Source organism: Puma concolor, chromosome A2 (assembly GCF_028749965.1).
Source record: "Puma concolor isolate L17-30 chromosome A2, mPumCon1.1.hap2, whole genome shotgun sequence".
Lineage (NCBI taxonomy): Eukaryota > Metazoa > Chordata > Mammalia > Carnivora > Felidae > Puma > Puma concolor.
In genome coordinates, this window is record NC_141668.1 from 7,170,901 (window position 1) to 7,231,848 (window position 60,948).

Genomic DNA, 60,948 nt, shown 5'->3' on the forward strand with positions numbered 1-60,948 from the left:
ATGTGCACGGGGAAGAAAGCTGCAATTAGACCTCGTTAACCCCTAGCAACACAGCTGTTTGATTGACTTGGCCATCAAACACAGGCCTTTGTGGACAACGGCCCGTTCTATTGTACAGAAACTCCCATCTGACTGAGGCCTTCACCGTCTGCCTGCACTGCCCCTCAGGCACCTGATTTGACAGGGCTCCAGGGTCTCACAGGCTGCTGTCCTTCCTGACAGCAGCCTTCTAATGCAGGAACGGTACTCCGGGACGCCTTCCTGGAGGAGGTGGGCTTTGCTGGAGTTGGCCTCAGGATTTTCTGAGTGGCAAAGTGGAAGAAGCAGATGACTCCCGAACTTTCCCCGTGTTTCAAGTAGGTGTTGCTGAGATCCCGGGCCCTTGGCCTCCCTGAGCAGGGCAGCCTGGGACAGGAATTGCAGGAGGGGGCAGGCATTACAAGGGAGGTAGGGCAGCGCCTAGCGCCTAGAAGAACCCTGCTGGGCTGAGAGCCCAACTCTCACATCCGTGCCAACAACCGGGCCCAGCTCGCCCAGGGGGAGATTCCACACAGCAGCGTTCACAATGGAAGACCTGGACCAGTTGGGCAGCCCGGCTGAGCGCTGACCGTTACTGGTGCCCCCGTTAACCCAAGTAAACCCCGTCGCCTCCACAGGTCTTCCCATGATGCTACAATAATCAGAGCTCCTGCCGGGTGAGGGGATATTCAACAGGACCTGACAACGTGGTGGCCGGAAGCCGGGCTAAATCCGGCAGCCCCTGGAAAGCGGGTAGCAGTTCCTCGAGTTCAGAGAAACCGGCGGGCCCCTGGGACACAGGCAGGCACGGTCCGTCCTCCTAAAGAATGCTAGGGTCCCCTCTTTTTCCTCCCACCTCCCAGCTCTCCAGCCCTAGCGCCCCAACACCCACCCTCCCCTCCAGAGGCCCAGCCTGCAGCCCCGCATCCTTGTTTTGGAAGGGACCCCTGGGGACCAGAAGTAGAGGAGGGCGTGTGGGAAGATACCAAATGGCTTGGAGAGGGCAGGAGAGTACTGCCCCCCCACCCCCAGCCAGAACCAGGCATGGGGAGCTGCTACGCTCAAGGCCGAGCTCCCTGTCCCGGTCCTGGGGGCAAATGGATGCCTCAGAGCACACACAGACCTAGAGTTCCGAAAGGGCAGCTTACAAAGGACAGTGAGACCACGTGAGACAGTCCATCCTTCATGTTTTTCTCTTCTGCAACACTGACATTGAGAAAGATCCAAGTCAGTGACGGCCACTGGGAGCGCCACACGAGGGCTTCTTTTCCTGCTGTGGGCCCCTCCCCAAGCTACTGAACCTCAGCTGCCACCCACCCCTGTCGTGCCAGTCCGGCCACCACACCCACACCAGTCCCAACGTCCAGCCCGCTGTGGCAGCACCCTGGGCTTTGGGGCACTCAGAGTTGAGAAGGACCGCAGAGCCGTTCAGTCCTTCCAAACATATGCACTGAATGGCCATTAAGTGCCAGGCACTGCCCTTGACATTGGGGCTGTGCTTGACCCTCCTCAGCCGCGACTGCTTGGCTTCTGTCCTTGCTATACCAGCGCGTCTGTTAAAACTGCCCGCACTAGACTGGCCTCTGGCCGTCCGGCAGCCTGCATGGGACAATCAGTCCAGCCCCGGGCCATTCCCCACCTCCCCTCCCACCTCCGAGGGACAGACGGACACATCCGGCCTCCTGAGTGAGGAATGCTTCGTCTCACGTCCTCCCTGAGCCCACACTGGGACCTCTACCTGCCCCCTTTGGGATGCTACTGGAATTCTGTTCTCTAGCCTTCGGAGCCTGGAGGAAATCGCCTTTTGACGGGGTTTACCCCCTGGGGTCGTAGGAGCCACCATTCCTGGCCACGCGCACCCCCACAGACCTCCCCTCCCGCCCCCACGAGTCCGCTTGGGTCCGAGGCGCACTAAAGCGCCTGGTCCTTGGCGCTGGGGGCGGGCGCCATGGCCCCCCGGTGCACGCGCTGGTGCTTGAGCAGGTGCTGCTTCTGGCTGAAGCCGCGGCCGCACGCGGCGCACAGGTAGGGCCGCTCGCCCGTGTGGTTGCGCCGGTGCCGCGTCAGGTTGGGCTTCTGGCTGAAGCGGCGGCCGCACTCCGGGCACGGGTAGGGCCGCTCGCCCGTGTGGATGCGCTGGTGGATGGTGAGCGCCGACCACCACGAGAAGCTCTTGCCGCACTCGTTGCAGATGAACTGGCGGGGCTCGCCCGGCCCGGCCAGGCCCGCCCGCGCCCGGCCCCACAGCGCGCCGCCCGGGCCCCGGGCCGCCTGGGGGCCGCGCGGCGGCGCCGTCAGCCCCGGGGGCGCCTCGGCCTGCGGCTCGCTGCGCACGGCGGGCCCGGGGCGCGGCGGCGCGGCGGCGGGGACGGCGTGCGCGCGCCGGTGGGCGCGCAGGGCCGCGCGGCTGGGGCAGCTCTGGCCGCAGCTGGGGCAGCGCGCCGCCTGGGCGCCGGGCAGGTGCGTGCGCTGGTGCTTGAGCAGGTGCTGCTTCTGGCGGAAGCTGCGGCCGCAGTGCAGGCAGGGGTGCGGCCGCTCGCCGGTGTGGTTGCGCAGGTGCCGCGTCAGGTTGGGCTTCTGGCTGAAGCGGCGGCCGCACTCGGGGCACGGGTAGGGCCGCTCGCCCGTGTGGATGCGCTGGTGGATGTTCAGGGACGACCACCACGTGAAGCTCTTGCCGCACTCGTTGCAGATGAACTGGCGCTGCTCGCCCGGCCCCGCGGCGGCGACTGCGGCCCGGGCCCCCGCCTGGCGCCACCAGCCCTGGCAGAGCCCCAGCCAGGCCCACTCGGGGCGGCCCCGCGGCGGCCCGGGCCGCAGGCGACAGCCCCTGCGGGCGGCGGCGGCGGCGTCCCGCAGCAACTCCTGCAGCCCCGCGCGGGCGCCCAGGCGGTCCCGGGCGTGCGCGCGCTGGTGGATGCGGAGGCCCACCTGGTGGCGGAAGCAGCGCGCGCACTCGGGGCACGAGTGGGTGGCGGGCCGCGCGTGGGTCTTCTGGTGCTTGAGCAGGTGCTGCTTCTGGCTAAAGCGCCTCGCGCACTCGGGGCAGCAGAAGGGCCGCTCGCCCGTGTGGTGGCGCTGGTGGCGCGCCAGGTTGGGCTTCTGGCTGAAGCTCTTGCCGCACTTGCCGCACAGGTACGGCTTCTCCCCGGTGTGGGTGCGCTGGTGGATCTTCAGGGACGACCACCAGCTGAACCTCTTCCCGCAGTCCAGGCACACGAAGTGACCCTCGCCGGCAGAGAGAGCCCGGCCCGCCAGCCCCCCGGCCTGCTCAGGGGGAGGGGCCCATCTTGGACCCCCAGGCTCCTCCTGTCCCCCCAGGGCCCGAGGCTTCCCCACGGTCTGGAAAGGCGGGAGGCCCCGATGCTGCTGGAAAATGTTTTCCTTATCCTTCTCAGAGAGCACGGCCTGCGGCATCAGCGTCTGCAGCAGCCACTCGGGCTTCTCTTGCTTGATCTTCATCACCGGCCCATCTCCTGCCGGGGACAGAGAGAGAGTGGACGCGGAGGGTCACTCACTGCTCGGGGGGTGGAGGCAAAGAAGTGCCAGGAAGGCAGAGCAAAGGCAACGGGGCAGGAAGGAGTGGAGAAGGCAGCTTTTAGGAAGAAGTAAGGGGGTATAAAGAAGAGAGCAGGGACGGTAGAAAGGCAGTAAGATGAAGGCAGGTCGGGGTGTGGGGAAGGGCAAGGAAGAAAAGGACAAGAAAGGAAGAGAGGCCGATGCCCTGCCTTCTCTGCCCTGAGGCCCTGAGATGCAGGGAAGGTTAAAGAAACCAAGCCAGTGACCCCTCCCACCAAGCAGAAAACGGCCAAGCTTCCAAAGCATCTCATTCTTTTTTTTTTTTTTTTTTAATGTTTATTTTTATTTTGAGAAAGACAGAGACAGAGAGTGCAAACAGGGGAGGGGCAGTGAGAGGGGGAGAGAGAGAATCCCAGGCAGGCTCCGCACTGTCGCCGTCAGCCCAGAGCCCAGTGTGGGCTCAGTCTCACGAACCATGAGATCATGACCCGAGCTGAAATCAAGAGTCGGACCCTCAACCGACCCGGCCACCGGCATCTCATTCTTTTTCTAATAAGATCCGTGTGCCGGGAGCTTGCAAAGTGAGCGCACGCCCGGCCCCTCAGTGTTTGGGGGGCCTAAGCTCCACTCCACTGCCAGGCTCTCCAAGGCAGCCGCCCTGGTGCCTGAGCACCTCACCTTCTTGGACCTTGGCTGTTCGGGAACTTCACCCTGTCTCCAACAAAACAAGAACAAGAAAGTAGGCCAGAAAGGTCTAAGCACCCAGAATAGGTGCTGCGCCGTCCTGACTAAACCCGGGCTGCTTTACTCCCCACGCAGCGCTGTGCGCTCAGGTCTACAGGGTGTGTGTCCCCTGCTTGTGGACATAAGCCGTGATGGAAAAGGTCTGCTACAGACACTAAATACAGACTGTGTGATTCCACTTAGATGAAATTCAAGAGCTGGCAAAACTAATCAGTGAGTTAGAAGTCAGGATAACGGCCCGCCTATGGACAGTGTTGTGACTGGAAGGGGGCCTGAGGGGCCTTCCGGTGGCCTGGCAGCGTTCTCTTTGTCAATCTGGGTGCTGGCTTCATGAACATGTTCACTTTATAAGAATTTATAGAACTTGTGATCTGTGCCTTTTGCTGTGTTATACCTCAACAAAAAGTTTACATTCAATAAAAAGCAGGTGAAATTGGGGCGCCTGGGTGGCTCAGTTGGTGAAGCGTCCAACTTTCGCTCAGGTCATGATCTCTCAGTTCGTGAGTTCGAGCCCCACATCGGGCTCTCTGCTGTCAGCACAGAGCCGGCTTCAGATCCGCTGTCCCCCTCTCTCTCTGCCCCTGCCTCTCTCTTTCTCTCTCTGTAAAATAAACTGAAAAAAAAAAGTAGATGAAATAAAACAGTTGTGAACAAAAAAAGAGAAACTCTAAATAAGTTCCAATATAAAAAAAAAAAAAAACCAATAAAGTAAACCCAAGGAAGTAGGAAGTAGGGATTAATAAAGATAAAAGCAGAGATTATAGGATAAAGGGAACATAGAGATATAAAAAGGAGTCTGAAAATCCTAATGTATAAATGTTGTATCAATTTGAAAAATCTATATAAAAAGGATGATTCTGTGAGACGATATAAATTAACAAAACTAACTCAAGAGGAACTAAAAAAAAAAAGAAAATGCTAAAAGATACAAAAAAGACAGCTAACATTCTACCTCGAAAATGGGTAACAGTCCTCTTAATGATAAAAACAGGTTCTACTAAAACTTCCAGGGAAGGTTTATCCGCAGCATGCATAAACTGTGACAGTGACTAGGAAGGGGAGGGAGCCCCCAGGCTAGCATGGTCCAGTGTCTATAAGACGAGGGCAGAGCAGGCAGGAAACTATAGGTTTAGCATTTGAAAGTAGACACCAAAAACGAACAAAGCAAAAATACTAGCGGAGCAAGTTGACCTGGGATCTTCCCCAGGAAAGCAAAGATGGTTCAACATAGTTCATGACATTGACATTTTAAACGTGAAGAACTTTCTACAATCTCAATACGTAAAAAATGTCCTATGATAAAATTCAACATCATTTCTGGAGGGAGAGAAGGAAGAAGGGCTGGAGGGAGGAGGCTCTTAGCAAACTAGGAATATGAGGAAACTTCCTTAGGTTGACAAAGAAGCTGCACTGGAGGCTGCAGCAAATGTTATAACCAAAGGCAAGAGATCAGAAACCCATTCGAGTGACGAACAAGGTGATGCTCACCGTCACTGCCACTCTTCAACATTGTCCTTGCGGAACTAGCCAAAGCATAAGGGGAAAAAGAAAAACATATATAAATATTGGAAAGGAAAAGTGTCATTGGCTGATAATTATTCACCTAGGATGTGCAAAAGAATCTGACAAAATATTAGAAATAACAGGGTCGGCATGATTGCCCGATACAAAAACATACAAAAATTCCTTTTTAAAAATGGCAATAAAAGCTATGAAATAACTGGGAATATACCTGATACACATGCAAAGCTTATATAAAGCAGGGGCGCCTGGGCGGCTCAGTCGGTTAAGCGTCCAACTCATGATTTCGGCTCAGGTCATGATCTCATGGTTCATGAGTTCGAGCCCCACGTTGGGTTCTGTACTGACGACTCTCTTGGGAAGCCGCCTGCTTGGGGTTCTCTCTCTCCCATCTCTCTCTGCCCCTACCCCACTTGCGCACGCACACACATTCTCTCAAAAAAATAAACTTAAAACAACCCTTATATAAAGCAAACTATTAAACGTTATTGGAGGGATAAAGAAAAGGTAACGAAAAGGACAGAAACATCATATTCCTAGACGAGGAGGAAGGAAGCTCTTCACTCCAAAACATGTTTAAATTCGGTGTCATCCTGGTGAAGCAAATTACAAAATTTCTGATGTGCATAAATCATCCAGGAGATGCTAAAAATGAGCCAGGAAGAATCTGGCTTCTGCACCACTGAAAGCTAAAATACTACCCCTGCATACCTATTCGAACGGCCCAAATCCAGAACACCGCCAACACCGAATGCCGGCCAGGATGTGGAGCCCCGGGAACTGTCACCCGCTGCTGGAGGCAATGCAGAATGGTGCAGCCACTTTGGAAGACAGTTTGGCGGAAGGAGACCTACGCTCACCATACGGTACAGCAACCGCTCCCCCAGGTCTACACCCAAAGTAGGTGAAAACCTCTGTCCACACAGAAACTTGCACCCAGATGTGGATCGCACACGCAAACCGCACAGGACAAGTGCACGCGTGGCTGTGCCGGGGGCATGAACTGATTCAGACCTTTTGGAGAACAATTGGGCAACGCTTATTACAATTATAAATGTATCTGACCTTCCACTTCCTCCACCCAGCAGTTTCTACTCTGGGTGTTCAGCCTAATGAATGCTTCCGTGTGAGTGGACAGAGGAATGTCTGAAAATATTCACTGCAGCGCTATTCTTAACCAGTACTGATTCCCCATCAATAATACTGAAACAAAATTATCACTCCCTTCACAGTATGGAATAGTATGCAGCAATTTAAAAGAATACAAAGGCAGGGGCGCCCGGGGGGGCTCAGTCAGTTAAAGGTCAGGGTCTTGACTTCACCTTAGGTCATGATCTCAGGGTTCTTGAGTTCAAGTCCCCCGTTGGGCTCTGCGCTGCCAGCCCGGAGCCTGCGTGGGATTCTCTCTCCCTGTCTCTCTGCCCCTCCCCTGCTGGTGCGTGCTCTCTCTCTCTCTCTCTCTTAAAATAAATAAATAAACTTTGAAAGAATAAAAAAAAAATAAATGAATACAAAAGAGCAGTATAGGGTGGCATAAAGACTTCTGAAACACTTTAAGGAAAAAACAAAAAACACAGATCGCAAAATGGTATCGTCTGACCCAATTTATGAAAAATAAAACTATGGACGTACATATGCACAGTCCAGGATGATTCACGACAGTGGTCACCCTGTAGACAACGTGGACAATATAAAGGCTAGACAGAAGAGGTCAAAGGGGACCCTTGCTTTTCCTGCATTGTTCGATTTCTTTTTATGTTTATTCATTTGAGAGAGAGAGACAGAGAGAGAGCACATGTGCACCAGCAGGCGAGGGTCGGAGACAGACAGAGACAGAGAGACAATTCCAAGCAGGCTCTGCAAGGTCAGCACAGAGCCGGACACAGGGCTCCATGCCACCAACGGTGAGATCATGACCTGAGCTGAAACCAAGAGTCAGATGCTCAACCGACTGGGCCACCCAGGCAGTCCTCTGCACTGTTTGAATTTTTATGAGGATACTCAGTTTAATTTTCAAACCTTTCAAACATTTTAAGAAATAAAAAGAAAACCTCCCCTAGAATCTGGCAGCGTTTGGTTCTCGGGCCAGAGAGTTCCGCCCTGCTCCACAGCCTTGCTGCCCGTCACAAGGACTCGAAAGAGGATACGGTGACCGCGGGGATGAACGTGGGAGTCACAGAAAGTACCTGTGAGGGGCCAGTTTTCCTCCTGGCAAAATGACCTTGTGAGGCCTCCGCAGGTGCTCAGTTGTGAGAAATCATAATTTGAAAATGAAAGTGGTGACTTCAATCGCACATTGGCAGGAAGTGAATACCCAATTGTAAGGAGTTTACTTGATTATAAGAGGGTTTCCTTAGATGCACTGAAGTGTTGGGCGGCTGAAGTATTTTACGGGGCGGCTAGGGGTCCAAATTGGGTGGGTAGTGAATCCAAAATATACTCACGTGGCAGGATCCCAATTAATGCCCCAGAGCCCCACAAAAGCCACTGCCTTACTCTCATTAAACCTGACCTTGACGTTCATCATGCTGCCTGATGGCTGGGAAGGTTCACCCTCTCCAGCCAAAAAGAAGACCCCGGACTGAGAGCCCAGAGAACGTTCCTGCCCACGGCTGCGGGGCCCAGAGAAGACACAAGTGCCCGGGTTGTGCATGTGCAGACCCCGTGAAGTGCACGCACTGGGACTTCTCCCTCAGGGCTCAGGTATTAATGTAAGGAAGACAGGCCTTGGCCTCTACCTGTGGAAGGATCCCTAAAACAAAGGTTCTGCTCCTCAGTGATCATAAAAAGGTTAATTTTTTTTTTTAATTCTAAGCAGTTCAGATAAAATAAAAAGGTGCTCTATGGGGAGCTCTTACTCCCCAGAGTTTCTGGGGTGATGAAAATGTTCTGGAGACGGACGGTGGGAGATGCTCGCACAACAATGTGAATGGACTTAATACCACTGCACCCACTGTATGCTTAAAAATAGTGAAAATGGTGACTTTCACGTTACGTATGTTTCACCACGATAAAATAAATAGAACTTAAAAGGTGCTTAAAAGAGGTAAGCTCTTGGGGCACAGGGGTGGCCCAGTCGGTTGAGCATCCAACTCTCGATTTGGGCTCAGGTCACAATCTCACTGTCGTGAGGTCGAGACCTGCATCGGGCTCCATGGTTAGTGGAGATTCTCTCTCCCTTTCTCTCTCTCTCTCTCTCTCTCTCTCTCTCTCTCCCCTCCTCCTCCTCCTCTGCCTGCTCTCTCTAGTTCAAAACAAAAACAAAAAAAAGTAAGCTCTTAATTATCTGGAAACTTTGGCCAGCCAGGAAGAGTCCTCCCTAAGCCTGGCCAGCAGGCGGCGGAAGCCTGTGGAAGGCCCAGAGCTGCAAGGATGTGACTGCAGCCCAAGACGCCCCCCAGTCCCCTGGTGCCTCTGTCCTCAGGGGTCAAAGCCAGTGTTCTTCCGCCTCTTTCCTAAGACCCCAGGGTACCCCAGAAGCTGCCACAGGTCGGGGAGAGGGCCCTGGCAGACCCTACCTCTCATGCCTGAATTAGGATTCTCCTTACGAGTTTACCCGGGAAAAGGTTCCTTCTGCTAAAATGTTTGGAACCATGTCCTTGGTTTTCCTATAATTATGGTAATGTCAGCATCACTCACACACACACACACACACACACACACACACACACACACACACACACACCCTGAGGACTCAACCTTCAAAGTGACAGGGCAGCGGTGGGTGGCAATGCTCACCGAAGTCTGTGTCAGGACGACCCAGCCCCAGAATGTGTGGTGTCCATGCATCATACCAGCCCCTTGGAACTGGAGGCTTCCTTCCTGTAGTACCCTACCGGCTGATTTCTGTCCCCATCTTAGGTTCATCGCGACGTTTATCCTGGGAGGGTTGGGGCTCTGGAGGGGAGGGGAGGGGAGGTAAAGGAAACTGAGTCACTGAGCCTAGGGGCAGCATTCCTAGGAATGGGCCCTACCCTCCTCCCAGGACCAGAGCCATTCTGCAAAAGGGTGGCTATACTCTCCCCAGGGCCTGCGAGGAGGCTGGGGATGCTGGGGGGTCGGGGGGTGGGGGGGTCTTCCGCTGAAAGCACAGGACTTCCCACTCACAGGAGCACCTGCTTGAGAGACACCAAAACTGATGGCCTATTTCCTCCCATCGGACCGTGAACTCTGAGTGACCCCAGGAAGCCTCAATGGACCAAACTGCACTTGGTGATGGAAAACCAACAGGGACCGTCCCACCCGGAGTGCTGGTTTTCAGAGTTAGATCCGCACGCCTGCCGCGCACTCCCTGTGCCACATTCAGCAAGCACCTCGCTCGCCCTCGGGCATGGCTTCCTACGCGGGTGTGCACACGTCCCCTTGCCTGGTGAGTCACAGCGGACTTTGTCATTGTATGAGCTCCATAGTCTGTCTTCTTTCCATTTTTTTTTTAATGTTTATTTATTTTTCAGAGAGAGAGGCAGAGAGGGGAGGAACAGAGGATCTGAAGCAGGCTACAAGCAGACAGCTGGATGCGGGGCTTGAACTCACAAACCAGGAGATGGTGACCCGAGCTGAAGTCGGACACTTAACCGACCGAGCCACCCAGGCGCCCCTTCTTTCCATTCTTTGACATGACCTTCCACATCCTGGTCCCGCCATGCAGTTCTACAGGGAGGGCAGCAGCACGCGCTCAGCGGCAGGGCAGGGGGGCGACCTGGAAGAGGAGGCCGCTGTTGGCTCCCACCCCTCCCTGTGCTCCCTTACCTGTGCTCGCACCAGCCAGGCCACCCTCCATCCACGGAGGCCTCCGGGGCACCCGCTCTGCCGTCTGTGGGGGAGAAGGGGGCAAAGGAAGGACAGCTGGCCATCAGGACAAGGACCGAATGGGGCCCCCCGTCCTCCTGCCACCTCACAGAACATGTTCCCTCTTTATTAAGAGCTCCTCTGTCCATGACCTCAGTTGAAAGCGCAGGGCTTTTATAAGCTGCACACTTACCTGCTAGGCAGGAATTATTCTCATTTTATGAGGAGGAAACTGAGGCCAGGGAGGGCCACTGACATGCCCCGAGTCACAGGGAACAGTGGCGCCGGTGAGGCCCCATGTCTTCTGACTCCCAGACCAGAGCCTCACGCCCACGGGCTCAATACCGGCAGGGGAGGGTGTGAGAGACACCACCCCAGGAAACTCAGCCGAGTCCAGAGACCTTCCTGAGTGGTTGTGAAGACACCCTGGAAGGCAGAATTGACCCTCCCAAATCACCGGCCCCTCTGCTGTCCCCTTCCACCCCTATTCCACGTGAAATCACACACAGGCCATATGGGGTGCTGGTTAGAGTTCACCAATCTGGGGCTCGTCTCTTTTCCTTTATTTATTTTGAGAGAGAGAGAGAGAAAGAGTGCACGTGCGTCAGTAGGGGAGAATCAGAGAGAGAGAGAGAGGGCAAGGGAGAATCCCAAGCAGGCTCCACGCTGTCAGCACGGAGCCTGACTTGGGGCTCAAACTCACAAACCGTGAGATCGTGACCTGAGCCTAAATCAAGAGTCAGAGGCTCAACAGGCTGAGCCAACCAGGCGCCCCTCCCCCGCCTTTTCTTTCTTTAATGCTCAAAGCTGTGGACACACCCTGACCGGCTCACTGTCAGGGACACGTCGCGCTGCTGGGGGGCCCCAGGCTTTACACCTCACATGCTGCCCGTCTGCCCGGGAGGCTCTACCCCAGAGCCCCGCGCCGCCTTTCAGGTCTCTGCCTAAACGTCTTCAGAGTGGTCTCCCCAGGCTACCGTGTACAAAGTCACAGCCCTAACTCCACTCCACGTTCCTCCGTGACTTTCCACCACCTGACGTGGTATGTATGTGCCTGCCATCCCCCGCCACGGAGAGCTCAGGACCGTTTTGTGCTCACTGCTGAATCTGGGTCCGGGAGGGAGCCCCCGTCCAGTGGGCACTTCGGGTGCAGAGGCTGCCCTGTACTCGGTACTCGGTGCCGCAGCCTGGGAGCTTCTGCACGGTTCCCTGGCCTGCCCCTCCTAGGGACGGGGATCTTGTTTCACACACCCGTACCCGCTCAGAGCCCAGGCTCGCAAAGGCCCGAGTGAGGACCTGGGGCGTCTGCCCCCCGCAGCCCAGATGTTCGGCTCCCCCCCCCACCCCCCGCCACCTGCCGCTACAGAGGGGCTTCTCCAGGTCACAGTCAGAGCTTCCTTCCCGCGGCTCGGCCACCTCACGAAAAGCCGTGTCCTGCTCTTCACCTCAGCCCTCGAGAAGCCCCATCCCAAGGGCGTCCCCCTCCCCTCTCCCAGGTCCCCTTCCAACAGCCACTCCCAGACAGGGATCCAGGCTGGGAACCTGGGCCCTGCCCAGAGAGGTGGGGGCAGGGGCAAAGGGCAAAAATGAATTTAAAAAATAGGTAAATCGGGGCACCTGGGTGGCTCAGTCGGTTAAGCGTCTGACCCTCTCAGATCACGATCTCACGGTTCGTGGGTTCGAGCCCCAAGTCGGGCTCTGTGCTGACAGCTTGGAGCCTGGAGCCTGTTTCGGATTCTGTGTGTGTGTCTCTCTCTCTGCCCCTCCCCCACTCACGCTCTGTCTCTGTCTCTCAAAAATGAATACATGTTAAAAAAAAAAAAACTTTTTTAAATAGGTAAATAATTTTCCCTGGGGCAAAAAGGGAAAGAGGCCCCTCCCTTTTCTTTTACAGCATTTACTTGAGAACAGTTGTCATTCTGAGTTTTTCTCTGCCCCTTAGAGATGCACGCAAATCTTTTTAAAAGCTACCACAAGCCTCTTGCCAGCTTTGCAGCCCAGGCCTCTTTCCCAAAGCCCTGGGAGCCACCTCTCCGATATGTAAACATCAAGGAAGATGGTGACCCTGGGTCCCGCTGCCTCCCCGCCACCCCCACACACACACACACACCCAGGGAGGAAGGGTGGGAGCCTGACTTCTGCGGGCCCCTGGCTCCAAGCTGCAAACCCACCTCCTGCCATAAAGATAGGAGCCGTGCATTTTTCCTTTGCATGAAGGCAATTAGCAAACACAGGTGGCTACCCCAATCACCGGGTGAATTCAGGATGAACTACGGGTGACAAATGGTACCATCGAGGAAGTGCTCTTGCCCGAAGACTAGTTACACTTTATCTTGAGCGTGTGTGTGCACGCACACACACACACACACGTGCGCGCACGCATCTGCTGGGCTGTGTAACAGGGTGAGATCTCTTTCTGTTTTCCTGATCTCTTAGCAGATTGCCTGTGATGTGCAGCTCTTTCTGGTTTAATGCTTATTCAGTCGGAAAAAAAAAAAAAAACTGTTCTCTTTCTCTCCTCCTTTTGTGGGAGCTTTTCTGACTTGGCAGGAGATTTTGTTTTTAATTCTATTTCCCCAACAGGGGTCTGCCGTGCACTCCTATCGTGGTTTCCTACAGACACTAAAACATGCTGGTGGTGCAGAGAAAAAGCGGGCGTCAAAGACGGGAGGAGAAGGCCCACCGGGAGGACCCTGATGGATGCTGAGGCACCTGCCCTCACGCCCCCTCTTCCCTCCGGGGTTCCTGTGTGTCCCAGCCTTGGGAAGCCTCTCACCCGCTGGAGATACAATGGCCCCCTAAAGAGGTTCAGAGGGCTGACAAAGGAGGAGGCTACCTCAGTTCGGGGAAAACTCAGAGGGGCCAGAGCCCCCGGGGCCACAATTCAAGGTGAGGACAGAGCTTAGGACCCGGCCTCATTCACAAAAGCCATACACAACACCCTTGAGCCCGATTAGATCAGTGCTCCTTGATCCATTCTGTCTTCCAAGGAATATTAGGACCTAAAAATCACCTCAGGTGGCAGAAAGGCTTCAATTCTTGGTAGATAATTCACAGCGAGCCATAGAGCAGCCCCTCACGTGTCCCAGGGTACTTCTTTCTGCCCCGGCCACACTAGGGCTCAGGGTGTGGTCCGAGTCAGCAGAGTGGGATCAGAGGGAAGGGGACCCGAGGAGACAGGGGACAGGGGAGGCACAGAGGACAGCAATGGGGGGCAGGCCCCCAGGTATTGAGGGCCCATCTCCAACTGGGTGTTCAGGTGGGATGTGTCTGGAAAACAGACCAGCAGGTGTCCTGCAGGTAAAACCCTGAGGAGGCCAAACGGTGGAAAGTCTCCACATGTGGCCACGTCTCTGCAGGTCTGTCTGCCAGGCCACCCTGAGCTGTGCCCTTTCTAAGCTTTTCTCTTCTGCCTCCGCCCTGCTATACTGCTCTGCCTGCCCCTTCCTACCCACCACTCCCCCACCCTCCCTGACACACGGCTCACCTGACCTGGCCTGGAGTGCAGCCTGCCCAGAAAACAGAAGGAAACGAGGCTGACCCGCCACCCCCACCAGTGCCCACACTGAGTCCCTGAAGGCTGCTCGCCTGGCCTGTCGTGCAGGGCCCTCACCCCAGTCTCCAAGGACCTCCCCCCTCCCTGCTCAGCAAGTTCTGTGGATCTGGGGACAAACCCCTGGTCACCTCCCCCTTCCCAGCACCTGGCTCTGGGCCCAGCCCTCCCCACACTGGGTCAGGCTGCAGTTGGGATGACAGCCCCCCAAAGAGAGGCCTCCAGGGTTGGAGGGGGGGCAGCTGCATGACAAGGCCAGACCACACAAAGCGGGGATTGTGCCCTGCAGCAGGTGGTGAGGTTTGGGGGCAGGGGAAGGTAACAAAGGGGCTTTGCTCTCAGCAGAAACGTGGGGGCAGGGAGGGGAGAGGACAGCAGCTGGGGTGAAGAGAAAGGCCACAGATGTGAGGGGCAGCACAGGGACATGGCCACGTCTCCCCGCATGCTCCCAACCTCAGCCCCTGGAGCTTTTTCCAGCAGCCAAGCACAGCCTTCTTCACAGATCAGGCCTCAGGCAGGAAGAACCGAATGGCACCTCCCGTGTCCTTTGTCACTGGTGGCGTGGGGATTGGCCACGTGCCAGGAGCGGAGGCTTGGAGGGGGTGGCATCTCCCCAAATCCTGGCCGAAGGCCCAGCTCCCAGGCCCTTCTCAGCCGTGAGCTCCCCCCAGGGCCACGCCCAGCTCCTCACCACCCACCACTGCTCCCCCAATAATCCCCGCCCCCCCAGAAACCGCTCTTCCCAAAGTGCCCCCTTCTCATCAAGCTGACCCCCTCTGCCACACCAGCAAGACTGCCACGCTTCCCAAATCCTCCGCTTCCATTAACCCCATCTTTCCCACCCCTCAGCTGGCCTGATCCCACCCGCTCCGCAGTGGATGGCCCACCCGCCCAGCCTCCCACCCTGGCCGCCACATGCTCTCATCCGCCTGGCCCGCTCCCAGCTTTATCTCCTCGGGTCCTGTTTCCCCGGTGGGCAGGCACCACTTCTCATCTCCTTGCCCCGACCCACCGTGCTGGCTCACACAGGTCACATGCCCAGGGAACGGGACTCCAGACTGTGGCTCAGGACAGCATTTGCAAGGGGGTGGCCCGGCGGGCACAGGCTCCAGCCAGCCCCCGCTTTGGGCAGATGCTCTCAGAATGTCCCCTGGGAACGGAGGTTCTGCCTCTCCTAACCTCGTCTATTGAGGGGAGTGCGGGACTTCCCTGAGATCTTGACATTGATCTGGCTGTGGAAAGAACGGGTGGTCAGCCAAGACTCCACTACGGCCAGGGAGACAGCCAGTACCTACTGAGCACTTAGCCGGCGTCGCCCATTTCAGCCCTCACAACCAATTTCGGCTCAGGAGCCACGGCTCCAAGAAGTTAAGTCATTTGCTCAAGGCCACCCAGTTAGTAGGTACCAGAGCCAGAGGGGTCAGCCTGCCCCAGCCAGAGTTCTTTCTCCTGGACCACGCTGCCTCCTGGGAGAAAGTGCAGGACTTAACCAAACCTTAAACTTCCAATCCCTCATTTTCAGGAGTCTGGCTTCTGTACCCACGTGTGGTTATTCAGATTTACATAAATTCAAGTTTAAATTCAGTTTTTCAATCACACTGGCCACATTTCAAGTGCTCCAAGGCCTCACGGCGCTCGAGCTACCGTATGGGCAGCAGAGGACATCCCCGTGTTCACAAAGCTCTGCTGGGTGGCACTGCGCTGGACTGTAAGCTCTGGGCTTGCCCTGCCCAGTCCCTGATATGCTCGATTTATAGGCACACCTCATTTCATTGCGCTGTTTTCTTACACTTCACGGATACTGCATTTTTTTTGTTTTTTTTTTTACAAACCGAAGGTTTGCGGCAAATCTGCACTGAGCAAGTCTATTGGCACAACGTTTTGCAACAGTATTTGCTCACTTTGTGTCTCTGCGTCACATTTCGGTAATTCTTACAATATCTCAAGCGTTTCCATTATTGTTGTATTTTTTTATGGCAATCTGTGATCAGTGATACAACCTGCTGAAAGCTGAGGTGATGGTTAGCATTTTTTAGCAATGAAGTTATTTTTTAATTAAGGCGTGTACATTGTTGTTTTAGACATAACATATATATAATGCTACTGCACAGGTAACAGACTACTATTTAGTGTGAACATAACTTTGGTATGCACTGAGAAACCAAAAAATTCACTTGATTCGCTTTATCCCAGTATTTGCATTACTGCAGTGGTCTGGGAATGAACTTGTAATGTCTCTGAGGTATGCCTGTATACTGAATGAATGAATGAATGAATGAATGAAGAAAACAAATGAAGGAGTGAAGAGAGGGCTCCTCTGGCCCCAGTCCTTGGTCACTAATGACCACAATCTCAGGACAAGTTGATGATGTTTTTTGCCTGGGAATCCAATTTCAGTCAATATCAGTGGATGTTTTCATCTACCATACAGCAATCACAGGCATCCGAGAAGAAGCTGATATAAACACTAAATGTACACACAAACACATCCAGAAACCACCGTATCTAACATCTAACACAGCTGTGTAAACAAAAGTCCAAAGGTGCACAAATACAATACAGAGACTCTCATCCCTGAGACCACAGTTGCAAAACTACATGCAAAGTACGATGAAACTGAGGTGTTTAGAAACCCAGAGATACACCTGCAGACCCACAGAGACCAGCGTGCGCCAGGGCGAACCACATAAGCAGGGCACGGCGTGCTCGTGAAAGTGGAAATGTGGATCTTTGCAGGACACGAGTATCCTCGCACGTTCACGATCCTCCCAACTGCCCACTGCTTGAGAGTCTCAGGGAGACGGTAGCATGATGGAGGACCGCCACCTGTTAGGTCACCTGCACTGGAGGAAGGGACAGGATGAGGTCAGCCAGGCTGTCGCTGGCTGGGGAGAAGTCGGATCCACCCAGGAAGCCACAGATGGGAGCACTGGGGTCTGCTCAGCAAGCCCAGAGCAGCAAAAGCCCCCTCCCAGGGCCAGTCCTGCAGGAGGTCTAGCCCAAGAGGAAGCAGCAAACCCTTCCCCTGCGACCCTGAGCCCCACAGGGCTGGCCCCTCGGCCGGGTCTGCTCCCAAAGCCTGCCCCTCTTCTCAGGACCCGGTCTCTCACATCGGGCCCATGTCACGCCCAGACTGGGGATCAGGGCCCTGAGTCCTAAGCCACCTGTCCTTGGTAAGCCACTTTGCCTCTCGGCCTCGGGTTCCTAAGGTGAAGGTGACTGAAAGGCCTACTCCCCAGGTTTGTCTCGAGCACCGAATGAGACAAAGCTGCAGGAACACTACATAAGCTTCCCGAAGCCTACACGCCAGCGGTCTCTCTCTCTCTCTCTCTTCCATTCCCAGGGACTGAGAACAACCCACTGCCCACTCCCTCAGCCCTCTCCAAAGGGCCACTGCCGCTCACTCTTCCTAAACCTTTACTCCTCCAGCTACTTCAGAATCTTCAGAGGCCTCCGATGCCCACTCAGTCACCCCCAACCCTGCTCACCAGCGTGAGCGGGCCTGGCGGGAGGAAGAGGGTGTGCCCGGATTTTACTGTCGGGACTACCTCAAGGCCGCACACAGCTCCATGTATGGCAGCTCACTGGACCCTCAGCGGCCCTGGGGGAGGAGAGGCTCCTGTGGGCCGGGTGCGGGTGCCTAACAGGGTAGGGGCGGAGGTGGCCCTGTGGGCAGTGGTAAGGAAGGCAGGGCTGGGAGCTGGGGTTGCTAAGTGCCAAGTAGGAGGACTGGACTAGAAGCCTTGGATGCTTCTGCTGGTCTGAGGCTCAAAGCTTCAGCTCTGTTGTGGGCAGGGTGTCGGTGGAGCCTGTCTCCCGGGACCTGTTCCAAAGCCACTGGGCCCTCCCCCAAGGCCAGTCGTACAAATGCCACTCCTGTACAAGGCCTGCACCCTGGGGTTGTGTCCCGGCTGGCCTCTGGATAGTCAGCTCTCTCCAGGTTTCAGGCCCCTGAATACCAGACCTCCCACCTTCCTCTCATCCAGAGTTTATGACCAAGGAGGACACACAAAACAGTGGATTTAAAATCTTATCAGAAACACAGCCCAACTGCTCTCAGGGCCCCAGGACACCTGCTTCCTACCTTACATGGCCCCAGGGCCCATAGACAGACAAGCAGGCCCAGAGGTCCCAGCTCAGACCTGGGAGGTGTCTCCTCCACCACCTAGAGGCCCACCTCCATCCCACACCCCGACGTGAGCATGCTCAACATCCTTCTGTGACTCCCACAGGACTCCCCAGCCCCTCCTGGGCCTCCACTCCGTCTTCCTCAGATCTCACTCAGCCCCGGGTCTGGTGCGGGTGCCCCACGCACCTTCTTCCAACCCCCGCCCCTTCTCCTACTTCTACTCCAGCATCTTCAGACCTAGTCTCCCAAACACAGGGTCCTCAGTCCTAGAAGAGGGGTCAGAGGTGGGGAGCAAGGGGAAAGGGCGGGCCACGATGCCACAGAAATTATTAAATGGTTATCTGGAAAACAAGAACACCTGTTCCTGTGTATAGAACTGTTGAATCAAGCAAGGAGGAAAAACAGTGTGAAAGACTCTGAAGAACGTTCACAAAGTGCAAGACAAATTATTTTTAGGTCACTGCATTGCCTTCACCCCCTCCCTGCCTTCCACATTGTAAGAACTGCACCTGAGGGTTGCCCTGGTAAGAACAGCCCCGTTCAGTGACTTCAGGTTCCTTCTGGCAGCATTCCCAGGGAACCAGGTCCATAGACAGCCCAGGCAGCTGCCTTATCCTCTCATGCCTGCCCACCTCCCCAAGGTCCAGGATTTCACCCCAGGCCAGTCTGAGGGCCCTCCTTCCAGGACCTCTGCCCCCACCTGCCCAACATTGGCACCTTTGCAGGGACTGCCCCACCCCCGCCTCCCTGCCCCCGTGCCTGTCCCTCACCTGTGGCATTCACAGCCCCAGTCTCTGTCCACCCATCTCCCTTTAGAGGAGATCCCTCAGCCCCAAGTCCAAGACTCAGGAGGCTGCCAGGGCCTGGGGACCCCCGTCACCCGATCTGAAGGCAAGGGATGAAACTGACTGCTAACAACACTTTGAACAGACGTCACGATTCCATTTATAAACACCTTTCCGCACCCCCTGCTTCCTTCAAAAGAGCTTGGAAAGGGCAAAGAGTGCCACCCCACTTGTCAGATGAAGAAAGCAAAGCCCTGAGGTGACATCCCTTGCCTCAAAGAGTTAGACCTAAGGTCTCCTTCTGCACACCCCAACCACACTCTCCCCTCCCAGCCACCCCTGGGCTAGGAAATCTTGGATTCCTCGGCTTAACCCTCACTAGGGGGCAGGTGCATGGGTCAGACCACCTCCATGAAGTTCTGCACTTTGTCCCGGGTAGCCCTTGTCTCTCCAGCGGGGACAAAGGGTCTTCATCAGGCCTCCCAATACCACGGCCACTTGTCACTACCACAAAGTGCAACGGTCCCAATGCATCAGTCACTAAGTTGTGTTAATGCTATTTTTAGTGCCTGCAAGATCCTACTGCCCCAACTCAGTCAGGTCTCCCTTTTCTTGCCCAAAGACTGTAGCTTTATAGTTTTATAGCTTCTCTTGCCCCTCCAATCCATTCAGCACCCAGAACTCAAAAACTTTACCTAAAATTACAGTGAGGACAGGTTACTACTTTGCTTAAAATATTCCAGTGGGTCCCCACCACTTGCAGGTTCAGCTAAAAATGTCTTGGCAACACCATTTAGAGCCTGGCCTCTGCTCACCTCTCCTCACTGCCTCCCAGCTCCCTATTGTCCCAACATGTGACTCCCTGACCTTGTAGCATCTTGGCTCGCCCATGACCAGTCTTGGAACACTCTTGCCCAGCACTTCTCTGCCCAGCCTAGATCAGGGATCACTTGGACTTAGAAGCCTTTCAGGGTATGCCACCCTCAGTTAGGGGCCCTTCTGTTTGACCTGTGCACCTGCCCAACCCAATATCATGTACATGGAATAATAATTCGTCTGGGGGCACCTGGGTGGCTCAGTCAGTTAAGCAACCGACTCTTGGTTTCAGCTGAGGTCATGATCTCACACTTCATGGGTTCTAGCCTTGAGTCGGGCTCCCGCTTGGGATTCATTCTCCCTCTCTCTCTCCCCCTCCTCTGCTCTCACTCTCTGTCAAAATAAATAAACATTAAAAAGCATAATAATAATTCGTCTGTCTCCACAACAAGACTATAAAGATCTCATCATGGAGTATTTCTCTCTCCCCAACATCCAGCCCAAGGCCCCACGTGTTGTAAACCATGAATGAAAATTCTAATAAAGAAACATTTACAATACAGAAATTTAAGTCCAAAACAGATTAGAAGCACTGAATCATGGAACTTTAGAGTTGAAAGGAGACTCTACCCTCTAATCTGTTCATTTTACAGATGAACAAGGACCCAAAAAGAACAGCTAATTAGGGGAGGCTGGACATCAGGCAGCCTCAAGCTCTTGGGCTCTGACCACACCCAACCCCAGGTCTGGCTGACGAGGACACACTCCAGGCTCCCTCCCACCCAGAGGACTGGAGGAGGCAGCATCTCTGTATCCATCCTCCACCTTTACAGGGGAAGAAGCCCCCAGCTCCTACCTCCACCCCCACTGAGGTCTTGGCTCCGGTGCCCATTTTCCTGGAATGGAGCCTCCCCAACACACACACACACACACACACACACACACACACACACGCGCGCGCGCGCGCGCGCGCGCGCGCACACACACACACGCACGCACTCTGTGGTGCTTCCCTCTTATTGTTCGCACTCCCAGTGTTTATGCCCACTCATTTACTCATTTATTAAGCACCTACTCTGTGTCACTCTGCGGCGAGCACTGGGGTTCCTGCCCTCCAGAAGCTCGGTCTTTCGCACAGCTGACACAGCTCCCAAGCATCCGGGCAGCGCCTGGGCAGAACGTCCCCGGAGGGACTAGGGATCAGTCCCCCGCTCACCACCCTGTCCCTCCCGCTCTCACGCCCCCCCCCCCCCCCCCCGCTCTCTGCCCCAGCCTGCAGCCCCTTCCACGCACGACCCGGGCCCCTTTCCCCAGGGGCTGTGTGGGGGTGGGGAAAGTTCGGGGCCGCGGCGTCAGGGGCTCAGGGGACCCCGAGACCCCCGAGGCCGCCTCCAGCCCGAGGCTGGGTGGTGGCAGCGCGGGAGGAGCGGGCCGGGCGCTGGCCCCACAGCACGGTCCGTCCCTCCGCACGCCCCTCCCGCCCGGATTCGGAGGGACTCGGAGGGAGGAGACGGGAATAAATACCTTGACTTTGTGGTTAAGGTTAACGGGAACTGCCACCCCGGGGCGACTTGGGCACTGGGCTCCCCGGCCCCGCCAGTCCCGGGACAGGCGGGGCGGGCACCTGCTCTTGATTGGTTAATGGGCCTGGCCATCCCCAGGGCCGTCCCCCCATCTGATTGGCTGAGCGGCTCAGATGACCAGCTCCGCCCTATCGGAGAAGCCCGCGGGGCGGCCCCTTTGTTCTCCTGAGCCAATAGCCCGCGTGGGCGGGCTGACCTCGGTGCCCGCGGGGCCTCCCGGGGCCCCGCGCAACGTTAACGCTTTGGCCGCCGGCTCCGGACTTGAGTCCAGGGCTCGGAAGGGAAGGGAACGGGGGCGAGCCCGGGTGCTGATGACCGGGCGGCGCCGCGGCACCCTGGTGCTCCCCTCGCCGTGTTCTCCCTCCGGGTCCAGCCCCGAGGACGCGCTCTCAGATCGACCCGGTCGTTCCGCAACTATCCGTCCGACTCAGGGACGCGCCCGCACCGCTCTTGGTGCCGGGATCCGGGGGAACGAGACGTACAAACCCCACTCTGACGCTCCCACTCGAGTGTGCGTGTGACATGGTGGTGGCACTTGGCACTACGGTACACCAAGTCTTAGGGTGAGAAGCAGTACTTGTCTCGCGCGACCCGAGAGAAATCGCCCTCCGCACCCCGCGAGGTCCCAGGCACGTCGTGGGCGCGTGATGGACGATCCTGGGGTCTCTGCGAGAGACGGAGACATCATTAAATCCAACCCCCTCGCTTTCTCGTCAAGAAACAGCGGTCTGAAGAGGTCACGTTCTTAGGTCGAGTGCCACTGCTGATTTTTAGAGGCAGGGTCCAGACGACCAAGGAGGATCTTCTGTTCCTGGGGATCTTCAGGAAAGAGAATTTTCATTTCTACCCACACTAATTGGAAGCCAAGGTTCCTTTGTACCAGTGAGATTCCTGACAGTGCTGCCTCAAGCCAGCTAGGTCAACTCCCACCGGCAGGATGCTCTCTGGAGCTGCCTAGAAACTGCCTTTGAGACACGAGGTTGTTAAAAACATAAGCTGGCCGCTCTCTCTCCGAGACTTCCTACAAATCTACCGTTAAGCGGGTGGACCTCATTCTAATTACTCTAAAGCTGCCTACTAAGCATTTGCCACGGCCCCAGCTATTGTTTAGCCGCCTAACAATAGATACTGTTGGACTGAGATTCTGTCAATTTTGCCACTAACTTCTGTGCAGTTTTTACAAAAGATACTTTTCTGTCGCTGGACTTTGACTTAACTGTAAACGAGTTAATAATTTCCTAGTTAGATACTTACCTTCCTGGATTTTTGCAGGACCCAAATTGTTCAATTGTCTATGGAAGCATTTATAAAGCATAAAACCCTACACAGAAGCCACTCGGCCATCAACCTTTTACAGAATCCCATTCGTCTCTTCATTTTCTTGATTGCCTACTGAAGGTTTAACAAAGGCTTGTGTAATTCCAGTATGCTAGTTCCCAGATCTGCCACTGGTTATGAATGAGAAGACCACTTCTCTCTGGACATGGTTCCTCCTCTAAAGAGTGCAAGACTTCCTCCAGATTGACATTTCACGACCAAGAGTATTTCAAGGACCAAAAGAATGAAGCCCATCTGGGATCCTATTTGCATTAAGAAAAAAGAGACAGACGGAGCACCTGGGTGGCTCAGTTGGTTAAGCCTCCGACTTCGGCTCAGGTCTGGATCTTGAGGTTTGTGAGTTCGAGCCCTACACCAGGCTCTCTGCTATCAGCACAAAGCCTGCTTCTGATCCTCTGTCCCCCAGTCTGCCCCTCCCCCACTTGCATGCACCCATAAGCTCTCTCTCTCTCAAAAATAATTAAACATTTTTTTAAAAAAGGAAAAAAAAGAGAAAAGACAGAATGGGGAGCAGGGGGGAATGGAAGACTTCCACATTTAAAAAATATATGTCTGTATTATTAAATTTTGACAAGATAATTGAGTACTTTTGTAACTGTAGAAGAAAAAGGAGGAAAATAAAACTGGACACCTTGGAACAGAAGCATAGCTCCTGTCTGCAGAACTATGGCCCCTCCAGCCTGAGCATTTCCTCCTTCAAGACTGCTGTCAGCAGTGCGCCATGCTGAGCAAGGATTTGGGAACCACCTGGTCCCCCAAGGGACCCAGAAAGGACCCACGGACCCAGCTCTGTCACAGCTTTACCAGCCCTCTCACGGCAACTTCTGTGGCTCTCCCTTTTTCAGGGCACTTGGGTGGCTCAGTCGGTTAAGTGTCTGACTTTGGCTCAGGTCATGATCTTGCGGTTGGTGAGTTCGAGCCCCAAGTCAGGCTGTGTGCTGATAGCTCGGAGCCTGGAGCCTACTTCAGATTCTGTATCTCCCTCTCTCTGCCCCTTCTCCACTTGTGCGCCCTCTCTCTCTCTCAAACACAAATAAACATTTAAAAAATGTTTAATAAATAAAGATGATGGTTTTTCAAAGTCAGGAGCCCTGGTCAGATCCCCTCTCCCACATGCTTTTCCCCAACCCGCAAGTAAAAACCCTAGATGCCTGAGGACCTGTCTCCTGCTCCCTGCCCTGCCCATCATCTCCAGACATTGACCTACTTTCCTGCCCTCCCCCCCACCAAAAAAGCATGGTTCCCCTTCCCTTGAAGCCCTGGGGTCCCATAAAGAGATATTGGAAGTGAGGCATTCTTGAGACAATGCTTCCAGTCTCTGAAAGATAATTTGCCATTTACCACACAGGTTTTTCAGTGGCTCCCTACCCTCATAAACCCGTATGAAACTTGGAAGCTATCTACTTCCATCCTACACGCTTGGGATGGGGGAGTCCCCATCGTCTCTGCTGTCATCTACATACACATACACGTCCTCCCTGGACTTGGGCCTCTTGGAGGTAAGGACAAGATCTTGTCCTGGTAAACCCCTAGTTTCCATTGCGACATCAAGACCATGGTGGGCATTTAATGATGCTCTGCCCCCAAAGCAGCAGCATACTGCATTCACCCGATAAATAGGTGGCAGGGGTCAAGAGCACAGGTTCCAGGAGCCACACAGGCCTGGGTTGAAATCTGAAATCTGGATTCTCAGTGATGTGCCCCTGAGCAAATGTTTTCACCTGTGAAAGAAGAGCACCTACCACACCAGGATTACGTGAGACGGTTTAGGTAAACTTCTTTGCGAGGTGCCACTCACATAACCATACTGCGGTTATTATGCGCTGCATGCTAGGTGCTGGATCTGTGCAGAAATTACTAAACCTGGCGGGAAAAGGGCCTCCCGATATGTGTCAAAAATAGGCACCCAAATTTGCAGGAGACAACCGGTGCAGGGAAGCATCTGTAGTTCCAGATGTGGGGGGCTGCAGCGGGCCAGCCTCGAAGGCACTGCAGGACATTCACATCAGACCTTTTCCTCCTGATAACTGGCACCAGACAAGTCTGACTCGACCCCACAGAAAGCTAGTCCCCCGGAGAACCAGTCCCACCTGCGGGGTGCGCCTGGCCTCCCCCCGCCCCCGGGAAGAACTGGAGGCAGGGTGCAAAGGAGCCCGAGTGGGGCACTTGTCCTGTGGCCAACCCCCGCCCCCAAATTCCCCTCCTCAGAGCAGAGTAATGCTGCTGCTCCTTCAAACTACACAGCTCCCCGGGAGAAAGGAACACTCGGCCACCAGCTCTAAAACCAAATCTTTATTCTCTAGTTTGAAAAGGAGGGTAAGCGGTTGTTCCGTTTCATTCCAGAGAACAGAAGGAGCCCCGGTAGGTAGAAATTACAGGAAAGCAGATTCCATTCATTCTAAGGAAGAATTTCTAACAATTAGAATTATCCTACAATAGGACCAGGGCCTCAGGAGGTGGGGACTACCCGTCACCTAAGTGTTCAAGCCGAGACTGGGCATCCATGCCCTAGAAAGGCTGGAAAGGAACCTCGCCCCTATCTTCCTGCCGGCTGCCCCTCCATTATCAGTGGGGCAGTCCTTTCCACCATGTTGAGTTCCGGAAGGAGTGGAGGGTTGGGGTGTTCAGACAAAAGCCTGGACACAGGGCTGCTGACAGTCAGGGGACGCTCAGAGCGCCGGGAGGGTGGGGTGTTGACGGTGGGGAGGGACAGGGTGGAGCTGAGTGCTAACAGCAGATGGGTCTCTCTCAGCCCAGGTGCCTATGCAGGGGCAGGAGGAAGGGGACAGGGTGGGACAGGTTACAGCAGCACGGCCTCACCTCTCAGTGCTGGAAAAGGCCCAGGTGCTGCCTAACAAGGCCAGCAGGTTCTCCCAGGTGTATCCAGCTGGTCCACTTTTCCTCCCAAGTGCTCATTTACTAAGGACTGTACCACACCTACTTCCAAAAAAAAAAAAAAAAAAAAAAAAACCAGCGGAAGGAATTCATAATAAAGGACAAGGACATTAAGGCGTTAACACCAGAGGGGAAGGGTCTTCTTCCTGCCCCCTGGTGGCCCCTCCAGCCAGAGGGCTCTAAGGGGTAAGTGGAGCTGCTATTGCTACTTTTCCAGGGCACAGGATAGTCAGGACAGAACCTTAGCAAACACCAGCTGGAGGCCAGGGTCCCTGTGCCCCGGACAGTGGCCTCCCTGGCCGCAGGGGGGCCAGACCTCCCTCTCTACCAGGGCCCCCAGCTCACTGGCTGCCTCTCCCACCCCTCGCCTACACCAGCAGCAACCTAGGGGCCCCCCGACGGCCCAGGCCCACGGCAACGCTCCCCTGTGAAGGGCTCCCGGGGCCCCCTCGCCCTCAGCCTCCGCAGCCCCTGCCCTCTCAGACATCATGCTTCTTCTGATGGGCCAGGAGCTTCTCCTCGTCGTCAAAGGTCTGGCCGCAGATGGCGCAGCAGAAGGCGCCGTCCCGGATGTGGCTCTTGCGGTGGGTGATGAGATTGGACTTCTGGCTGAAGCTCCGGTCGCAGTCGGGGCAGGCGTAGGGGCGCTCGCCCGTGTGGATGCGCCGATGGGACACCAGGTTGGACTTCTGGCTGAAGGCTTTGCCGCAGTCTGGGCAGACGTAGGGCTTCTCGCCGGTGTGGATGCGCCGGTGGGCCGCCAGGTAGGGCTTGTGGCGGAAAGCCTTGCCGCAGTCCGGGCAGACGAAGGGCCGCTCGGGGGCATGGTCGCGCCGGTGGGCGGCCAGGTGGCTGCCCTGGGAGAAGCGGCGCCCGCACTCCTCGCAGGCGAAGGGCCGCTCGCCCGAGTGCACCCGGGAGTGCGCCACCAGGTGCGTCTTCTTGCCGAAGTTCTTCCCGCACTCGGCGCAGGAGAAGGGCCGCTCCCCGGTGTGCTGCCGCTGGTGGGCCCGCAGGAAGCGCTCCAGCCGGAAGCTGCGGCCACAGTCTTCGCAGCCGAAGAGCGAGGGGGGCGCGGCCGCCGGGGCCTGCGGGGGCGCTCCCGGGGCCTCGGGCGCAGGCTCAAGGGCGGGTTTCAGCGGGGCCTCGGCTGGGGGCTCCGACGAGGCCTCCTGCGGGCCGGCCGGAAGCTGGGGGCTCCCCGCGCCCGGGACGCCCGGCGCGGACCCTTCGGACCGCTTGTGGATCTTGCTGTGAGACAGCAGGTTGGGTTTGTGGCGGAAGCGGCGCCCGCACTCCGTGCACGGGTAGGGCTTCTCGCCAGTGTGGATGCGCCGGTGTGAGGTCAGGTAGGGCTTATTGGTGAAGCGCTTCCCGCATTCGGGGCACTGGTGGGGCCGCTCGCCCGTGTGCACGCGGCGGTGGGCGATCAAGTTGGGCTTGTGCCGAAAGCGCTTGCCGCAGCAGGCACACTGGAAGGGGCGGTCGACCGCGTCTCCACCGGGCCGGGGGGCGGTCACGGCCGGGCGGCCCCTAGGCCGGGGCCCCAGAGCCTTGGCTGCTGCCTCCTCCAGGGCCTCGGCTACGTGAACCCGCTTGTGAGCAACTAGCTGGTCCCACTGGGCAAAGCTGCGGCCACAGTTGCCACATATGAAGGGCCGGGCCTCCGGGGCTGGGGGGTGGCACCTCCGCGCGTGAGCTCGAAGCTGCTTTTGTCGCCAGAAGCGTCTCTCACATTCAGGACAGGCGATGGGCCGCTTTGCGGCCGAGTGGGCTCGCAGATGCAGAACCAGGGCCACCCAACCTCGGAAGCTCTGCCTGCAGAGGTGGCAGGCGAAGCCCAGATCTGGGGTGGCGGCGGCATGGACCTGGCAGTGCAGCGCCAAGAAGGGGGCGTGCCGGAAGCGCCGGCCGCATTCAGGACAGGGCAGGGGCAGGCGGGCCTGGCAGTGTCGGGCGTGAAGCCACAGGGCCACCCAGCCGGGGAAGTGCCTTCGACAGTGGGCACAGCGATGGGCCCTGCCCGGGGCTTGGCTGCCCGACTGGGCCACGGAAGTGCCTTGTAACCTCAGCCCGCGGGGCTCCTTCTCCAGGGTCGGGGGCAACTTCTGGGAGGGCCCAGAGAGCCTGGGCTGGGCTGGGCCCATGGCCAGGGGGCCCCTGCAGCGACGTTCCAGCATGGGTTCTTCCTCTGCTGAGGGTGGAAAAGCAGTGTCACTCTGGGGATCAACTCATCCTGCCCCCGTTCCTCCCTGGCCGACCCCAGGCCCGAGAGGAGCTCAAATCTCTGAACTGCTAGAGCCCTTGAATCAGGACTACCCTTCTATTGCCTTCTGTGTTCTGCGTCAGTTCGGTCAGGGGCTTCTAGATACCATTCCAAGTGTATTTGTCCTAAGTGTTCATTGAGCCTGGAAACTACCAGAAGGGAGGAGGAACTCTGACACTTCTTGGAATCCCCCTCGTGGCAGTCACCCCGGGTCTGGCATGGAGTAAACACTCCAGCGCTGGCTGCACAAACATTCCTGCCTTAGGACTCACCAGAAAACGCCGTCCCCTCTCCCTCTAGTGCTTTCCACTTTTCAAGTGCTTCCCTGCTGCCCTCGGCTTGTTTCTACTATTTCCTCTTGCTACCTTTGAGTAGCAACCTTGTGAGGCTGGATGAACAGACATTATTAAGCTCCCTGCTTGACAGATGAAGCAACTCTGAGGCATAAGAGGAAGGAGGGAACTTGCCCGAGAGGACACAGTAAACCAAAAGCAGAACCAAGAATAGGGGACAGGCCTTCTAAACTCCCAGTTAGCGTTCTTTCCTCCAAAACACCAGGGTATTGTACAGCTCCCACAGAAACTCCTACGGCCCTTATCCTATTTACCCTCTCCCAGGCTCTAAGCGCGCCACAGGGGAGGCATTTCTGGCCTCCCTAACCTCAGTGTCTCAGGGCGGAAGCCTGGAGAGCAAGAGAGAACAGCGCTTCTGGGGAACAGGAGGGCAGCGCTTGGATGGTGCTCCCAGGACTGCAGAACGCCAGGCCACTGTCTGTCCAGGCGGTGCCCACACTCTGCCTGCCTGCCCCCCTCCACCCACACGCGATTAGGACATCGCGAGAAGGAAAGCGCCCGTGAATCCAAGAAACACCCACAGCCTATTAGCCTCGGGCCGGATCCCTGCCTCCCCCGGGGTGGTAGCGATTACTGGGGCAAGAGAAGGGGAGGAAAGACAAGACTGCAATCTGGGTCCCCTGCCAGGTCATGCCCCAACCCCACCGGGGGCTGCCCCACATTCAGCTATTCCGCGGCGCCAGGGAGCCCAGATTCCTCAAGAAGAGCTTCCTATAGCCACTGAGGGGTGGATGGTAGCTAGCCTCTTAATGGACCTTCACTTCAGGCTTGCAACCTCCGGACACATCCTCCCTAAATCCCCTAGAGCAGAACTCCTCTGGAGGAGCCCAGACGTGACTCATTCCCCACGGCCAGACTGAGCACAGGGAAGACGCTGGTACGAGAATGTGATCCTTCCCCCCTACAGGTGACTTCCTTCCTCCAGGAGGAGATCTGAGCACTGGGGCTGTGGAATGGTGTGGGAACCCAACAAAGAAGGCCAGACTCTACCCTGCAGACCGTAGAGCTGGAGATGAGGCTTTTTCCAGCTCCTCCGGGGGATGTTCCTGGGGATACTTCTGCGGCTGTAGCGCCTGCTTCGGCCCACACTCTGGTAGCCCCCAGATGTCAGAGAAAACTGCAGCAGTAAAGACACCCCTACCCCCATGGCAGAGCTCAGACCTCTGAGCGCAGAGAGGCCAGCCTTACCTGCGGGGAGGGGAGAGAAAACACGCGTGAGGCTCTGAGCTCCTCTAGGGCAGTCATCTTTGTGTCCTCGCCAGCCACAACCCCCTCCCCCACCCAGGCTCGACACCCCGCCCGGCAGGGGAACCTTAATGGCTACTGGATTAATAAATGAATGTGTCCCCTTCACCAAGGAAGTACACGCCAGCGTTCGGGGGTCATTTCCTCCACTGGTAAGGTCACAGCACGAATTCTCCATGCTGATGGCCAAAGGCCGGCCGATGGCAGAAACTCGGGAATCCCTGCTGGCTCCCCTTCCCCCACCCTCCTCCCAACAGGAATTCCAGGCCCGTTTCCCAAGGGGCTGCGTAGGGCGAGCTAGTGTGGCCAGGTCTCGGTCACAATCCCCTTGCGCCTTCTGGACGGCAAAGGGTCGTGGAGACCCCACACCCCCCTTTTGTTTTCGCGCGTGTCCCCCGTCCACGTCGCGGACATACGGCTCCGCGCACCCCGAACGGGCCCTTTCGGGTCCCCACGCAGAGCGCACCTCGCGGAGCCTGTGCGCAGGTGCGCGGGCTCGGCCCCCCTCCTTCGGTCCAGCACTGTCCGCCCCCCCCCCAACACACACACAGTGCACACACAGTCACGCGCCCGGCAGGTAGGGCCGCCCGCCTCGGGCCCGCGTGGAACCCCGCGCCCTGCCCGGGACGAACCTCTCCGGCGGGGTGCGCGGAGGCGCGTCGCGCGTCCATGAGGCCGGAACGCCGGCGCCGGCGGCCGCGCTCCCCACCCCGCGCGGCGACAGCGGCAGGTTCGAGTTCACAACTGCCAGGCCCGGGCCCAGCCCCCCCGCCGGTTCCCAGCGCCACGTGACTACAGGAGCTGCCGAGGGTCAGTCGCGGGCTGGGGCCGGCGGCCGCGGCCGGAGGGCGGGGCGGGCGGCGGGGCCAGTCCCCTCCGCACCCTTCCTCCCAGCGCCCCCTCGCGGGCTGGGCCGGGTCGGGGGCGGCTGCCGGGAGCCCGACTCGGTAGCCATGGCGACCGCAGCCCGGATTTTCCGGGACGGGCCCGGATCAAGTTTCCCGACCCTTTGTCCCTACGGAGGACACGCGTCCCTGCGCGACCGCGTGGCCGGGCCGCGGTCCCTGGGCTAGACCCGGCCTCGTTGGCTTCTTCCGAGAGGGCGCTCGCGGCCTCCCGGCCACCCCTGCCCCGCTGCGGCCGCGGTCGGCCACCGCGACCTCTGGCCTCGCTGCAGGATCGAAATACCCCTGGCTGGGGGCGGCGCGGCTGACCCGAAAGTCTGGCTTCTGGTTTGTTCACGAGTGGAGAAAGGAAAGGCCCGATCGCGTGAACTTTACAAAGGGAATGCCCTCAATTCCAGAAATTACCACGAGCAGGCGTTCGCTGCTTCCCGGGGCCGGGGGCATGGGGCCTGGCTCAGGGACAGCTCTCGCACCGGGCATTTCGCTTGGAAGCGCGCGGCAGCCGGTTGGCGAGTGCGGAGGCAGGTGCGAGCCTGTGCCCGTGACTCACCGCCGAGCAGGTGGCCGTGGCTTTCCAAACCATACACTTCCTGGGGTTTCCAGGCTATTACAGTGTCATGCACTTTTGTGCTTTTCAACAAAGTCAGCGTTAAGTATACAATCATTTTTAAAACACTTAAATCTGTTGCAACAGTAGGAAATAGAATATAAAAATCTGTCCTACTCTTAGATCCGTTACATTTCGTGTTTTGGTATGTCTCCTCCGATGTTTTTTCTATGCTTACCTATGCATGTTTGATGTGATTAGGATAATGCGATGCAAAAATGTATTCTGCCCATTTCTCCCATTTTATTGGATATTCTTTTATGACATGATCCTTAATGGCAGAATAAATGTACAGATACATTTTCTTGTTTTTCTATATCATTGATCATTATAGATTCATCCTTTATCGTACATGCCTGATTTTAAAATTCTAGGAGTGGGCAACTGATGGGTCAAAGGCACAGTATATTTTTTAAATGTTTTCTAAATTACCTTCCAGAAAATTTTATTAGCTTTCCCTTGAGAAATGCCCATTTTTCCATCTTATTGACAACACGGGCTATTTTTTTTTTTTTCAAATTTAAAGTCATTGTCGGGGTGCCTGGGTGGCTCAGTCAGTTAAATGTCCGACTTTGGCTCGGGTCATGATCTCACTGTTGGTGAGTTCAAGCCCCATGTTGGGCTCTGTGCTGACAGCTAAGAGCCTGGAGCCTCCTTCGGATTCTGTGTCTCCCTCTCTCTCTCTGCCCCTCCCCTGATCATGCTGTGTCTGTGTCTCTCTCCCAAAAATAAATAATAAAACATTAAAAAATAAGTAAATAAAGTCATTGTTTCTCATTGTTTTGAATTTCGTATGTCATTTCTTGGATTACTAGTGAGCTGACTTGTTTTTTCACATAGTTATGTGTTGCCTTGCCTTTTTGTATTTCTTTTTTTTTTTTTTTTTTTTTTTTTTTTTGCGAATTTGCCTATGTCCCTTTGCTCACTTTTCTATTTGTATGTATGTTTGTTTTTTTTTAAGTAGGCTCCACGCCCAGCACAGAGTCCAGTGTGGGGCCCAAACTCATGACCTTGAGATCAAGACCTCAGCCAACAACAGTTGGTCCCTTAACCGACTGAGCCCCCCAGGCGCCCCTCTATTCGTCCATTTTTAAAAGCTGGGAAATTGGTTTTATTTCACATTGGGGGCTCATTTCTTATAAAGTAAAAGACTTTCATGGTTTCTGCCTTGGGTGTCATATATAGAGCAGCCACTGCACCCCAAATTAAATTTTATGTGTATATTTTTATCACAGAAAATAAGTTTTAATATCTAATAATGTAAGTACTCCCCCTACGCACAGATTTCTTTTTTTCCCCCCAAAAAAACTTTCTTGGCTACAGACAGTCGTTTATTCTTCCAAATAAACTTTAGAATTTTCCCATATTTAAAATTTTTTGTCAATATTTTAAAATCCATTTGAAGAGATTTGAGATTCAGGTCCCCTGCATTTGTTTAGGTCTTATTTTACTTCTCACAGTCAAGGTTTCTATTTGTAGATTAAATGTAGGGGCGCCTGGGTGGCTCAGTCAATTAAGTGTCCAACTTCAGCTCAGGGTATGATCTCACAGTTTGTGAGTTCAAGCCCTGTGTCGGGCTCTGTGCTGACAGCTCAGAGCCTGGAGCCTGCTTCGGATTCTGCGTCTCCCTCTCTCTTTATCCCTCCCCTGCTCACACTCTGTCTCTCTCAAAAATAAACAAACGTGTAGACCAAATGCTGGGCCAGCCCAGAGTAATTGTGAGATATCCATCAGTTCGTGGCTAAATGTGATACATCCAAACACTGCAATCCCACAAGCACCCTCAATGGGAAATTCCTTCACAGACCCTCCAGAGTATCTTCCTCTGTTGGTAATCAGAGTCTCTTAGTCGAAAGGCTCTTCACTGAAGTCCATTAACTACTCCCTCACTCCCTGGGCCCCGATGGAAGGAGTGTCTTCCCACCCAGTCAGGAGTTAAGCACCTGCTGTAACTTCCTCTTCTGGCATAGCCAAAGGAAATGATGGGTCCCTTGCTCTGCAGAGACGAGATGAACACAGGAGTTGCGAGGGATTCCCTGACTTTCTACCAGCCAGGAATTCTAGGCCTTGGTATTTGAGACTTCACCCCTCAGTATGCCTTAGAGGAGGATGTAGCGGGGGAGGAGGATGTAGGGGGGAGGTACAGCAGCCAGCCAAGTGGCCTGCCCCGGTGGAGTAGCTCTGACGTGCTCACCAGAGAATGATGGGGCTGGACAGGGTATAGGACCCACCGGACAGCAAAAATTGCCAGGGACTCAGGGAGGATCCCCCTTCCCCTCCAACGATGGCTGGCTCCCACTACTGGATTAGATGACAAAGTAGGTGGGCATGCCAGGGGATGAGGGGAACCATGTCTCCAGAAATCCTCCTTGAAGAGAATCGAGTATTGTTTAAAATGTTTTGTTAGGCCATAGCATCTCTTTTTATTATTTTTTATTTTAGAGAGAAAGCATGTGTGCAAGCGGGAGAGGGAGAGAATTTCAAGCAGACTCCACGTCCAGGGCGGAGCTGGAGATGGGGCTCGATCCCACAACCCTGGGATCATGACCTGAGCCAAAATTGAGACTCAGACGCTCAACCCACTGAGCCACCAGGCCCCCCAGGATCAAGTATTGTCTGGAAGCCGTCCCGTATCTGCAAGAGGGAAAACTGCGTCCACCTCTCGCAGATACACTGTCCCAGCCGTCCCCACTGGACTCACTAGACATCCAACAAATAGGGAGTCAGCGCCTGCCGTCTGCCACTGGGCCACACGCTCACCCCTTCACGAGCCACACAGAAATGGCCCGCGCTATTTCCCATGAAAGGATGTTGAGAGGACTCGTAGCCCTGGTTTAGCGATGGAAATCTCTCTTGGGGGGGTAGTACTTAATATGAAATGAAACCAAGCAGTTGCTGACAAATTTTGAATGGATGGCTATTGAAAAGCTGGAGAGAACGTCACTAACGCAACCAACACTTGTTAACTCTGGCTTGAGACAGCTTCCCGAAGGCAGACTGGAAACCCTCACAGGGCTCAGTCCAGGAGTTTGCGGGCAGCCGGGGGAGGAGGCTGAAAAGGTCCCAGCAGACCTTGGTGGAGGGCATGCCTGCTGGCCCCGTGCACCTGCTCAGGCAGCCCTCCATCGTGAGCCTCCCCCATGGGGATGTGGGCAGAAAGCAGCCGCGGCCCCCACTGAGGAAGGCCCTGAGTGTCCCAGGCCAGCACCCGGGCAAAGGAGCCTGCTCAGTGTCGTGGAAACTCCTCAGGAAAAGATCAAAGCGCCCCTCCTTGTGCAAGGCAAGGCGGTGCTGTAAGAGCAGCCCCAGACAGAGGGCAAAGGTCCCCCCCACCCAAACTGCTGCACCAGACCTTCTCCTGTGGTGTCTGTTTTTTTCTGAAAGGAAAAGCACAGAATTGGTCAGTAGGAAACCAGGTAGAGATCTGATTTCCTGCGGTGAAGCCAGTTCCCGGGCGCCTCCCGGCTGTGCCCCCTCACTGCCCCAGGCCCTTCCGCCAGCCTCCCCTACTCTCCCCCTCTGCCCCAGGCCCAACCCTAGGCCAGCATGGCCCTTTATTTGGAAACCTCTCAGATGGCCAGTGTCTCTGTCGGGTTCCACCGGGTCTGACCATGCCCGCCTCTGTCCCTGCCCCCCCCCCCACCTGTCTGGCTGGACGCTGCCCAGCCACAAGAGCCCAGTCCCCCCATGGGGCCTTTGCCGTGGTGGTTCCATCCGCTGGGATCACTCATCACTTCCCTCAGATCCCAGCTCGAGTTTCCTCTCCTCCAAAACGCTCTTCCCAGTGAAAGGCCCTCCTCTCTGCACCTGTAGGAGCTTCCTGTGGCCTGCTGTGACAAATTACCACCAATCTGGTGGCTTAGGACAACACACATGGGTTCTCTCGCGGTTCTGGAAGAGGCCAGAAGTCCAAAGTCGGCTAGGGCAGGAATCGAGGGGTCGGCAAGTCTGTGTTCCCTTCGGAGGCTCTAAGGGAAAATCTGGTCTCCTCACCTCCTGCAGCTTCTAGAGCTGTGTTCTGTGTTCCCCGGGGCTCGGGGCCCCTTCCTCCGGCTTCCAGGCCAACAGTGTAGTGCGCGTCACTTTGGTTGCCACATCTGTCCCTGTTGGAGTCAGAGCTCCCCCTGCCTCTCTCTTGTGAGGACTCTTGTGATCATGTGTGGGCGCCACTCGGACAATCCAGGCTAATTGCGAGGGCAAATACAAGTTAAAAGTATGAAAAATAAGTTTTAATTCTCCCTGGTGCAAAAAGGGACAGACTTTCCCTCCCCACCCCTTCCCCTAGAGCATTTACTTGAGAAAACTCATCATGGTGGGGCGGCTGGGTGGCTCAGTCGGTTAAGAGTCCGATTTCAGCTCAGGTCATGATCTCCTGGTTTGTGGGTTCAAGCCCCGCGTCGGGCTCTGTGCTGACAGCTCAGAGCCTAGAGCCTGCTTGGAATTCTGTGTCTCCCTCTCTCTCAGCCCCTCCCCCAATCGCGCTCTGTCTCTCAAAAATAAACAAACATTAAAAAAAATTAAAAAAGAAAAGTTGTCATTGTGAGTTTTTCTCTGCCCCTTGGAGATGCATGCAAATCCTTTTAAAAGCTACCACAAGCCTCTTGCCAGCTTTGCAGCCCAGGCCTCTTTCCCAAAGCCCTGGGAGCCACCTCTCTGATATGTAAACATCAAGGAAGATGGTGACCCTGGGTCCCGCTGCCTCCCCGCCACCCCCCCCCCCACACACACACCCAGGGAGGAAGGGTGGGAGCCTGACTTCTGCGGGCCCCTGGCTCCAAGCTGCAAACCCACCTCCTGCCATAAAGATATAGGAGCCGTGCATTTTTCCTTTGCATGAAGGCAATTAGCAAACACAGGTGGCTACCCCAATCGCCAGGTGAATTCAGGAGGAACTACGGTGACAAATCCGGGAAAGACTAGTTACACTTTATCTTAAGTGAGTGAGTGAGTGAGTGAGAGTGTGTGTGTGTGTGTGTGTGTGTGTGCGCGCGCATCTGCTGGGCTGTGTAACAGGGTGAGATCTCCGTTTTCCCGACCTCTTAGCGGACTGCCTGTAATGTACATCTCTTCCTGGTTTCTTGTTTATTCGACAAACTGTTTTCTTTCTCTTCTGCCTTTGAGGAGAGTTTTTGCCGGGTTGGTAGGAGATTTTGTTGTTAATTATCGCTCCCCAACATAATCTCCCCATCTCGAAATTCTTAGCCTACTCACATCTGCAGCCCCCTTTGCCATATAAGGTAACATTCATAGACTCCAGCCACTGGGACCTGAGCAGGGATCAGAGGGTCTTTATCAGCCCCCCACCGGCTCCTACCCCATCACCTGCTAGCTGCCCTATTGGGCTTTACTGTTCTGCATTGCTCTCGTCACCCATGGGAAACCGTTTAGATATGTACTCACTTAGAAAGCAAGGATCTGGCCTGTCTTGTCTACTATAGCCAGCCTCTAGAAAGGCTTCAGGTTCATGGTAGGAACTCGGTAAGAGCTGTGGGCCAAATGACTGAGAAAACAGAAGAGCTCCAGCCCACGCTGAGTGAATTGGATTAGAACACACAGGTGTGGAGGCAGCATTCTGGATCAATCGTTTACCAGCAAACTTCAAACTCTCCCCGCCTTGGCCACTGCTTGTTAAGCAGATGATAGGAGTCTCACAGAACTCTGAGAGAAAAATTCCACTTTTCCTCGTAGGAAAACTCCAATCAATATGTGAGGGAGGCAAAAAAGAAGACACTTAGGAGAAAACTTGGGTCTGTAATTCTCCCCCTTGAAGGACTCTGACTGTAGGTAGCAGTGCCTCAGACATATTCTTTTACCCAGAACATTATTCTAGAATGACAGGAACGCGAGAACCTTTGAGGAGCCTCTGGCTCTGAGGGGAACCGATGCTCAGCGGGAGGAGGACGCCTGACGTCCCGGGGACCACGTTTACCAGCCGCTTGGTGATTTGCTCTCAGGACCACACGCTGCCAGGAAGAGTGGCAACAAAGCATTTTGGCGTCTCAGCCAAGAGAGGACGTACTTGACTTTCCCTGGAGATCTCCATTTTTACCCTTTCCAGGTCAGATCACCTCTATTAGGATGATGCCGTGTCTATTTCTACTCCCGACTGGCATCGGGCTGTGTCTTCTTCAACTTAATTCAAAAGGTGGATTTGGAAGCCTGTGGGTACCCATTCGTGGTTTAAAAATCTACTAAAAGCCAAGCTTGATTTAGAAACACAAGGAAATTCTAAATAGAATCTCTGTGAAGCCTTCGCAGTTCAGCAGAAGCAGGTGTATGTGCAAGTGTTTCCTTCCTGCAAGGGGCACGCACCACTCTGCGTGTTCACCAAATACCAAAAGTGCTACCTCCGACCTGAGCTCATTCCCACCCAGACTCCTCTCAAACAAATCCACGTGGCGAGTCAGAACGTAAAGCCTGGTTTCAACTCAGAGCCTTTCTCCTCCGTTCCAAGACCAAATCTGGGTCACAGTTAAATTCGATGCCTTCAGAACTGGCCAATGAGACTTCAGATGTTCTCAGAAGTGGTTTGCCTCAGCTGTCTTAAAACATGAGAAGAGTCTCCTCTAAACGGGACTTAAGAAGGTTTGTTTTGAGGACGTTATTAGGAATTACAATAGTACGGGCGCCCGGGTGGCTCAGCCGGTTGAGCATCCCACTTCCGCTCAGGTCTCGATCTCACAGTTCATGGGTTCGAGCCCCGAGTTGGGCTCTGTGCTAACAGCTCAGGGCCTGGAGCCTGCTTCGGATTCTGTGTTTCCCTCTTTCTCTGCCCCTCCCAGGCTCACGCTCTGTCTCTATCTCTCTCTCAAAAATAAGTAAACATTAATTTTTTTTAAAAAAATTACAATATAACATCATTAACTACTACACAGTAACATTCCATTAAATTACTACATTCAACCACATTATACAAAATAAAATTAATTTTAAAAAGAACATTTGGAAAGTATTTAATTTCATAGCTTCTAAACTGCTCTAAGAACCTTCCACTGGTGGAGACGCTGTTTATTATCTGTGCCTGCCCTGGTTCACAGTTCTAACAAATGTGTGCAGGGTAGACAAAAATCATTGTAACAGATTGGCATGATCTATGGGTCAGATGGAGCTAAAAACACTTCTTACAGTCAAACCATAAATCAAAAAGTGACCATAGGCTACTGCAAGTATGTAAGAAAAATAATTCTACAGCCTATTATTTGAAAAAATTGGTAGAGCGGCGCCTGGGTGGCTCAGTCGGCTGAGCCACCGACTTGGGCTCAGGTGGTTCGTGAGTTCGAGCCCCGCATCAGGCTCTGCACTGACAGCTAGGAGCCTGGAGCCTGCTTCGGATTCTGTGTCTCCCTCTCTCCCTGCCCCTTCCCCACTCATGCTCTGTCTCTGTCTGTCTCAGAAATAAATAAACATTAAAAAAAAAATTTTTTTTTTTTTTTTTTTTTTTTTAAAGAAAAAATTGGCAGAGAACTGGCGAGGGGTAAAGGACCTAGCTTGTGCTCACCATCTCCATCTAGTGGTGGATCCCTGCATGAGGCTTAATGGACTCCATGAGGTCTGTTGGATATTCAGCTTGGTATCTGCCTTCTGACCACTTTGATTTAGAAAAATAATTTTGCATCATGAAGCTGACTCTTTAAATGTACTCCAGAAAGGTGCAAATTCCTTGTATTAGTTTGCTGAATTTTCTTGAAAGAGTAATTATAAATTATAAAATGTTAATGGCATGTTAATATTAAGGTACTTCCACTGATTAAAATCCAAGTTTCATTTCCTGCCACGTTAAAACATTAAAAATGGCATCCCGATCTCTTAAATATTTTTTTCCGGATAAAATACAAGATTCATATGTTGATTCTTTTGTTTTAATGTTTTTCTTTTTTAAGTTTACTTATTTATTTTGAGAGAGAGAGAGAAAGAAAGCAGGGGAGGGGCAGAGAGAGGAAGAGACAGAGTAGCCAAGAAGGCTCCGTTCCACACTGCCAGTGCATGGAGCCTGATGCGGGGCTCGAACTCATGAACTGTGAGATCGTGACCTGAGCTGAAATCAGGAGTTGGATGCGTAACCGACTGAGCTACCCAGGCGCTCCCATATGTTTATTCTTAAAAAGTTAATTTTGATTCTTTTTCAGCCTAGTATTAGCCATCCTAGCCTCATTCTTTGGATCACTGATTATTGTGTCACATAGACAAAGACGTGGCTTTTCTAATAATCGGGTTGAGTGCATAGTACCAAGTCTTAGGAAAGGATTTCTTCTGTATGTGTGTGTGTAGGTTTGCTAGGGCTGCTGTAACACACACACCGGGTGGTTCAAAGAGTAGAAAGTTATGATCACAATTCTTGTGGCCAAAAGTCTGAGGTCAAGGTGTCCACACGGTTGGTTCTTCTGAAGCTCCTCTACTTGGCTTGTAGATGGCTGTCTTCTCCCTGTGTCTTCACGTGGCCCTCCTTCTGTGTCCTAATCTTTTCTTATAAGGACACCAGTCATACTGGATTGGTGTCCCCCCCCCCCCCCCGCCATGACTTTGTTTTACTTTAATTACCTCTTTAAAGTCCAAACTCCAAATACAGTGTCACATTATGAAGTACTTGGGGTTAAGACTTCAACATATGAATTTTAGGGGAACACAATTTAGCCCATAACTCTCTCTCTCTATATATATATATATACACACACACACATATAAAGTACATTGTATATAGTGTGTATAAATAAAAATAGTTCATGAACTCTGATTAAACATGGTGGATCACACATGTGTTTATCCCTACTCCCTTCCAAAACTCTATCAAAACGATGGTAAATGAATAAAAAGATATAAATTCACAAGGAGAAAGAAGCCGGGAAGGAGACAACCATGGTTGAGACACAGAACCTGTTCTACAAGCCGGCTGGGAAGGAGCCATGGTAACTGAGCTACCAGAAGCCAAGGGTCTTTCTGGTACCCCCAGAGCACATGGCAAAGGAAGCTGTCAGCTCCCTGTGGAGAAGCACAGCAGGAATGAATAGGGAAGGGGAGGAAACTTGTGCCAAACCCTGGGCCATCAGTCACTTTCCACGTATGTCCTCATTTAATCCTCAAAACAAGCCCGTAGCGTGGAGTTTCTGATGGCCACCTTGCAGAGAAGGAAGCAGAAGTTCCGGGGATTTGGGGGGAGGGTAAATGAGACCCTCTGTTTGGGGTAATTAGCCTTGGGCCTGGAGCCAGAGAAATGCCAGTACTGGTCCCCGGCCCACCAGGTCCCAGAGCTGGTTACTATTTGCTCAGGATGCATGGCGGCTGAGTGGTATTTGGACAGTTTCCCCCTCGTCCCACACTAGCCTGGTGAATTCCATCACACCGTTCCGACATGCCTGCGGGCTCGCACGAGACCTCTGAATCTATCAGCACCAAGGATGAGACACGCAGGATCAAGACTGAACATGTTTGCTGGTGGTAAGTCACTGGACACCATACTCCTCTCTCTCCGTGTGGCCTCGGAGGCAGGGGGAAGGGTCGAATGACTCCTGAGGCCTCATCGGGTTTAAGGATGTCTGTATTTGTGGGAAGGCTTTCCCGAAATGTGGGTCTGAGGATGCTGGGGACTGGTCACCCAGGAGGGGCTGAAGAAGAGGGCAGCCCTACAGAGGCAGGACAGGGGGCCCGGGCAGCCCCATATTCCATGGAGAAGCCGGGCCAAGACCGCTGAATGCTTGGGCTCCTCAGCCAAGGGGAAGTGGAGGGGAGGGTGGATTGGCCAGGGTTGGGGTGAAGGTCAGGCGGCAAGTCAGGGCGGGGAAGCGGGAGGGTGGATGGGAGGTGGGAGGTCTCCAGGGCCGGCTGCCTATCCTAACGGGGTGGGGAGGAGCCTTGGGAGGGCTGGGAGCTGGAGGGGGGTGTGGGAGGAGATGGGGGCCGAACCGGATTGGAGGGTGGGGGGCAGGAAGAGGCTGACAGGCTTGCCACAGTCGGCCAGAAGGGCAGCAGAGGCCCTGAAGCAGAGAGGAGGTGAGGAGGGGAGAGGGCCCCAGAGGCAGCTAGGTGAAAGGAGGGGCCACAGGGAGCAGCTCCAAGGGTGAGGTCTGTCAACCCAACTGTCCGTCTGTCCATCCATGAGCCTTTGCTGTAAGGCAACACCCTGGTATCTTTCACCGAGGGGGCTTCTGTTTCCACATCTGTAACTTTCTGGTTCTAAGACCGCCAGTACACCGGAGTTCTGGGGGTGGGTCCATGCCTCAGGCAACCCCAGTTGTGGGCTGGGGTGGGCTGGGGTGGGCTGGGGGACGGGATCAGAAAGGCTGGGAGAGGGGTGGTGGGGGAAGGCCCCAGAAAAGAAGTTAAAGGAGACTTCTGCCTAAAGAAGAAAGCCCTGGTAGGGTGGAGCTGAGACCCCGGTTTGGTTTCGGGGATCAGGGCTACGTAGGGCCAATGGCCACAGGCAGCCCCAGCACAGGGAGGGTTAAGCATCCTCCGGGTTCCCACCCTGCTCTGGGCCCCTCCCTTGTGTTTACGTCCTCCCAAAAATATTCTGCCTCCAGCTGGCCTCCTTCTGTGTCCTGCCCCTCCCCCTTGAGTTAGCCTTGGGGGCCCGAGGGGGTGCCAGGGCCAGGGCTCCCAGGACTACGAGGGAGCCAGCAGGCTCGGGCGTGCTGGGGCAGAAGCGGACCTGGAGAGGCTGAGGTGGGGGAAGCAGAGAGGAGCTCTGGGGGCAGCAGGCAGGAAAGGGGACTGGAGACACACGGGGAGAGAAAAAATGCTTTAGGAAACAGTGAGGCGGAACCGTGGTAGTGGGAGACCGGAGGGCTTCCCAGGCTCTTGGCCTGAGGACAAGAGCCAGCTCAGCATCTAGCCGGGACAAGGCCAACCGTGGGCTGAGCTGGATCCAGGGCAAAGTGGGGGGTGGGGTGGAGAGGGGAGCAAGGACGAGGGGAATACCAGGGGAGTCTGGACAAGAGGGCCACTTCCTGCTCCTCCACCTCTGCCTCCCCCACCAGCTGCAGGGCCCGGGCTGGCGGCTCCCCTGGCTGAACACACTCTCTGCAAGGCCAGGGTGACAGAGGTGAAGCCATGTGGCAGCTGCTGATCCCCGTGGCCCTGTGGCTGGGCATGGTGGGCCTGGGCAGAGCGGAGCTCACGGCGGCCCAGCAGCGGGGCCTGCAGGTGGCCCTGGAAGAATTCCACAAGCACCCGCCTGTTCAGTGGGCCTTCAAGGAGATTGGCGTGGACAGTGCCACAGACACGGTTAGCGGCACTGCCTGGGGAGGGGAGGGGAGGAGGCAGGAAGCAGGTGCAGAAGTGCTTGGGCTCGAGCACCCAGTTCTCCAGAGGCGCCGGCATCCCAGCCGCCTTCTCAGATGTGCTGTTTCACGCAGGGGAGGAGGGGCAGGTCACATCTAGGGACTGCTGGGCCACTCAGCCGGCTGCTGGCCTTTGTCTGTCGGCAGCTCTTCCCTGCAGGGACCTTTGTGAGGCTGGAATTCAAGCTCCAGCAGACGAGCTGCCGGAAGAAAGATTGGAAAAAAGCTGAGTGCAAAGTCAAGCCCAATGGGGTGAGTGAAGGCCTGTGTGTGTGAGAGAGGAGAGAGGAGACAGGAGACAGGAGAGAGAGAGAGAGAGAGAGAGAGAGAGGGAGGGAGGGAGGGAGGGAGGGAGATGGGGGCATTCACTCGGTGCGAGCATATGTCATCGGGGTCCAGCAAAAAGCCCTGAGGTTGGGGCAGCCTCCCTAGAGGCCGACCTGGCTGTGTGGGCCCCGGGTCATGGCACTGTGGGCGGCCAGGGCCGGGACAGGCAGGAGCAGAGAGGACAGATGTTCTTCAGGGAGAGTCCTCCTCCTGTCCGAGCTCCTATCTCCGGCTTCCAGTCACTGGTGGAAGAGGCCCACGGTATGGGGTTTGCCGGGTCCCCATCCCAGGCCCGGTGAACTCCCCACTTTCGTGAGTCTTCAAGTAGACACAGCCCAGCCTGGACTGATTCGTAACAGGGCTTGACTGTATTCTGTCACCTGGGGGGCACAGCCCTTGCCACGGGGGAGTCCCCAGGCTGGGAGTGCCACGATCTGGGAGATCCAGTGCTAGTCCCGGCCCTCCCAATCACCAGCCTGTGACTGTCAGCTCCTTGAAGGCCTCAGTTCCCTCCATCTGTTAAGGGAGGGACTGGATTATACCAGTGACTTTTTCCAGACTTTTATGTCATGACCCTTGTATTCAAATCAAATCCCAGAAGAAAATGCAAATTAATATATCAGTAGAGTGGCTCTGGTCAAAGTCCGGTGGGGAGAGTCCATCTGGGGAAGGAGTCCTGCCACACACACACCATTAGCTTGAGAGCTGCAGGATGGGCCCGACTTGTGAGATCTCCCCGTCCTGGGGTGGGCCTGGCCCGCAGGACCCCTCGCCTCTCCGCCCTACAGCCTGCTGGGAGCACCCATCCCCACAGCACGCGGCCCCCAGTTTCCACCCCGCCGGGGCCACAGGACTGCCCTGACCTCTCTCCTCCCCCGGCCCCATGCTCCCCTCCCCAGAGGAAGCGGAAATGCCTGGCCTGCATCAAGCTGAACTCTGCAGACAAAGTCCTAGGCCGGATGGTCCATTGCCCCATACTCACGCAGGTCCAACGGGTAAGAGTGGGCAGAGGAGGAGGTGGAGAGGAGCGGGGAGGAGGATGGCAAGGGGGGGAAGGTGAGGAAGGGGTGAGGAGGTTGTGAAGGAGGGTGGGGAGGGGCTCTGGGCCTGGCCCCACTATTCCCTAAGGGATGTGGAGGTGGGTGCCACCCTCCCCGGGGCGCCGCTGCGGGGACAGCAGGGACAGCCATGGGCCTGAGCCGCTGCTGGCGCTGGCAGGAGCCTGAGGAACAGCACGAGGGGCAGTGCAGCAGGGTGGAGCGTGCAGGAGAGGACCCCCACAGCTACTACTTCCCGGGACAATTTGCCTTCTTCAAGGCCCTGCCCCCGAGCTGAGGCCTGCTGGTAGGTGGCCAGGACAAGGGGGACTGGGCGGAGCCGGGACAGCTGGGCCAGGGTGGGGCCCAGGGAGGCGGCGGGGATGGGGGGGGGAGGGGTAAGGATTCAGAGCCTGGGAAAAAAGCTTGGACTGACCCAAACAGCCTCCCTCACACCCAAACCTTAGCTTCTCTTTCCTTTCCTCTAGAATTTTGTCCCGCTTCCCGGACAGCAGGAGGTAACCAGTGAAAGACCCACCTCCCATCCCCGCGCCCAGGGAGGACAATCCCATTATCCCCGAGCTAATAAAACCGCTCTCCCAGATTCGTGCTCTCCTCCTCTTGTATGGCCTCCTTCTCGGCTCAACTGTGGGAGCGAGGTCTTACAGGAGGGACAGGAGACTTCCCGTCCGTGCTGGGGAAAACGAAGCTCACGCACGAATGACAGGCAGCGATGCTTCCGCCAACAGAAAGATTTAATAGGGATCAGTGAGGGTGAGGATGGGCAGCGAAGGCTCCAGGGTCCCACGGGACAGGGGGGACCACAGCAGAGGGTCCTCTGAACAGGCAGCTTTGCAGGGTGGAGGACGCCAGCTTCGGTGTTCTGCCGCGTCCTCTCCCCAGGACTGGCCGGGACAGCAGACACGCGCGCCCTGCCTTTCTTACCTTTAGCCTTAGGGAAAAGCGCCTTTCTTCCCTTAAGTCTCAGACCCGCGCAGCCACGGTGGCAGCGGCCGAGGACGCGGCTCAGCACGCAGCCTCCTCCCCAGCCGCACAGCGCAGGTGGCAGACAGCCTCACGCTGCCAGCCGCTCGAGGAGGGTCCTCACCCATGCTAGAGGCCGCGGAGGTGGTGTGTCCTTGAAGTGCGTGGAGGGACAGTATGGGATCTTCCTTGAGGTGGGGGTAGGAGGGAGGGGCTGCTCTTAGGAACACAGGTAAACAAAGAGCCCAACTTGCGGCCCGGTGGCCAGCGTGATTAAAGCGCACAGACGCGTACCAAGGCAGGAGAGGAGACATGGGCAGCCGGGCCGCAGCGTGCCAACCCTAGGGTCCCATGCCCAGCTGTCACGGGCCACGGGCATATTCAAAACACAAAGGACGAGGCGGCGCCCGCAGGGCCGAGCGCCTGCTCGGCCCGGGCCAGGCTGTCGCCGGCCTGGCGGTCCAGCTCGTGGCACTCCCGCAGCGTGTCCCGGAACTGCCGGCACGCCTCCTCCAGGATGGAGCTGCTCCGGGGGGGCCACGACTCCCAGTACCCTGGCTCTACCCAGGGCTGCGCCTCAGCGGCTCTCGGGCCCGGGCTGGAGCCGGGGCGCAAGGAACTGTCCAGGTCCCGGCACAGCTGGTAGAACTCACTGCCACGCCCGGTCACGCGCTCGCCATCGATGACCTTCAGGCCGGGCAGCAGCTCTCGGACCAGCGTAGAGTAGGAGGGGCTGGCGCACAGCGGGTTGCCGAGTCGGGCCAAGGGGTCCCGGAGCCGCAGGCACTCGAGGCCCCGCAGGCCGGCCAGACACTGCAGCTGCCCAGGGGTGGCCAGCAGGTTGCCCGCGGCATTGAGACTCTGCAGGTTCTCGCAGGCGGCCAACGGCTCCAGCCCCGTCAGCCGGTTGTCGGAGACATTGAGCACCACCAGCCGGCGCAAGGAGGCCAGCGGGCCCAGCTGGGTGAGCGCGTTGCCGGACAGGTCCAGCCACTCGAGAGCCAGGCACTCCCCCAGGCAGCCCAGGTCCACCAGCCCCAGACCCCGAAGCTTCAACAGCAGGATGGACTCCAGGGCGAACTCACCCGAGCGCGACTTGAGCAGCTGCGGTGTGACGCGCGCCCCGTCCGCCTCTCCTGGCTTCTCAGCCTGGGGCTCCATCAGACGCGGTCCGTCCAGGCGGCCCGGGCCCTGGTCCTGTCACAGGGACGTGGGTGCCGGGAGGGGTCAGCTGACCGCGTGCCCAGAAAAAGGCACCCTCGAGTCCGCCTGGGCCAGGGCCGGAGGCCTGTTTCCAGCACCGCTGCTCAAGGGCCGGAGGCTCCTGAGGAGAGACAAGCAAACAGTGAGCAGGCCTCTCCTGAGCGTCCTGAGTCCGCAGCCGTTGACGGCACCAAGTACCGCCCAGCCTCTGCCACTGAGGCAGAAAGCGAGCTGGCCCAGCAAGACCTGAGGCCACAGAGCCCCCCTGAGGGAGGCGGGCCAGGCGCAGGCCCCCACCTAAGCGGGGGGCCCTGACGAGGCTCGAGCAGTTACGGCCATAGCGGACGGAATTCAGGTTCTTCCCCTTTTCCGTATCTGCACCGGGAGGCAAAATCTCTAAATTTTCCTTTTTTGGCAACCGCTCTTTATGATCTATCTTTATGAATTCTGAGGTGTTCCTTTTTAACTATTTTAGTTTTTGAATAGATTATAGGTCACCACCACCAACAATCTGTTTTGTTTCCTTCCATATGCAGACACAAGACAGCACGATAGGCCTTGCTTCGTTCTCTCAAAAATGTTCTTGACTCAATGTTTTATTTTTATTTTATTTTTTAATTTTTTAACGTTTATTCATTTTTTGAGAAAGAATCCAAGTGGAGGAGGGGCAGAGAGTCGGGGACAGAAGATCCAAAGCGGGCTCTGGCCTGACAGGCTGACAGCAGTGAGCCTGATGTGGGGCTGGAACTCACGAACCACGAGGTCATGACCTGAGCCCAAGTCGGATGCAACCGGCCGAGCAACCCAGGCACTCCCCCACCCTTTTAAAAATATTTTTAACTGACCCGATGTTTTTTTTAAAACATTAGCAATGCATTCAGAATGGTCTCCAGATTGCATAGGCCAACGTGTAACCTCTGGTTGCAGCTGTGGGGCCTGAAGGCTCAGCTCTCAGTCCAATGAGGAGCCTGAGGTCAAGGGAAGGAAGGGACGGTGACGGCCCCGGGAGCAGGTGCAGCACTGCCGGTCCTGATGCCATTGCTCTCCACCCTAGCCCGCCAAACTAGCTCTTTACTCCGGCATCGACGGAAGGGCATCAATCCCTATGTGCCAGACAGAATGGTCCTACCTGCAAACATGACATCATTTCCTAAGAATGCAAGTGGGGGAAGGCCAGGCAAAGAAGCCATCCTGGACGGAAGGACCGGGGTAGCACCTGGGTTCCGGGAAGGCAGGGGAAGGAGGGCCTTTCCAGTTACCAATGGCCATGGGCCAGCATGAGCCTAGGCGCCAGTGCAAGACCACGCGCAGGAGGGAGGAGGCCTGGGCGGGGGGACATCGGCAATGCCGGCCACAGAGGGGTCAAGGTTTGAGCAGAGAGAAAACAAGAAGGGACCTCTGCTCCAAGTGGCAGCTTCCCAACCCTGCAGACTCTAGCCGGGCCTGGGCCAGGCAGGGTGATGCCTGCAAGGAACCATGGGACCATTCACTCCTGTTTATAAAACCTGGGTTCCAGGGTGTTGACCAGTCCCAAGTCTGTGTTTACACAATCAATGCAGTTTTTTAGTTCCCTCTCCAAGGAAACCGGGCCCAGAATTCCTCCCACACCCCCACCAGGGAGCTGGGGAGGCTGCTAACAGATCTGATCCGCCTCCCCCACGGCTTTACCTAGCTCCTTCCAGTCCGCAACACCCCTTCATTTCCACTTCATTTCTTTCCAAAAGCGATTCCAGGCATCCACTAAGAGGTCTGGTTCACTGTATTCAAAAGGGGTCTGCTGGGGCTTGTAAGTGAGACGCGGTCAACTTTGCACCCACTTAAAACTGTCACCCAGGGGCGCCTGGGTGGCGCAGTCGGTTAAGCGTCCGACTTCAGCCAGGTCACAATCTCGTGGTCCGTGAGTTCGAGCCCCGCGTCAGGCTCTGGGCTGATGGCTCAGAGCCTGGAGCCTGTTTCTGATTCTGTGTCTCCCTCTCTCTCTGCCCCTCCCCCGTTCATGCTCTGTCTCTCTCTGTCCCAAAAATAAATAAAAAACGTTGAAAAAAAAATTAAAAAAAAAAAAAAAAACTGTCACCCATGGGGGTGAGGGGTGCGAGAGGGTCACCAGACACTAGAACCTGTCATAAAAGCACTGGAGAGACAGGGCTTCACGGAAGGCAGCGAGCACTGAAGCGTGTAGAACAGCTTCCAAGGGTCTAGCCACGTCACTGGATGCAGGGGCTCCCTTCCCCGACATGTGGGGCACATGGGACAGCCTGAGGGAGGGGGCAAGAAGACATCCAGCTGGAGGTGACCATGTGCATCGGGCCTAGGAGGCAGTCGAAGCTCTAGGCTAAAGGGACTCAAGCGTCATCCGCAGAGGTGCCCAGGGAGAATGTGTGGCTCACGGGCCAGGCTTCTGGAGGACACAGACCTCTTTAAGTATCTGCAGGCCTCTGTCCAGGATTACGCACAGCTTCCCAACCACACGCTATTTTGGGGGTGAATGTGGTCAGGAGCCCCTGGCGCACAGAGAAAGGGAGCAGTCACGGGCCGACGTCGAAAGAACACCAACATTTATGAGGCTGAGTGGAGGGCACTGACGAGCAGCCAGAGGGAGGCGTGCAAGGACCCAGTGACGGACACTGTTCCAACGCCCACCAGACTCAGAGATGAGGCCCCCGGGAAGGGGCAAGCCCACAGACTGACCACGACGGTTAGGGAGCCCTGCCCTGGAGAACTGGCTCGATGACCGTCTAGACGGAGATGGCTGCTGTGGAGGGAAAGGACGGGAGGACCGGGTAGGGGAGGTGGTAGGAGGAAGGGAGGAATTGTACGTGCTCCCCACATTACAGCTGGGAAGAACGCTTTTTGCAGGAAAGGAAACAGAGGAGCAAAGAGCACATTAACTGGGAATCGGGACTTCGGTGCCCCCAAGTCCTGCCTGGGAGGAGACATGTGGCCCTCCAGCTCACCACCCCACGCCCCCACCGGTGATAGTACTGCATAGTCACCAAGGTGAATCCCTGACTCTCCAGTGCACAGACCTCTGCTCTGCCCCCGGTCCCATGCTCCCTGAAATCCGCACGCCTCAAGCAGGCAGGTCTGGGCCCGACCGACCGAGCGCCCTCCCACCCGCTGTGCAAACCCAGCTGACACACAGGTGGCAGCTTGGAGCGGGTGGGCCCTGCTGAGGGAATTGGCTCATCCACGCCAACCCCCTGCAATGCTCACCCCTGAACATCCAGAATCCGAGTCCTCCTATCCTGGTCCAACATGTGTCTGCAGACAGGATTTGGTCACACGGATGGGACCATGACTAAGGCACAGAGGACACTCGTCTCTCCTGCAGGAGGCCACCTTCCCTCGTTCCGAATCGCCACTGCTGAGTCTCAGTTTACCTACCTGGCAAGTGGGCTGGCAAATGGTGCCCAAGAGCCAGCCAAGGCAGGACACAGCTACAGCCAAGGGGGAAACGGTTAACACAGCGCACAAGTGGACAGTCCCATGGCTGCTCCAGTGAGCCCGGAGACCCTTCCTCCGGCCCATCGCCTCCCATCCCCAGTGGAGTTCAGGGTTCTTTACCACAGCATGACTGCCATCCGAGACCGGGTGAGTCTCTGTCATGGTGGCGATCCTGCACATGGCAGGTGTTCAGCAGGGTCCCTGTGCCACCCACAGAGGTGTGTGAAACAACTTACAGTCACTTTTGGACAGAGTTCACCTTTTCTATGCACAAACCGCTAGAGACAAATTAAGCAATATATGAATGGGAAATGACATCACCCTGGGGAAGAAAAAAAGGGCAATGTGTCAAGAATCGAGAACCTGTCCCTATTCCCTCCAAACAGGTGGAGGGAGGACTCTGGCCACCTCTGTCTAATGCCCTAGGGTGCAGCATCCTGCCCTCCCCTCTGATGCTGGACACACTTCCCACAGGCAGACTTTCAGGGCGTCAGACGAGGTCGGCCTCACTGTTCTGCTCCCCGTCGGCCGGGTCTCCACTGGGGAAGATGAGGGCAGGGGCAGGGTAGTCGGGGAAATTCTCCAGGTTGCTCTTCAAGAAGAGGAGATGTTCCATGGTCCCCACTGGGAGAGGGGCGCTATGCTCTGCAAGGGCAGGGCTGTCCAGGGAGGCACAGACGCTTCCAGAGAAGGCCCCCGTCGGGGGACAGGACAGGTAGACAGTGGCCAGTCTCGCCAGAGCTGGCCAGACCTCCTGCCTCTTCTCCCAGTAAACCAGCGGGTCCTCCTGGGCGCCAACTGTCTCATTCTCACGCAGGTACTTCTTGACGATGACACTGGCCAAGTGGCTCTCGGTGGAGAGCGACGCTCCGCTTCTCTTGGACGCCAGCAGCCCCACGCTTTCCAGCTGCTCCAGCAAGCTCTTCTCCCTCTGGTCCAGCAGCAGAGACCCCGAGCCGCCGCCCCCCCGCACAGGCACCTTCTGGCCCTTCCCCTCAGCCCCGAGGCTCCTGGTGACTCGGCCGCTCGGGGTAGGGCCCGCACGCCTCGCCTTGGGGCTGTGCAGGGAGGGTGAGGGAGGCAAGGAGTAGTCAGACACCATGATCTCCTTCACCTTGTACACGAGAACCTGCTTCCAGTGGTCAATGTCGGCCCCCGCGGGCAGGATGGACTCGATCTTCCCCTTGAAGCGGGGGTCCAGGAGAGTCGCCAGCACAAACTCCTTACGGTGGAAGAGCTCGTTGAGCTGGCCGTCTGTGGAGAGCTGCAGGGCCAAGCCCTTGGCCAGCCGGACGGCTGCCCCCACCTCCCCGCCGCCCTGCTCCTCGAAGTGCCGGTTAACCTGCTCCAGGAAGATATGCAGGTAGCGTAGCTGGGGCAGCACCTGGCTTAAAGAAGCCCGCGCGGCACTCGCCTCCCGGACCGCCACCCAGAAGGGCTGCAGGAGCGTGACCAGACTGTCCGTCAGGCTCCAAAACGTAGTCGACAGGGCCGTCCCAGCCTTGCCCAGCTGGTGTCGCCTCTCATACTCTTGCAAGGGCCACTGCTGCCTCACCAGCCACTCCAGCAAGCAGTAGGCGGACACCCAGTGGTCCGAGAGCTCCCAGAAGGGCTGCTGGGCCGGGAGGCCACGCTGCTGCTGCAGCTGGCCGAGGAGCCGCCGGGCCTCCGCAGAGCCCTGGAAATGGCTGCAGATGGCCCGCACTGTACCCAGGATGAGCTGGACGCTCTGATGGTGACGCAGGAAGTTCCTCACCAGGGAGTCGAGGCAGTGGGCAAAGCAGGGGAGGTGGGTGTAGCCCTCTGTCCTCACTGCCTGCTCTAGGCTGAGGCAGCCGCCCGACACCAGGAAGCCTGGCTGCAGGGAGCTGCGGCTGAGCCACAGGCCCAGCTGCTCCCGCAGCTCCCCCTGCCTCTCCTCCGGAGAGCTCTCCTGGGGCAGGCCCCGAACCCACAGCACGGCCTGCTTTCTCAGGCTCCCGGACGCCACCCGCCGACTGCCCGGCTGTACGGCTCCCCAGTGGGCGGTGATAGCCACGTAGTCCACAACCGTGTCCTGGGCAGCGGTGGACACGGTGAGGTGGACACAGCTGCCCTTGGCCCACTGCATCTCCCGACACACCTGCTCCTCGATCGCCTCACGGAGCAGAGGCAAGGCTCTCCCGCAGAAGAAGGCGGGAGGCGGCACGTGGTAGCAAGGGTCGACCTGGGCCATAAACCTTCTGAAAGGCAGCGATGACACAAAGGACAGCGGCAAAGCCAGGCTGCAGAGCAACTCCGCGATGCTGCGGGTCCAGGCCTGTGCTCGGGGCTGGCCGGGGGCATGGGTGCCACCCCGGCCCACCCCGACTGCCGGCGGGGAGGCGGCAGGGTCATCTCTACAGGAAGGAGGCAAGAGAGGCGGAGCCAGTGACAGCTGCTCAGGCCTGCCCGCCACCAGCTGCCTGCCACCGTCCACCAGAGGGGAGGCATCCGTGCAGCGTCCTGGTGACGGCAGCCCCTCAGGGGCAAGGCCAGCAGGACTTGCGGGCAGGCCCTTGTGCTTTCTCTCCTCAGCCCCGCCCTTCTTCTCCCCCGGGCTGGCTGCGGCTGGCCTTCTGTCTCTCTCTAGTCCGTGCTTACTCACCAAGTGACGGACCAGGCCTGAGGTTTGGAAATGCCCCTTAAATTTGCCCAGTCTGATGCTGGCATGACACAGAGTGCAGGTGACGTGGCAGACGTCCTTGCAGTCAATGGTAAAGAACCGTCCGATGTCTGACACGGCCTTGTGACCCGCGGTGTCCGCGGGGCCGGGGGAATGCCCGGGAAAAGCCCAGCCCTTGGTCTCCGCTTTTAGAGTTCTGACCAGCTTCTTCAGGCAGGGTGGCTTGTCCCCGACAGCCGCAAGCAAGTGCCTCTTCTTCCATTTCTTGAGGCGTCGCAGCTCTCTGGCCAGATGGGCGATGAGGAGGTCAGCTCGTCTTGCCTTCTCACTCTCACCAGGCTGGCCCACCTCTGGCCTGTCCGCCCCGGCTGCCTGGTGTAGCGCTGGGGGAGAGGGGGACTGGCCAGAGCTGAGCGCTGGGGCCCTCGACTTCTTTCCTGTCGGCTCCCCCTCCTCCCTCTGCCCTCGTGCCTTCTGTTTGGACACCTTTTTCTCGGGCTGCCCAGGGGGCTCCTGCCCAAGCACAGACTTGAGGCTGTAGAGGCCAGAGTCGCCCTTTGGCTTCCTCCGCCCAGGGCTGGCCTGGCACTTTTCACGGGAGGCAGCTGGGTGCAGACCGGGCCTCCCCAGGGAGCAGGCTTCGCTCGTCTCACTGTGGACAAGTAGGCCCAGGGTGCCTTCCTCCTGCTCCTCCAGGAAAACTCCGCCAGGTGAAGGGACCAACGAGGAACTGGGGAGGGGGTGAGGTCTCTTCCTCCGTAGGGGCAGATCCGTCTCACCACTCCCCTTCGGGGAGGCAGACAGTCCGATCTTGCTGTGGCCACTGACAGCCCTCTCTCCTATGTCTACAAACTCAAGTTTGACCTCGGTCTCCGGCAGGCGCCCCCCCGCACCCCAGCCGAGTCCGTGAGAGGTATTGGTAGCTCTGGTTTTAAACTTGGAGCTAGGAGAAGCCAAGGAAGCAGCTGGGCTCCTGGGTCTGGTCACGGAGGAGGCAGCACACACAGACGGCCCCTGCCCCACTGATCCTGAAGGTGTATGTCTCTTGGGGGGCTTCCCGATTTTTTCCACTTCCAACATGCTTGGGAACTTGGGGAAATGAGATGGGCCCAGGCTGCAAAGCAAGATGAAAAGAACGGCTCTCAGCTCCCCTACTCAACCGTGGGGACTCTGCGGGGAAGGCCAGAGGGGAGAAAACCGAGCAGAGGACAGAGGCGTAGGGAGAGCCTAGGAAATCAGCCCCGGGACAAAACTCTCAAGACCGCAACCTCCTTGGTGAAGGCTGACATTCACTCCTCCAGACTGAATGGAACAGCCCTCAACCAGAATCCCCCGGGCCCTCTGTACGTTAGCAGTTTCTACATCCATCTTTGCCAAACTAACTGAGGTTCTCTTTTTCCTTTCGATGTTTATTGAACACCCAGCAGGCACTTGGCGATTCTGCCTTGTTGTGGATAACGGAGAAGATCGGCAAGGTCCCTGCATGCACGTGGCCTCCAGCTTGGCTGGAGAGACAGAAGAGACTGACCCGCACAACAGGGAGGTGCAGGAACAGAGGGGCGCCACTTGCAGCTGTGAGTCCCCAAGGAGGGGACCGACCTGGCCAAGAAGTCAGGCAGGTCTCCCTGGCGGAGGTGCAGGCGCCAGGTGCCGTCAGCTCAGGCCAGGAGGCGTGGAGCCCATGTCTCTGCACCCCGGGCACCCAGGCTGTGCCCGTCACCTGGCAGGGCATCAGAAACAGGTCATGATGCTGGGTACTGGGCGGTGAGGCCGCCAGAGGCCTTGCTTAGATCTTCTGAAATTCCTTCTCTAGAAATCAGCCTGCGTCAGGAACACAGGACAGCAGCACAGAACAGGGTAGCCCCTGATGCCAGTGACGCGTGCCCCCCAGTGTCCTGTCACTCCCCTCTCTCTGTCCTGGAGAGACTCTATGCTCTGGATCTGGCCCCCACCGCTCGTCAACACCCTTCTTGCCAAGGCCACCAGCGTCCCCCTCGGCACCGCCTCCAATGGACCTCTTTGCAACCCGTGGGGGCCGGCCCACGTCCTCTGTCTGGAACGCCACCTTTCCGTGGCCCTGGGATACCACACTTCCACCTGCACCTCCCCTGCAATCTCAGTTCTGGTCCCTCTTCCTCCACCTGTTTCTTCCTGCTGTTTCCCAGGGTTCGCACCCAGATCTCGATTCTCAGTTCACATACCCTCCCCAACTGGGGTTACGTTTACACACTGACACGGCGAGCCTCTCTCCGGCTCAGATGGCTCTCTCCAGCTCCCGCTCACCTGTCTTCCTATAGTCACCTCACTCGTAAACGGGACAGTGTCTACCCAGATGCTCAAGCCCAGGCACGACCTTTACCTCCCTTCTCCTCGTTCGCTCTCCTAGAGATCGGGTCACAGTCAGATCCAGACACACCAGAAAAGAGACACAGAGAAGTCAGAAGAGAAGTACGTGGAAAGGGAAGGAAAGAAAGAAAAAGCCCAGCGCAAGAATGCATCTCTCTAGACAAGGACAGACTCGCAGAAGGTGACCTAACAGCTCACCACACACATCAGAAAGCAAGTGGAGTTCAAGTCTCATCACGCCAAAATGAGATACGGATTAAACAGGAAGATTTAAAACCAGTACGTTCTGACACTGAGTGATGTTAAACATTAAAAAGAATCACCAGGCAGGCTCCACACTGGGAGTGGAGCTTGCTTAAGATTCTCTCTCTCTCCCTTTGCCCCCTTCCCCCCCACCAGTGCCCACCCTCTCCCCCACCCCTCTCGTGCACATGTACGTGGGGGGCGGGGGGGGAGGGGGAAACAGAGAAAAAGAAAAACAGAATCACCAGGGAGAGCAGGACTGCCTTTGTAGGTGACAAGACCACTAAGGCGGCTCCGGGAAGATTCTGACCATATAAGAGGGTGAGCGACGTGATGCTGAGCCCCTCCCAGCGGGGAAAACCTCAGAAGGATGAGAGGCATCACCCCAGGCCCACTGCCCAAGAACCCAGCTGCTGCCACACCGAATGTGTGACCCCCCCCCACGGGAGAGGCACCGTGGACAGGCTGGACGAAGGTGCCGCGAACTGTAAGACACCATCCCGGGGCCCAGGAGAAGTGCTCTGGGACATCAGAACCGGACTGGGCTTACCTCAGCTCTTATTTCATGGCTGTAGAACTGGAAATCCAGAGTGGGGGCGTGATGGCAGAGCGGACGACCAGGGCCGGCAGCAGGCCTCCGGAAGCGGCCTGTAGGCTTTACCACCACTGACAGCTCAGAGCGAGCAACTGAAACCTGGCCCGAGTCAGACCTGCGCTCACCAGTGATGGCCGAGAAAAGGAAAAAACCGGTGTGTTAGGACTGTGCCTGGCTCACACCAGTCCCGTTCTGTTCTCCAATGTGCCTTGTCCCGTCAGTACATCTTTTTTGGTCGATCCATTGGACCACTTAACAAGAATTCATCGGATACCTGCCGTAGGCCAGCCCCGTGCCCTGAAGACACAAATACAGGAGAGGAAGCACCCGGCTGGCACCCGAGGCTTAGGACAAGAAGACAACCTGGAAATGGGCTCATGGCACCAGACCACGGCAAGCGGTGTCCGCGCTGTGAAGGCCGGGCCTCGGCCTGACCTACAGATAAACGGATTCTGTGACACTGGACTTTGGACTCCATCCTGCGAGGGGTCACTTACCTTCAGCTACTGCTTCAGGATCCTTAACTCCTGACGGACTCCCTGAGTATAGCTGGGACCTTGCGCAGGTGCAGTCGCCGATGTAACACACTGCCTTCTCTTAAGCCACCAAAGCACACAAGGACGACAACGAGGCTGACACTGGGAGGACCAACTTGAATCGAAATGAATCTAAGATGCAAAATTTGAAAGGAAAACCATTCAAAAACTCCAGTACTTTGGTTATCGGTGAGAAGTTACTTGTGACATTTCTCCTGAGAGATGACAAACGCACATTTGAGGACAGCTACAACGCAGAGGCCCTCAGGCTACCCACTGAGCAGCATCACGAGCACTGCAGCGAGGCCATGTGAGGCAGGCACGGCACACGGGGGGCGAGGAGGGCCGGGCAGGTAGTGGCAGAGGGACTGGGGCTGCGGGGACAGTTTGGACAGCTCTTCCGGAGGCACATGTGGAAGAGAACTGGGGGACAGAGGGGGACTCCCTAGTGATCCCATTGACTAATGCAGGTCACTTTTGGATATACTGATTCGCGGTTGTTCTGCAACAAATCTTTAGAAATACATGTGACAGATACGAGGTAAGGTCTGAGCTAAAGGTACAGATCCGTGTGAAAGCCTCCACAGAAACTAAGGAAAGGGCCGGAGGGAGAAGAGAGTGGCGGGCGGCTGTCCAGGCAACGCGGACACTGTAGAGAGGCCAGAAGGGGAGGGGACTTCCAAAATGACTGACAGGCAAAGACAGACACAGAAGAAACTAAAGCCAAGTTAGGAAAGCCAAGAGAAGACTCTCCAGGTAGGCCAGGCAGAGTCAAGGTCACTGCAGAGGACGAAGACGGAGACATGGCTGTGCAGTGAGAACTGGGGGACACAGGTGCCTGCCATGTCAGAGGTGGGGTGGGGAAAGAAGGGCCAGGCTTTGGAGATAAAAGGCTTGACTTCATCTCCAAACAGAGAAAGGGCGCAGTGGGAAGAGAGAAAAGAATATACATATACAGGAAAGAAGTGATGGCAGGAACTTTCTCTGGGAAAGGGATGCAGGACACAGGCGGTGAGCAGGTTTATCTTTAGAGACGAGAAAGAATCTATTTTCTCTGAGGGCAAAGAAAGACGGATGGCTGCGGTGCCAGGCAAGCCCCTGAGTGCAGGTGGGGGAAGGAACTGAGGCAGTTTATGACAAGGAGCCTACAGATTCCCAAGGGGAAGCCATAGGTCTCCAGAGGCAGCAACCTGCTGGCTGAGACTGAGATGGCAGGTGTCTCTTGCATGTCTCCTACATCTGTGCAGCCTGCATGGATCAGGGGGCTCTCTTCTAACTGCACTCAGCAGCCCTTTCCCCATGTGCATGCCCAGAAGACAAGGAACCACTTCCCTATTTCTCTGTGTCTGCCTCACCCCAGAGCCTTGTGCAGAGCTCAGCCTGCCCAGGGTATCCCATAACTATGCCACACCTTTCTCTCTGTTTTTACTGCCCAATCCCACCGACCAGCCCCCTCCTGTCTTAGCTCCTGCGCTGTCTATCCATCCCAGACCCCAGGACATTTCAAGGCACTTGCTGGGCCCTCAAGTCCTGGGTTCCTCATCCCCCACCCTCCACCCACTCACTTGCAGGAAGACAGAAAGGTGGGGAGAAAAAGAATGGGAGGAAGGAAAAGAGTAGAGCAAGGTACTATACATTTTGGAGTTTGACCACGCGCGAAAATTTGGCTTCCAGCAAACCCTAAGCGAGACGTTTTAAAGAATAATGGCGTGTCGTTGGATTTCACATTATGCCAAAGTGACAAAAGATGAGATCTGTTTTAAATTACACACCAGGAGAACCCGTTGCTGTGTTCTGCGAGGCTGCCTTCCATAACGGACTGAAGAGCATGAGGTCTGGAGCCAGGATACGTGGGCTGAAATCCTGGCTGCTACCCACTCAACAGCTACCTATGATCCCGCACTAGGGTGCCTCGGTTTTTTCACCTATACAAAAGGGATAACAGCCCCCACCTCACAGGCTTGTTCCGTGAGCTAAAACATGTAGAAGCCTGTTTAAGGGCAGTCCCTGGCACAGAGCGAGACTGGACACGACCCGCTGTCCAATACAGACAGCCTCACCGGGCGTGCTTTCGGCGCCGGGCACTGGGAGGGGGCTGCTAGCCAGGGAGGGAGACCCCGGGGCCTTCTGACGCGCCGGGAGGGTCTGGGCAAGGCGCCCCACCCTCCAGCCCCGGCGTCCGCGTCGGTGAAGCGAAACCGTAACGCCCCCTCCCCGGTTTACCTAGGGCCTGGGGTCCGGGAGGGGCCTGGCCGCCCGCTGAGACCAGGCCCGCGAAGCTACGAAGCCGGGCGCCGCTCCCGCCGCAGCCGACAGCCCCGCAGCAGTCGGCAGCGACGAGCCCACCGCCCCACCGGCCACCGCGCCTCACCCCCAGCCGCGGCGGGAGCCCCGGAAGACACCAAAGGCCCAAAGGAGCCGGGGTAGGGGGCTCGACTTCCGGCACGCGCAGGGGCTACTTCCGGGAGCGACGCGCGCCCACCCCTGCCTGCGGATGGTACGCTCCTCCAGCTGGCGGCCCGCGCCCCCCAGTGCGCAGGCGCGGGCGGCCGCGGCCGGAAGCCCTAGGATTGCGGGGTCCGCTCCGCCCGAAGTCGCGCGTTCTTTTCACCGTGGCTGGGAAACCCTAGCACTAGTTTAATACCGCTGCTTCAGCTGCGTGGCCTCGAGAAAGCAGTCACACGCGCGAAGAGACAGCGGTGGCCTAGTCTTCCTCCCTAGCTGATGTCCAAGGCCCTTTCCGACCCGGGCTCCCTGCGCCCGGGGAAGATGCCCGAGTGCGACCCGCGCGCAGGCAGACGGAACCGCAGCCATTGTAATGGACATGTTGTCGGGGTCTCTTCCAGCCTTGAAGGCTCGCGCGGCATTTCGGGAAGCCCTCCCGGGGTGTCTCCCGGGACGGTTTCCCACCGCTTGGCGGTGCCGCGAAGGCTTCGCCCATGTCTCCTGGGACGCGCTACCACCTCCGCAAACAGCCGTTCAGGGGCCACGGAGGCTGCGGCCCTTGGGTTGGGCAGAGAATTCAGTGTTCTTCCACGAAAGTGCCCAATTCTTGTCTCACAGGCTGCCTTGAGCTTCTTGGCAGCCCTAGGGTCAGATTGATGAAAGGGCCTAGGCTGGGGTCACTACCTAGCCTTGGGCAGTCGTTCCTATTCATCTTGCCAGGGGTGGTCTCGGTTTTTACCCTCATAGCGTCCCTCCCCTGGCCCCCAGCAAATCGACTCCAGGCTGGTCCAGTCCTCCTGTTTGGGCTAAAACTAGGACCTCTGCAACAAGAGTACACATCTTTACAATTTATCGAGTAACTTTTTAAAGTGTTATTTTTAAATTTAAGGGGGAGAGAGAGAGCATAAGTGCGCACAAGCCAGGGAGGGGCAGAGAGAAGAGAGAGAGGATTCCTAAGCAGGCTCTGCACTGTCACAGAGGAGCCTGATTCGAGGCTGGAGCTCATCAATGATGAGCTCATGACCTGGGTCAAAATCTATAGTCAGATGCTTAACCCACTGAGCCACCTAGGTGCCCCATCAAGTCATTTTTAATGTTACTTGATTCTCTCAGTCCATGTGCCAGCACCATTGTTTTCATTTCTGTAGCTTTGCACATCGTGACTCTGTCATACTTTCAAATATCTGGGAGTATCCTCAATACTCTTTTCCAGTAATTTCCTGGTTATTTCTCCGTTTATTTTTTCCTGAGAACTTTAGAATAAGCATATCTACTCTAGTATCCCCCCCCCCCCCATCTTTAGTGTTTTCATTGAGAGGACACTGCATTTGTAAGTTATATCATGGACATTTGACAGGAAGCAGAAATGCAGATGCATAGAGGCGCCTGGGTGGCTCAGTCTGTTAAGCGTTTGGCTTCAGTTTGGGTCATGATCTCAGGGTTTGTGAGTTGGAGCCTGCATCATACTTTCTGCTGTCAGCTTGGAGCCCACTTCTGATCTTGTCTCCTTCTCTCTCTATTCCTGTTCCACTTGCACACACATGCACGCACTCTCTCTCTCTAAAATAAATAAACTTTTAAACAATAAAATAAGGGGGCACCTGGGTGACTCAGTCGGGTAAGTGTCAGACTTTGGCTCAGTTCATGATCTCACGGTTTGTGAGTTCGAGCCCCACATCGGGGTCTGTGCTGACAATTCAGAGCCTGGAGTCTGCTTTGGATTCTGTATCTCCCTCTCTTTCTCTGCCCCTTAACCCCCTTACCCGCTTGCACACGCGCACACTCTCTTTTTCTCAAAAATAAACTTTAAAAAAATAAAAAAGAAATACAGATACATAAACAGGCCCCAGGTATCTTTCTTGGTCCTCGATTCAAAATGCTCACAGTGGATCAGCATAGTGTCTGTGATGGGAACAAAAAAAAAAAGGAAAAGGAAGCTGAGGTCCTGGCAGAATAGAGTGGCAAGGAACTAACATATATAAAAATAGTGTGATTAATAGCTTCCACTTACTGGTGAGCCAGGCACTTTAACCCATTCTCTTGGCTCATATTCCCAATCTCTCTGAGGCAGGCACTATTATTATTATACCGACTGAGCAGTAAAACGAAGATCATAAAGATTAAGTAACTTTCACTCAACTAACATCAATTAGTTGATGATGTTAGTGCTGGCTTGGTCCTAGCATTCTGTGGGGTTTTTTTTTTTGTTATGAGCGATTCTTCTGCAGGTTAACACAGAAAGTGGTCTGAGTTAGCCTAGACTTTGGTCATTTGCCCTCACTTTCCTGGTTTTAAAAGCAAAGCTGTGGTGTCTGTCAACTGACTTTGTTCCTGGAAGCCCCAAGGTTTATACACAAAGGTCACTTCCAGCACACAGACCTGGAGGTTATAACCACCCCTACTCGATTTCACCTCTGCTCACATTCCCATTGCTATCAACTATCCGATTTCTGTTCAAAGCAACTAAAATTCATCAAAAGGCTTACTCTAGGGTCTAGAATAAGAGGTAACCCCTGTGGCCTGCATTAGAGTACAGGTCTGTATCTTCTCTTCCTTGTTCAGAATCTGGGCTGATGGGTGTCTCTTGTACACACTGGAATATGCCAGATCTCTCGGGGATGTGGAGGCAGTAAGAAGACACACAAGATTTTTGGAAGGCTGGCATCAGAGCAGCGTCAAGCTAGCAAGTTTCCTTAGCTCTTTGCCCTTTGGTTTTGATAGTGCCTGGCTCCTAGCAACTGCTCAATGAACATTAGCCGTGGTTGTGGTTACGTATCCTTGAAGGACATTCCACTCAGGCTATGTT

General features: G+C 56.0%; 5 protein-coding genes across 28 annotated transcripts; 2 read left to right on the plus strand and 3 right to left on the minus strand.

Moving 5' to 3' along the window:
* Positions 1–1,188: 1,188 nt before the first annotated feature.
* ZNF775 (zinc finger protein 775) lies at positions 1,189–21,543 on the minus strand. Of its 7 annotated transcripts, XM_086687145.1 has the most exons (5): positions 21,398–21,543; positions 21,093–21,107; positions 20,949–21,020; positions 5,770–5,804; positions 1,189–3,494 (listed from the first exon to the last, which is right to left on the minus strand). In XM_086687145.1, exons 1-5 carry the CDS (start codon positions 21,526–21,528, stop codon positions 1,930–1,932), a joined length of 1,818 nt encoding a protein of 605 aa, XP_086543271.1. In that variant the 5' UTR covers positions 21,529–21,543; the 3' UTR covers positions 1,189–1,929. The 7 variants fall into 7 exon arrangements, with proteins under 7 accessions (XP_086543271.1, XP_086543227.1, XP_086543258.1 ...); XM_086687101.1 differs by lacking the exons at positions 5,770–5,804; positions 20,949–21,020; positions 21,093–21,107 and adding exons at positions 6,514–6,592; positions 10,552–10,615; XM_086687132.1 differs by lacking the exons at positions 20,949–21,020; positions 21,093–21,107 and adding an exon at positions 10,552–10,615 and having other exon boundaries at positions 21,398–21,444.
* A 3,528-nt stretch (positions 21,544–25,071) lies between these two features.
* REPIN1 (replication initiator 1) lies at positions 25,072–30,343 on the minus strand. 8 transcript variants are annotated; one of them, XM_086687073.1, is made up of 3 exons: positions 30,186–30,342; positions 29,299–29,496; positions 25,072–27,880 (listed from the first exon to the last, which is right to left on the minus strand). In XM_086687073.1, exons 2-3 carry the CDS (start codon positions 29,453–29,455, stop codon positions 26,169–26,171), a joined length of 1,869 nt encoding a protein of 622 aa, XP_086543199.1. In that variant the 5' UTR covers positions 29,456–29,496; positions 30,186–30,342; the 3' UTR covers positions 25,072–26,168. The 8 variants fall into 8 exon arrangements, with proteins under 8 accessions (XP_086543199.1, XP_086543189.1, XP_086543178.1 ...); XM_086687063.1 differs by having other exon boundaries at positions 25,072–27,883; XM_086687052.1 differs by having other exon boundaries at positions 29,299–29,425; positions 30,186–30,341.
* On the plus strand, positions 30,100–35,560 carry LOC147582971 (uncharacterized). Its single transcript, XM_086687157.1, has 2 exons — positions 30,100–30,363; positions 33,508–35,560. Exon 2 carries the CDS (start codon positions 34,151–34,153, stop codon positions 35,072–35,074), a length of 924 nt encoding a protein of 307 aa, XP_086543283.1. The 5' UTR covers positions 30,100–30,363; positions 33,508–34,150; the 3' UTR covers positions 35,075–35,560.
* Positions 35,561–40,951: 5,391 nt separating this feature from the next.
* On the plus strand, positions 40,952–44,306 carry RARRES2 (retinoic acid receptor responder 2). 4 transcript variants are annotated; one of them, XM_086687209.1, is made up of 6 exons: positions 40,952–41,049; positions 42,036–42,282; positions 42,486–42,590; positions 43,565–43,660; positions 43,884–44,009; positions 44,191–44,306. In XM_086687209.1, the coding sequence occupies exons 2-5, from the start codon at positions 42,109–42,111 to the stop codon at positions 43,998–44,000; spliced, it is 492 nt and encodes a 163-aa protein (XP_086543335.1). In that variant the 5' UTR covers positions 40,952–41,049; positions 42,036–42,108; the 3' UTR covers positions 44,001–44,009; positions 44,191–44,306. The 4 variants fall into 4 exon arrangements, with proteins under 4 accessions (XP_086543335.1, XP_086543342.1, XP_086543352.1 ...); XM_086687216.1 differs by having other exon boundaries at positions 40,968–41,116; XM_086687226.1 differs by lacking the exon at positions 40,952–41,049 and adding an exon at positions 41,138–41,263.
* Positions 44,307–44,439: 133 nt separating this feature from the next.
* On the minus strand, positions 44,440–58,661 carry LRRC61 (leucine rich repeat containing 61). Of its 8 annotated transcripts, XR_015244124.1 has the most exons (6): positions 57,921–58,659; positions 55,659–55,829; positions 55,117–55,276; positions 49,454–53,091; positions 49,274–49,326; positions 45,846–46,010 (listed from the first exon to the last, which is right to left on the minus strand). XR_015244124.1 is itself a non-coding variant. In XM_086687194.1 (4 exons), exon 4 carries the CDS (start codon positions 45,845–45,847, stop codon positions 45,068–45,070), a length of 780 nt encoding a protein of 259 aa, XP_086543320.1. In that variant the 5' UTR covers positions 45,848–46,010; positions 55,117–55,276; positions 55,659–55,829; positions 57,921–58,578; the 3' UTR covers positions 44,440–45,067. The 8 variants fall into 8 exon arrangements, 5 of the variants coding, with proteins under 5 accessions (XP_086543320.1, XP_025785680.1, XP_086543295.1 ...); XR_015244122.1 differs by having other exon boundaries at positions 49,274–53,091; XM_086687194.1 differs by lacking the exons at positions 49,274–49,326; positions 49,454–53,091 and having other exon boundaries at positions 44,440–46,010; positions 57,921–58,578.
* Between the last annotated feature and the right edge of the window lie 2,287 nt (positions 58,662–60,948).

What these genes read in the sequence shown, in the direction of transcription:
- RARRES2 (XM_086687209.1), top strand. Translation starts at nt 42,109, where the DNA reads ATGTGGCAGCTGCTGATCCCCGTGGCCCTGTGGCTGGGCATGGTGGGC. An exon ending in GCAAAGTCAAGCCCAATGGG is followed by an intron (nt 42,591 to 43,564) that starts GTGAGTGAAGGC and finishes TCCCCTCCCCAG; the next exon opens with AGGAAGCGGAAATGCCTGGC. An exon ending in TACTCACGCAGGTCCAACGG is followed by an intron (nt 43,661 to 43,883) that starts GTAAGAGTGGGC and finishes TGGCGCTGGCAG; the next exon opens with GAGCCTGAGGAACAGCACGA.
- LRRC61 (XM_086687187.1), bottom strand. Translation starts at nt 53,057, where the DNA reads ATGTTGGAAGTGGAAAAAATCGGGAAGCCCCCCAAGAGACATACACCT.
- REPIN1 (XM_086687043.1), bottom strand. Translation starts at nt 30,224, where the DNA reads ATGGACGCGCGACGCGCCTCCGCGCACCCCGCCGGAGAG. An exon ending in CCGCGCACCCCGCCGGAGAG is followed by an intron (nt 29,426 to 30,185) that starts GTTCGTCCCGGG and finishes TTACTGCTGCAG; the next exon opens with TTTTCTCTGACATCTGGGGG. An exon ending in CCAGCTCTACGGTCTGCAGG is followed by an intron (nt 27,884 to 29,298) that starts GTAGAGTCTGGC and finishes TTCCACCCTCAG; the next exon opens with CAGAGGAAGAACCCATGCTG.
- ZNF775 (XM_086687101.1), bottom strand. Translation starts at nt 21,528, where the DNA reads ATGGCCAGGCCCATTAACCAATCAAGAGCAGGTGCCCGCCCCGCCTGT. An exon ending in ACCTTAACCACAAAGTCAAG is followed by an intron (nt 10,616 to 21,397) that starts GTATTTATTCCC and finishes TCTCCCCCACAG; the next exon opens with ACGGCAGAGCGGGTGCCCCG. An exon ending in CCTGGCTGGTGCGAGCACAG is followed by an intron (nt 6,593 to 10,551) that starts GTAAGGGAGCAC and finishes TGCCTCCAGCAG; the next exon opens with CGGGTGACAGTTCCCGGGGC.
- LOC147582971 (XM_086687157.1), top strand. Translation starts at nt 34,151, where the DNA reads ATGCCTGCTGGCCCCGTGCACCTGCTCAGGCAGCCCTCCATCGTGAGC.